We start from the raw sequence: 72,089 nt of genomic DNA, 5'->3' as shown, positions 1-72,089 counted from the left end.
TATTCACCCAGCGACTGGAATATTTAATCAGAGAGGTTTCATACGATCTTTAATTTAACTCAGTCACTGGCACAGTTTTTTGTTGCCACTTGTTTTTGGCATATTGCACTACCATAGTTAGCCGTTTAACAAACACTGCTTGTCTGGCTTGTTGCAAACTAATGGTGCTATAACTGTGCTGCACAATATTATACAACCTCAGTTCCAAAAAAGTTGGAACACTGTGTAAAATGTAAATTAAAACAGAATACAATGATTTGCAAATCTCATAGACCCATATTTATCATTTAGAACTTGATGGCAGCAACGCATCTCAAAAAAGTTGGGACAGGGCAACAAAAGGTTGAAAAAGTAAGTGGTACTAATAAACAGCTGGAGGAGCAATTTGACTCACATGACTGGGTATAAAAAGAGTATTTTAGAGAGGCAGAGTCTCTCAGAAGCAAAGATGGGCAGAGGTTCACCAATCTGTTAAAACTGCGTCTAAAAATTTTGGAACAATTTCAGAAAAATATTCCTCAATGTGAAATTGTGAAGACTTTGGACATTCCACCATCTACAGTACATATTATCATCAAAAGATTCAGAGAATCTGGGAAAATCTTTGTACGCAAGAGACAAAGCCGACAGTAAATATTGGATGCTTGTGATCTTCGGGCCCTCAGGCAGTACTGCATTAAAAACAGGCATGATTCTGTACTGGAAATCCCTGCATGGGCTCAGGAACACTTCCAGAAATCATTGTCTGTGAACACAGTTCACTGTGCAATCCACACATGCAAGTTAAAGCTATATCATGCAGAGAAGAAGCCATATGTCAGCACGATCCAGAAACGCCGCTGTCTTCTCTGGGCCAAAGCTCATTTAAAATGGACTGAGGCAAAATGGAAAGCTGTTCTAGGGTCAGATGAATCTAAATTTGAAATTCTTTTTGGAACCCATGGACGCAATGTCCTGTGGACTCGAGGGGAGGGACCATCGCAGCGCAGAGTTCGAAAGCCTGCATCTCTGATGGAATGGGGTTGCGTTAGTGCCTATGGCGTGGGCAGCTTACACGTCTGGAAAGGCACTATCAAAGCTGAACAGTATATGGAGGTTTTAGAGCAACATATGCTCCCACCCACACAATTTCCCTTTAAAGGAAGGCCTTGCATATTTCAGTAAGACAATGCTAACCACGTACTGCATCCATCATAACATCATGGCTTCGCAGAAGAAGAATCCAGGTGCCAAACTGGCCTGCCTGCAGTCCAGACCTTTCACAAATAGAAAACATTTGGCACATCAAGAAGTGAAAAATCCGGAAAAGAAGACCCAGGACTTCCGGTCCTTCTTGTTGAGCATCTAGAATCCTACATCAGACAAGAAAGGGTCAATACTCCTCTCCCAAAACTCCAGCAATTGGTCTCCTCACTTCGCAGACATTTACAGACTGTTGTTAAAAGAAGAGGGAGTGCTATGGTAGACATGGCCCTGTCCCAACTTTTTTGAGATGCGTTGCTGCCATCAAGTTTTATATTAGTTAATAAATGGTAAAATGTCTCACTTTCAACATCTGATATGTGTTCTATGTTCTATTGTGAATAAAATATGGGCCTATGAGATGTGCAAATCATTGCATTCTGTTTTTATTTTCATTTATTTACATTTTACATAACGTCCCAACTTTTTAGAATTGTACTTCATATTAAGTTTAAACAGAAGAGGCAATCAGTTTACAGTCTTTAGTGAAAACAGATTAATAAATGCTAAATGCAAAAGTATAACTTAGTTCACATACCTTTCAGCTGGAAAACAGCATGTTTTGAAAGGTAAAATGTTACATTTGTTGATTGGTAGTGGTAGTAAAATGTATACCTCATCACAGAGCTAAGATTTACTTCTTATTCACAGACTTCTTATTTCAGTTTTCCTGTCCACCTTAAATGGCTCAGCAGTTACTTTCTGGCACCCATGAGCAGAGGTGTAAGTAACGAATTACATTGACTTTTGTTACTGTACTTGAGTACAGTTTTCCCTGTAATGGTACTTTTTTGAAGTAGATTTAAATCATAGTATTTTTATTCTTACTTGAGTTAATTTTTAATTAAATACTTTTACTTCGCTACTTTAATTTTCATAACGTTACTGAGTAAAAATAAATTACAGCGTATCAGATCAGAAACCAGTAAGAAAGACGCACGGTTAAATTTAAAAGATTCAAAAAACAGCAGCTCAGGCAGGAAAAACACTACAGAGATGTCCAGTTTAGTGAAGAAGGACAAAGGAGAACTAAACCAGCTCACACGAGGAACAGTCCAAATCCAAAAGGTCATCTGTATTCATTTTCACATGAACTAAGGAAAACCGCGTTATCAGCGGCCAAACACAAAACCTGCGGAGATCTGCTCTCACAACTCGACTCCAGTCTGAGGCAGCGTTAGCTGAGCTAGCTGGCTGATCTGAGCTAAACAGGTACTGTTTTTACGGGTTTCTTGTTTCTTTTGTAATGCTTCTGTTTATTTAACTTGAAATCTGTTGCGTATATTTAATACAAGTGTCTGTCAGCTACGTTAGTTAACAGGTGTTGCCCACAGCCAACAGTTCACCCGTTTAAAATACAGCCTAGTTTAGCTGCTGTTTTGGAAATAAATGGTCGTGAATGGCTGAGATAGAAATCTAGTCTAATACAGATTCTTCATACAGATTGTGTTGCGCTGTCATTGGCTGGCCTGATCTGACCCCTCTCTCTCTCTCTCTCTCTCTCTCTCTCTCTCTCTCTCTCTCTTCAGTACTCTTTACACCCCTGCCCATGAGGCACTTGTGAAGTGTTAGTTAGCTAATTCCAAATGTGATAAATCCACTAAATGATGTTAAATGTAAAATGAGCTTAAGCTTGATGTTTACCTGCATTCTCACTGGGATGCATCCTGTGTGCTGTTTAACTGTAGCTGCGTCTGAATATCTGAATAGACCTTCCTTTCCTTTTTGCTTTCCCTGATCTTTCTCTAATATTTGATCTAGTGTCATGTAGTTCCACATGCTAGTCATCTCTGCAAACATATTTAGCAAGACCGTGGGCTTCAGATCTGCCAAAATTATGGAAAGTAGATAGTAAATATAGAATAATTTAGCTATTCTGTTTCCCAGGCTCTATAGCCTATTGATTTTTCTATCCGTAATTATTAATATTATGCCAGTGATTAACTTGTTGTTGTTGTTGTTGTTGTTGTTGTTGTCGTCGTCGACTCCTGGTGACCATATGGATAGTGTTGTTCCAGAATTTTCCAGGGATTTTCAATGGCTGGTTCATGATTCCTCTGATTATATCAATCCATCTTTTAACTGTTCATCCTCTTCCTCTTTTACCATCAACTTGTCTAAGCATAAGGATAATGAATTAGTTCCTTCCAGAATATATCCAAAGTAAGATAGCTTTAGTTTGGTTATCTGTGCTTTGAGAGGTGAGGCTTAATTTGGTCTAGGATCTATTGATTTGTTTTCTTTGCTGTCCGAGGTCTTTGCCAGCACCAAAGTTTAAAGGCATCTATATTTTTCCTGTTGTGCTTGTTTGTTGTCCTTTTGAGGATAGGATAGATCAGCCCCCCCCAAGACAAAACAAGAACCTTATAGTTACCAGAAATACAGACTGGCTTTTGGCCTGCAAGCCACAGGAAATGAAATTTTTTTTCATCTATGCACTACAGACTAGGTGTATCCAAAAAAGTGACCACTGGATGTAGATATTGACAATACGCTGGGGAATTTTTAGCTTAGTTTATTGCACTCCAACAGTATTCCCCATATTCACTATGTCCAATTTGGAGATGAACATTTTCAGTGGAGGTGGATGGAGGCCTTCCAGAAATATTGTCTCACTCCAAAATAAAATTCCTTTTTGGCTCACTTTTTTTAAGAGTCACATAACATACAGTTTTCTAATGACTATTTTGTTTTGTCATATTAGTTGCAAACCCTTCCCAGATTGATATTTAATTTATATCTGTCTTTGTAGGCACTGACTGAAGAAGTGATTAGTAGTCTGTTGCAGTTGGTTGAAGACGAGCTAAAGATGCCGGATGACTTTTCATCAGATCCACCCAACATACAGATGGCTGCTTGTGTTGTTGCCTTATGTGGCTGGGAAGCAAGGTGGGAAGATGCACTTACACATTACGCAACTAAAAGCTGATTTCCTATTGTAGTTACGTTTCACTTTTGAGGAGGGGTGTTGGCATAATGAACAGAAACAATGGGTCAAAGTATTACGTTTACTAATAATTTATTTCTGTTTCATTGCCATACATTTATTTGAAAGTTATATAGTGAGGACACATTCCCATTTTTACATTGTAAGGGTAAGGGACCGACCATTGATCTTGGCGAATGTCTTCCCTCCTCAAGTTAGTTTTAATGTGTACAGTTAAAGTTCGGCCTCTGCTAGTTGCCTGCTTTCGCTAGCTTGCGAGCTGTGCAACTTTATTCTAATGAGAAATGAATAGCTTTGAGTTTACTTTCAAATTTGCCTCCCTTGTTAGTTGCCATCTTGGCTACAGAAGGAACATTAAGAAGGGCTGAAGGGTTTATTGTTTATATTGAAATTACCGTATGAAAGATATTCATTTCCAAATTGCAAGACTTGCGAGTTTTATTAGCCAGCAGTATCTAGTCAACATATCAACAAAGTTGCCTTAACAAGTTACTAGTGCAGAAATTTAACCTAATAACACAGAGCTTGTGAGCTGTCATTAGATGAGTTAAACGTTCAGAACAACCAAACTACATGACAACACAATCACAACTAGCTGGCAGTCTGGCACAATATATTCAACATTCAAGCCCTTCAAGCCAGAAAAAGTGGATATGCTGATCTTCTTGGCCAAAATACCAGGCCTGGACCTTAATTTGTAGGAAATAATCACAATTTAATTTGCAGTCACAATATTGGTCAGAAAGATCACAGTTAGATATTTTGCTCAAATTGTTCTGGCATAATGTTATGCATCGAAAGTTTTGGTTAGTTTCTGTAAGTGGCTAGTGAGGTTAATCTAACAAAAAATAAAGAGGATAGTCAATTTAAGGTGATCACACTACTGCCGCCTCTTATAACTTTATGAACAGTTGACAGTTGAATTGGCCACGTGCCCTAAAAAATTATGCTCTGAATTTATTGAAAATATAGAATCGTTGTTAAAAAATAAAAAAAATTACTAAAATAAAGTAAATACAAAAAACTATTAAAATGTGTAATTGAGAGAAAATTGAGCTAAATGTCACACTACAAAAACTACAAACCCCAATTTCAAAAAAGTGAGGACAGTATGTAAATTAAATAAAAAACAAAAATACTACAAAGACAAGATCTTTCAAGTTTTACTTTATCAGCTTCATGCTTTTTATTTTTATTTATTTATTTTTTGGAAATGTGTGCACATATTCGTAAAAGTTGAGACGGGCAGTTTAAGACTAGGAAAGACACATAAAAAAAAAAAAATAAAAAAAAATCTCAAAAAGCTGCTGTAGTCGTGTTTGGGTATAAATGAGCAGGAAAGGACTAGTCTTTTATGAGGAAAGATGGGTTGAGGCCCACCAGTTTGCCAAAAAATGCATCAACAAATAATCCAACAGTCACAAAGTTAGGTGTTCAGGTGGGTTGCCCTCTAAGTGAAAAACATTAAAAGATGAGGGATTTTGGAGAAATCTCTATGGGTAGAGGGCAAGGCCAAAAACCACAACTGAATGCCCATGACCTTCAACCTCCTAGACAGCACTGCATTAAAAACCAGCATGCTTCTGTAATAGTTAACAATGATTCAGTTGTTGTTGCATCCACAAATGCAAGTCAAAACACATTTTGATTTACACTGCATTTTTCTAAATTTATGTGTAAGTAAATAATGAAGAGGTCTGATGTAAAATGGTTTGCATTCTTGAGAAACTTACCAAATCAGAATTGTTCACAGCAGTAGTGACAGAAACCCAACTTCTGATGCATTTAAAGGATGAAAAAGGTACCTCCTCAGAAACCATTACACAAAATGGTTATATACACAGTGCCTAATGCCTGTTTTATGACAATTTTTTTAAGTGGCAAAGAGGTACATGTTGAGCTTTATAAGGCAAAATTGTACAAAAATAAAGTATTTTTTTTTTTCCCAAGATTTAACTCTTTGTTTTACTATTATCGTGCTTATATATAAAAAAAATTTAAAGACACGTGTAGCTACACTGGTAATCTTAGATAGCAAATAAATTGACGCCTAGATATTGTCACTACCACTGTACACAGATGTCGGTTGTTAAGTTTCTCTGCAATTCATCATTTCACTTTGAGCCACTCTGTTTACATCTCAATTAAATTATGAAAAAGAAAAAGAAACCCTGTACTAGAGGTCTGCACTCCCGTGGGATTCCCACTGGACCCATTGGAGTTTACAATTACATTTACAATGTCTTGCGCTGCAGAACTAATTTTCAGCGTTGTACGCGGGAAGTATAACGATCACTTCATCATACATAATGAAAAATGATAACATGCAAAGCAACCAATAATATAAACATCACACAAACTTGTGTATCTTACAGAGATGGCGGAGCCTTCTGTCCGATGGCCAAAGCTGCTAAGCCCAACAAAAAAACAAAAATAACCATTCTGTAGTTTAATTAAGTTGGCTTTTCCAAGCCAACTTACTGTTCTTCGTAATCTTATTATTATTCTACGCTCACAAAATAAAAGTTTTTGTCCCGCAGTTTTCGAACTAGAACCACAAAACTTTGCAGGATCATAGGACCTATGCCCAATTAAGTTACTTGAGCTTTTCTAAGTGATCTGACAATTTTTTTTTTTTTAAATGATCATTTAAAGATATTTTCCCCCACAAAGTGCCACAAGTGATGTCACAATGCACATCTCTCACACACTCATACCCAGTGCACACAGACTCACATGCTTACAGCCTAATGTACAGCAATAACATCACAAATAATAGATGAGTAAATTTAAGTTGGCCATGGATTTAAGATAGCTGTGAAATTAAGGAGACATTGAATTTAAGGGAGTAGTGGACTTAAGGTTGCACACGATTCAAGGTGGCTGTGGATTTAAGGTAGCAGTTAAAGTTAGCTAACAATGGATTTAAGGTGGTTTTAAGATTCAAGGTATCAGTAAATTTAAGGTGGCAGTGAATTTCAGGTATGAGTGGTTTTAACAGCATAGCAACCACCTAACAACTCTTCAGTAACAACCTTGTACACCTTAGTAATCACCTAGCAATACTTTACCAACCACTTTGCATACCAAAGCAACTGCCTAGCAACATGTAAGCAATACTTTAGTAACCATAAACAGTCTACCACCATTTTAATGTTTTAACATAATCAGCTGGCTTTTTCAAACCAAGAATGTTCTTGTTCTTCATTTTGTTATTATTCTGCGCTCAAATTTTGTAAACTTTTCACGGTCCACAGTTTTTGATGTACGACCACCAAATGTTGCACAAACGTTCCTTATATGCGGAAATGGTGCGCTTGTGCTTACTTGACTGATCCGCAATACGGTTTTTGTTAAAAAATGAAATTTTTACCATTGAAAATGAATGGCAGAATGTTCAGAATGTACACTGTATTTGCCACAAGTGATATCACAATGCACGTCGCCTACACAAATATTCATACGTAATACAGACTCACATGCTTACAGCCTAATGCACAGCAATAACAGCAGTAATAACAGTAGTAACAAACGTAAAATGGTAATAACAAATAAAACAGTAGTACCAACAGTAACAATACATAGTCAACACCCGCCCCACAGCACACACACTGAACAGACCACACACAACAACACACACACACACACACCTACACAACGCGCATCACACACTCAACACAACACAAACATACCACAAAAACCCCACAAAGAACAGAAACCACACACACACGCACCACAAACACTCTCAAAATGAGGAAAGTGGGAGCAGGGTGGGGAGACACAGACTTTTCCTTTTATTTTTACAAACCAACAAAAAGAATAAGACTGCTGATAAGTCGAATTCTTGGCTGGGACTTGTCTCCACTGTCTTTCTCTCTCTCTTTCTCTCTCTCTGGGCTCTCCTACCTACTGAGAAGAGACATGGCTATAAGTATGCTGGTAGAGATAACACACTGGAGAAGTGTATTAGCTAGTTAGCCCGCTGGTTCACTGTGACCTGGCTCTCCGTTCTGCATGTGACACTCGACTACAGCCCCTCCTCTACAATGGCATATGGTGAAGTTACTTCACAGTAAGGCCGATGACAATGACCACCTTGTTTTTTCAGCGAAGAATAATGTATTTGGATGGAACTGCATGGGCGGGAGTGGGCCAAAACGTTTCGGTTGTGGGTGGGAGCGGGACAAATGATTCCGATGTTCTGTAGGAGCAGGTTAAAATCTTGCAGAGTGGGACTGAAAAAACAGTCCCCCGCAGACCTCCACCCTGTACATTTTAGTTCCTCTGCTCCCAACACACTTAATGGTCAACTAACAATCTAATCAACAAGCCCTTTCCGAGGTGTACTGGCTGTTTTAAAACAGGAAAGACCCTACAACATGCAGAACAGGAGGACCAGGATTGAAAACCTGTGTACCAGAAAATCAAGGAATATTACTGCCACAAATGAACAACAATATGATAATCATGTGCATGAATGTTAAATGGCACCTCTATATTTAAAGGCTTTAGTGATATTAATGATGTCCAAGGGTCACAAATTTCAGTCTCCACTCTGAAGTAATTAGTAAGTAATTTATTGGTTGTAATTACTGTCGATTAAATTTGCACAGATGAAATTCAGATTCCATGACTGTAAGTGGGAGCATGTCCTATGTCCTGCAAAATGTTCAAAATTTGAGGTTTCTTTAAGAGAATTGCCACTTGTCATAGACCTTATCATTCTTTTAGAAAGGCACTTAAATTGCTGCTAGGAAATATTGAGCGCCTTTGTAGAGAAGTTCCTTAAAAAGGGACTTAGTATTGCTTCTTTTTGCGTGTCTTTATAGGCAAGGTCTGTGTGCTGTGACTCTCCCCATTCTCAGCTGCACTTTCTGCATGAGGAAAGTAGGCCTGTGGAACTTCGACCAGTTGGAGGGTGTTCCAGGTGATGGGGACAACTGTTCATACTCCCAGTTGTCCACTGCGTTTCCAGAGGCGCGTGTTGGTGACAGATTGACACCTACCTCCCCCTCTCAGTCCCCAACTCCATGTCGCATGAAGCTTCGCAGCCAGGATAACACACGCACAGAGCAGGTTGTGTAAAAATCTTTTGAATGGATGCATGATCCCACTTCTTCTTCTCCCAGTACCAGTTCTGGTATTTCAGCTGTGGGTGGCAGCTGATACATAGTACCAGTCTACACTGATTCACAATTCACAATTTTATGACTGTGACTAAGAAATTGTATCAAATGTGAACCAATGACCCAGTGTTCTTAAATCACATGTTAATGTCTTATGTAGGTTTTTCTTCTGATTTTGTGTTCTAATTTAGTCTGAGAGTACATCATCCCTCCCTCGCACCAGAAGCAGGGACTCCCCTAGCCCTAATGAGGAGATAGGAAGGGGCAAAAGGCCCTTAACCCGCAGCAGAGGCCATGGAGACAACCTCACATCAGAAATGCCCTCCAGCCCCCCCAAAAAAACAAAACGCCCACGTCTCTCCTCTTCTAGTGGTTCCGTAAGTATAAACTTAGGGGAAGACAAAGAAGACAAAGTTGGTATGGTATTGTGTGTGTGTGAGTGTGTGGTATGGTATTGTGTGTGTGTGTGTATGTGTGTATGTGTGTGTGTGTGTATATATATATATATATATATATATATATATATATATATATATATATATATATATATATGTATATGTGTATATATATATGTGTGTGTGTGTGTATGTATGTATGTATGTATGTATGTGTATATATATGTATGTATGTATGTGTGTGTATATATATGTATGTATGTATGTATGTGTATGTATGTGCATATATATATAAATATATATATACACACACATACACGGGGGTGCGGGAAAAAATCGATTCTTAGATGACGTGAACGATTCTGAATTGATTCACAAATGTCAAAAAACGATTTTCTAAGTATTTAATTTATAACGTGATGTTGACGTAACGCAAAAGGCGGAATTGGAAGTGCAGCACCCGGACAGTCTGTGGCGGCACATAACAAAAACACAACTGGATGAGCGAGAAATCCGACCAGCTCCCTCTACATTAAAAGCCAGGTTAGGTCAGGAGTCGCAATCCAAATATTAATATTTTGTCCTTTCAACAAAAATCAAACCACCTTGGGAGCCGCAACATTTAATGTCCAGTATGTCTCAGTATGTGCTGATGTCCTAGTATAAGTTAGGTTAAACAATATAAACGAAAACGCAGACTTACTTCGCTCTGCTTTAAGCTTCGCCTACAGCCGCTTTCCTCCAATCTCCGCCAGAAAACTTTTCCTCAGAAAGAGATCAGTTAAATGTCTCCCAACGTTCGACTGTTTTACGAGGCTGAAGTCGCTTCTTATTCTCCAGCTTCTTGTTCGAATTTACCCGTTCCACCTTAAATTCTAACTGAGGCGCCGAATGTAAATGCGGCACCATTTAAGGTGGAACGGGAGAATTCGAAAGAGAAGCTGATTTCAGCTTCGCCACTTTTTAGTGTTTGACAGTCTCTCGTGCAGATTTAATGTACCAGGAAACCAACTGCGCTGCTTATAAATGCGAATAACGCATCGCTGCTAGGTGACCTGCAGTCCGCACGCCGGTTCTCAGTCATTGCGAAACAGGACTTTCACGCTATGTTGCACACGTCCCGTCTCAAAGATATTTTACTGACATAGCGATCCCCCCCACCTCTAAACCGAGGTTATAAAATCACTAAAGAAAACGGGTAGAATAGCTGTAACATGCTGCGTGGACATCCATTACCACTGGATCTTATTTCACTGTAACTGCGCATTTTATCGCAGATGAGTAGCAGCAGCTTCTCGTGCTCCAAACGAGCACTGAATGAGAGCATTCCAGTTCACTTGCCACAACACTTCCATTTGTTTTATTAAAAAAGATATTGGAAGTAAATTCATTATGCATCATTACAAATACTTTGCTTTAAAAGTACCAAGTCACTTTAAATAACAATAACACAGACTCACTTAGTCACTTTAAAATGTATATTGTCTCTATATTCTGTGTATATTTTGTGTATATTTAATATATTTCAGTTGGTTTTTCTTGTATTTTTATTTTTACTTATTTACTTTCTGTAGAGTGATTACCTGTGCCTCACCACAAGCATTTTAATGCATAAATGTCCTGACATGTTGTGCAAGTGACAAATAAACTTGAAACTTGAATTCGAAACTTGAGCTCACACAGTGAGAAAATATGAATGCTATATAGAAAAAAAGATGCATCGATAATCGTTTTATAATCGCATCGCAGCCCTCTGAATCGTAATCGAATCCCACCCCTTGTGTGTGTGTGTGTGTGTGTGTGTGTGTGTGTGTGTGTGTGTATATGTATATATATGTGTATATATATATATAGCCTTTTGTATATGCTTCTGTACTGCCTTGTAGAGCATTTTTGGGGAGAACTAGACCACAAGGTAACAATTTGATATCTTGTCTGGTTTGTTTACCCCCAACCTGGTCCAATTCAAGTACTTTAATGCTGGTTTTACTGGAGAGATACCGATACCTGTCTGATATTTGTATTTTCATAGATAGAGATACAGTTTTAGTAAGTTATGCTAGACTGCCAGTTAATACTACAGTAAAATCACTTACCATTGCTAGTCTATGTAACACCCTGGCTAACGTTTTTTCTCAGTAATCAGTACTGGGCACATGTTTTAGGCATATCAGGTACTGATGTATTGGTAGCATAAAAAACCCAGTATTATTTGTAATTAACATGCCTGGTTTGGCTAACCAGCACTTCATTATGTTGAATTTAACAAATCTGTTTTATATATATGTATGCATACAATTCCCCACACACACACACATACACACATACATATATATATGTGTACACGATTCTTAGATGCATCGCGATGCAGATGTGGACGATTCTGAATCGATTTACAAATGTCAAAAATCGATTTTCTAAATTTTTATTGATAACACAATGTTGACGGAACGAAAAAGGTGGAACTTTGCAAAGTGCGGAAGTGCAGTGCCCGGACAGTGCAGGGGTCGGCAACCCAAATGTTAATAAGAGTCATTTTGTCCTTTCAGCAAAAATCTAACCATTGTGAAAGCCACAATATTTTGAGTCCAAATTACAATCTTGGCTGTATGTGTCTCAGTACGTGCTAATGTCCTAGTACAGGCTAAAAATATAATACAAACAAAAACGCAGACTTACTTTGCTCTGCTTTAAGCTGTAGCTCAGCTGTATCCGCTTTTCTTGCATCACCAACTGGAAACTTTTCCACAAAAGCAGAACGGTTTCTTGCGAAATGTCTCTCAATGTTCTACTTTTTACGAGGCTGAAGTCACTTCTCGTTCTACAGCTTCTTGTTTAAATTTTCCCATTCCACCTTAAATAGTGCCTGAAGTGCCAGAATGTAACTGCTGCACCATTTAAGGTGGAACTGGTAAATTCAAACAAGAAGCTGGTGAATGAGAAGCTGACTTTGGCTTCACTTTTTTTAGTGTTTAACAGTTTCTCATTGCAGATTAAACATATCAGGAAATCAGCTGGAGTGATTATAGATGTCTGTTCATCTCCAAATTATCTTTGTCTCAAATCTTTCTCTTTGCCTTTTTGTTAGCTACTAGCTAGGTGAACTAGCGATTATAGGCTACATTAACTCCAACGTTTAAGATTATTTATTGTTAAAACAAAGCAAAGGAGGATCATTTTATTTTTACCTACAAATCTAATTCTGCTGTGGAGCTGCATCCGGCGAGTAAAAGAGCCGCAGGTTGCCGACCCTTGAGCTAGCGTATGGAAGCTCTTTGCCTTCTAAGCAGTTGAGGGGGAAAAAAACCACATTACGTGTTTCCACCCGTTTTCCGTCCGGTTGTACTTGCTGCCAACCAGAGGACCATCAAGCAAGCGATGTGAAAACTTTCACTCAACTCGGAAAGAACAACGCGAACTACAAACTCTATCACAACTTTTATTGCCAAGGATTTGCGTCCGTTCTGTCATCAAGAACCTTTCACGCTATGTTGCACGCTTTGGAGCCGAGATACAGCATCCCGTCTCAAAGATATTTTACTCACACAGCAACCCCCCACACTCTACAATGAGAGCAAAACCGAAGTTATAAAATCACTAAAGAAAACGGGTAGAACACAGGATCTTATTTCACTGTAACAGGGCATTTTATCGCAGATGAGTGGCAGCCTGTGTCTCATGTGCTCCAAACAAGCGCAGTGAATGAGAGCCTTCCAGTTCACTTGCCACATTGCTTCCGTTTGGTTTATTAATAAAAGATATTGGAAGTAAATTCATTAAAAAGAAATCCTGTAGAGAAAAAAAGATGCATCAAGATGCATCGATAATTGTTTTATAATCGCATCGCTCTGGTCCAGGAAAAAAAAAAAAAATCCACGCTGTTACTAAAACAAAGTTTAAAATCCAGGGTCTGTTATTAGGTAACACATGCTGCCTTTTAGAAACTAACTTTTTTTAAAGACACCCATGTTTATTTGAATATGAGGACACTAAGCCACATTCTGCATGTGTTACAACAGCATGGCTGCTTAATCATAAAGTGCTAGACTAGACTGTCTAGCCTGTCTGCCGTCCATAACTATTTCCCATTGAAAACCTGTGTCTTATTAAGTTCAAAATATGACAACAAAAGCCCTGTACGGTTGTGTGGCTGACGACTTGATTACCATTAAAAATGGTAAAAAAATGTTGCTTTCAAAACTGGATCATTTTATGTTTTCAGTCTTAAAATGTTCATTAAGATTTGTTAAAAGGAAAGGAAATGTAAGACAGTGGTAAACATGCTAATATCCTAACTTTTTTACAGTGTATATTTACAAAAAATGAATGAAGTTCATAAGGTAAACAATCAAATGTCATGTTTTTGTACCATTTTCAATTTAAAACAGATCAGACAGATTTTACTAATCACTGCTTTCTGTTTTAATTAGCATTTCACATACTGTCCCAATGTAAAGTCAAATGACTGAAGTGACTAACCTAGCAGTAATAGCACAACCACTCTACTGTTCCATTTAGCACTTTTACCATTTAGCAGTTGTTGTTAGATTGACAATTTAACATGGAGTCAGTGATGAATATTACTGTGAGATCTGAAGTTTATCTATCTATTTATACTATATCTCATCTACTAATGCATGAATGGCTCGTTTAAGTTCTTTGGCTCACTTGTTTCAGATAAGTCATTTTTCCATTTGGTGCACTGAGACCATGTCTGAAAATTAGTGTGCTGTAGGTTTGGTCTGCCATATTGTGAACCAAAAATAGAATGTCAAAAAAAGTTTTTTTTTTCATGATTACATGTGGAAAGTGAGAAATGAAGGGCATCAACACAGTAAAACACAGTACATTTTATGTTGCTGTAGTATGAATTTATAGTCTCTATTTAGGATGTGTCACATATAGAAAACAGGTGCTAGGGGTTTGGCACAGATTTCTTTTCGGAAACTTTCCAAGCTTTTCTCATGTTTTTAGTGTAATGTCAAACTGATGAGCAGTGATGTTTTTATGGACATAGACTGCTCTTCTTTACTAAGATTGCCAATAATTATTCAGGGCTTTGCTAGTTTCTCATTGGAGTGGGTGTAAGGATGCTAGTAAATGAGCTAGGTTATCAGCTAAAGCTTTCAAAATTGTTTTTGAATTCTTCAAATTGTGTTCTGGGGAAGTAATATTGTAACAAAAGTATATTAACATTCTCATTCAATTATTCAACATACTGTAGATAAATAAAAACATTTTCCATGTTTACAAAAAGTAATGTTTTAGTAGTGGTGAAACAATGTTTTAACTGTTATTACCTGCTGCCATAGTCACTGGAAGTTCTCTTTTGTTGCAGGAAGGACTCTTGCATAGAAATTTGTTTGATCCAGTTGCCCAACACAGAAGCTGGTGTCCTTGGGTGAATGGAGTAAGTAAAGAATGGGACCTTGAAAGGTTACTGTCTGTAGGCTGTGCGATGGAGCTTCCGCCATCAGGCTGGAGAGCCATACTTGGCCTTCTCCTGGCAAAGAAAAGGAGCCCTAGTCCACTAGGAGCTAGGCCATCTCAGGTGAGCAAAGCACTTTACACAGTCATTTTCAATTAGAAAATTGGATTTTCATGTGTATTGAATTTTATTGCATATAACAGAGTTGTTTTTTGTCATAGCTTAATTAGGCTTGAGGCAACTAATTATAGTAACACCTCTCACCATCTGTTTCCATCTATCAAAACTGATTAGCCATGCTGTAGCTTTCCACACAAGAAATGGCTTCCTTCACAAAACATGAATGGGGGCTTAAAAATGTTTTACGCTGTGAATACATTAGCTATGAGAAACAAAAAAAGACAACTTATAACTACCGTAACAGTGTCTTTTAGGCTCCTTCACAAGGTGTAGCAGTTTTATTATGTGAACAAGAAATTATTTATTGTCTGTAAACTGATTTACTACACCTATTGCAAAAACTACCAAACCATACCAAGTACAATGTTAGCTAACATGTTTATGACCAGAAATCATGTTTAGTTTCACCAGTTTAAGCTTACAGTGCAGGCACTGTGGTGTTGTCACATAACCAGTCATTCTGAAACTGGATACTCGAGAAAGTACTGTGGATATGTAGTAGCAGTCTGCAGTCCACATTTACGGCTGCTTTTTGTCACACTGAAGTCAAGCTTAGACAATGTGTTGCTGGTGCTCTTGTTTTGTTTGGGTTTTTTTTGTTGTTGTTTTTGTTTTTGTTTTTTTTGTTTTTTGAAAGCAACCCACAATAGTGTTGTCACTTGCCAGTGGCTAGGAGGTGGGATTGGACAGTGGTACACTATATGGCCAGAAGTATGTGGACAATACTCCTAATTATTGAGTTCATGTGTTTTATTCACAATTATTGCTAAGGTGTGTATAAAATCAAGTACATAGCCTTGCAAGCTCCATAGATAACCAGGGCCGTAGAATGGGTCATATTGAAGAGCTCAGTGACTTTAAAATATCGTAGAATGCCACCCCTGCTGTAAGTCAACTTATGACATTTCTGCCGTTCTAAATGGTCAGACGTGAGGGCAATTAGTGTGGAAAGGAAGTGTCTCTGTATTGACATTTCAAGAGCTGTGCCTTTGGAAGTTCATGAAATTAGTTTATAGCCAAGCAGCTGGACACAAGCCGAAGATCACTATGTGCAATGCCAAGCGTCGGCTAAAGTGTTGTAACGCCTTTGGACTTCGGAGCAGTGGAGACGTTTTTCTGGAGTTATGATTCACGCTTCGCTGTCTGGCAGTGTAATGGATGAATCTTAGTTTTGGCGGATGCCAGGAGAACCGCCATGCACATTGCCAACAGTACAGTTTGGTTGAGAAGGGATAATGATCTGGGGCTATTTTTCAGTATTTAGGCTAGGCCCTTTAGTTCTAGTGAAGGGTATTGCTCATACTCCAGCATGCATTTGAAACAATTATATGCTTCTAACTTTGTGGCAAAAGTGAGGAAGGCCCATTTCTGTTCAAGCATGACTGTGCCCTTGTGCACAATGCGAGGTCCATAAATACATGATTTGATAGTTTGCGGAACTCTCCTGGCCTGCAGAGAGCCCTGACCTCAACCCCACTGAACACCTTTGGTATAAGAACAACAATTGCAAGCCAGACGTTCTCATCCAATGTCAGTGCCTGACTTGACTGAAAGGGCACAAATTCCCCAAAACAAACTCCAGATACTTGTAGAAACCCTTCCCAGAAGAATGGAGGCTGTTACAACTATAAAGGGGGGGTCTCCAAAGTAGTGCCCATGGTTTTGGAATGGAATGTTCAACAAGCTCATATAGATGTGATGGCCAGGTGTCCGCATACATGGCTATAGCTTATTTATATACTTTAACCAACACCTCTTTGAGACCTGAACTCACCATGGTTATCAAGAAAGATTATCACCAGCAAAAATCTCATTTAAATAGTGTTTATTCCATCTTTTTGCAGGTGTTATCATTTGTGTAGTTAATGTTTGTACATTACTCACATAATGCTCTTTAGCTACACATGAAATCTACTGCACTGCACATGCAAAATACTATTTTTTGTTTGGTAAATCAGGGCCAGAGTTGTCCATTTATAAATTTGATATTCCAACAATTAATTTGTTATGGAAGCCTGTCAGTTGCAAAATCCAAATGAAAATGTAATATGTAAATTTTCTGTGTATTCTTATGTTTGAATTGAAATTTCCCACTCATGTGCAATCTTGGACTCAAAAATTCTAACTCAGTTTTACCATTTTAATTTGTACATTTAAAATTGGTACACTAGTATTGCCATTTCATTTATACAGAGATTTTTTATTATATGGTAAGTGTCAATGATAATTAAAATCGAATTTACCTGTGCGGTTTTGCAATCCTTAATAATGCATTTGAATTATCAAAGTGAACACAAACCTAGAAAGATGACAAAATTCAAATGCAAAAAAGGGAAACGGCACTTCTCTATGCAATTACTTATTCTCAACTACTGCTCTTATTGTGTGGCAACATGCCTTTGGAAAATTTGTTCAGTTCAACCAGATTGCATTTTCATTTTCACAGACTTCCTAACCTATCCATCATCCCATCAGGATGGGGCCAACAGCATGCTCAGCGGAAATGGCTTTATAATTTTACACCATTATTGCATAAACACATAAAGCATAAATATAAAATTTGGGAAACACATTTTAATTTATTTAAAGCTAATTGTAAATTGTCTAAACCTCTGTGTAAATGATGTAAATGTCAATATTAGAACACCAAATGGCAAATTAACATAAAAAAACTGAATTTTAGTTTTCATTTTGTGCCTAAAATTGCACACGAGTGGGAAATTAAATTTAAAAACACAAGAATACATTGCCATTTTACATATTATATTTTCCTTTTGATTTTGCGAATGATGTGCTTCCATAATATGTACTGTGACTGTGAGTCGTATAAATTAGGGAGATTGTCATTTTCAGTGTTCATAGTACTCAAATGAGCATGGAGATGAGCAAAAGGAATAACTTAACTGACATGGAATGTGGCATGGCATGTCACACACAACCTTTGGTTGGATGCTTCCAGGCACAAACATTGTCAAATTTTTCCAGGAAATTAAACCATATGTTGTTTGCATGTACTGCATGTTTTACTATTTTTTGACTATGATTGTAGAGGTTATGAACTTAAAATGCTTATTTCATCTTCTGATCTCCGCATCTTTTCTCCTCCAGGGTCCTGAGGACAAGTCAAAAATGGTGTTGTCCATATTCCGTCAGTAGCTGTTCATTTGGTTTTCTCAGAGGAAGCAAGAAAGGATGCCAGAACCATGACTCTTACTGGGCTCAAATGTTTCCCTGTTCTTAGTAATTATGGTACTGGTGTTGTTCCATTACGTGAGTTGTATTTGTATGCTGTTAGAGCATGGTATAGTAGAATAAAATTAAATACACTTGCTAAGTCTCATGGAGTGAGCTTTCTACTGAAAAAGCCTATGATACTGACCCTGCGCTTTGCTTCACAATGATTGTGTGACAGCAGAAAAAAGAAACTGACCAGTGTTTCACCAATCTTGTTGTACTCTTGGAAAAAAAGTTTTTAGAAAACAGACTTTTATTACATATGTACAATATCAGCAAATCACTTATTTCCTCTATAGTCATTTCCCTGTGTAATATGTCTACTATTCTATTAAAATCTCCTTAAAAGTTTATGTAAGATTTTGAATAATGCTCATAGAAGTTGATGGCATATTTCAAGGTTCTAAATGCAGCAACAACCATCAACATAATCCTCAACATTTTTTACATGGGGTTATGTAACCCTTTTTAAACTAAAACCAAAGAGAAACACACCTTTTATCTTTCTATGTCAGGTCAGCAACATATGGTGTGCAAGACACTGAAGATAAACTGTAAAGCCCAAACACAGTAAAAAGATTTTTCTTTTTAAGAAAAAAAATTATTTGTACACTTGACCATCAAAACTATATGCGCTTTATTGGGTATCTCATTCCAAAACTATGGGCCTTAGTATGGAGTTGAAAGCATAAAGTTGTCTAAAATGTCTTAATATGCTGCCTTAACATTGCCCTGGAACTAAGGGTACAGACTCAGACCATTATCCCTCACCAAACTTAACTGTTGGCACTATGCATTCTGGTAGTGAGTGATCTTCTGCCATTTGCAAAACCCAGATTCGTCCATCAGACTGCCAGATAGTAAAGAATCGTTCCAGAGAACACATTTCCACTGCTACAGAGTCCAGGGGTGGCGTGCTTTGCACATAGTGATTTTAGGCTCTGCTTGGTCATGAAAACACATTTCATGAAGCTGGAGGTGGCTACTCTGACTGTGCAAGCTGAACTCTTCTCTGTGATGCACTCAGTGCTTGCCTATGGAGACTGCATGGCTATGTACTGGATTTTAAATACATGTTAGCTATACATGCAGCCAAAACACCTGAACTCAATAATTAGGAAGTGTTGTTGGGACCAATGGGTATCCCCTTCAACCCTAGGCCTCCAACATAATATTATTAAAAAAAGAAATCTCTTAATACTGGTTAAACACTTACACTAATAACTGTTTTAAGTCTAAGTTCTCAAAAGATATCAAAAAGAAAAAAAGACTTAAGACGCTGAGTTTGTGGAAAGAGGGGGAAAAAGGCTTCTTCTTTTTCTTTTCGTACAAAAGTATTGGGACACACTCCTAATTATTAAGTTCAGGTGTTTCAGTCATACCCATTCCTAGCCATGCAGCCTTGATAGACAAACAATGGCAGTAGAAAAGGTCATACTGATGAGCTAAGTGACTTTAAACTTGACATTGTCATAGGCTGCCACCTCTGCCGCAGCTCAGTTTGTGAATTTTCTGTCCTGCTAGATCTGCCCCTGTCAACTGTAAGTGTGTTTATTGTGAAATGGAAGCACCAAGGAGCAACAGCTTAGTCACGAAGCACTAGACCACACAAACTCACAGAGTGGGGCTGGCGAGTGCTGAAGTGCACAGTGCCTACCCTCTGTTGAATCACTCACTAACGAGTTCCAGATTGCCTCTGGAAGCAACATCAGCAAAAGAACTGTGGGTCAGGAGCTTCACAAAATGGTTTTCTATGGCCAAGCAGCTTCACACATGCCTAAGATCAAAATGCGCAATGCCAAACCCAAGGGGGGCGGGGGCTGACTGTGGAGCAGTGGAAATGCATTCTGTGAGGTGATGAATCACACTTCTCTATCTGGCAGTCTGATGGACAAGACTGGGTTTGGCAAATGCCAGGAGAACATTACCTGCATGACTGCATTGTGCCATGTGTAAGGTTTTGTGGAGGAGGGATAATGCTATGGGGTTGTTTTATAGGGGTTGGCCAAGGCCCATTAGTTCCAAGTGAAGGGAAATCTGACCTCACAAATGCTCTTCTGGATAAATGAGGAAAAATTCCCACAGACACACTTCAAAATCTTGTAGAAAACCTTCCAAGAAGAGGGGAAGTTGTTGCAGCTGCAAAGGGGGAACGAACTCCATATTATTGCCTATGGATTTAGAATGGGATATCATAAAAGCTCCTGTGGGTGTGATGTGTAAGTGTCCCAATACTTTTGTCCATATAGTGCAACAGCTTCCATTGCTGCTAACCAGCATCCAAAACACAACAAATTAGCGACATTCCGTTTGTTACCGAGGCATGATTTGAGTACGCAGACCAGGCAGGTCAAACTAGGGACCTTTCGTCGGAGTACTCCGGAGATTTGCGTTTACCCTCATCTAATACTCTGATGCTCGCCTGAGCAAAATCAGGTGTGTTTAATGAGGCAATGTGCTGACGTCTGCAGTGTTTTGGCCCGCAAGCACTGGGGTATTCCACAAAGTGAGCTTATAAAACCTGTGCTTATTTGAATTAGCCTCGCTTAATTAACCTCACTGTTAACTCCAATCTTAGTGGTTTCCATTAGCAAATACCAGGTGAGATCTTAAAGCAATTCAGTAATCAAGGCACATGCACAAGATATTTAAGCAGCCCAGAGAGTCGAATGCAGATACAGTGATTTATCGGCTAAAAAAGCAAGAAATAAGAACATTTTCAGATGTTTGTTCTAAGCAAGCGAATAATACTTAATACAAATAATACTTACCTATACCTAAACATAACACTTGAAGTTCACAGTATAAAATTTATAGATTACAGATTTAAAAAAAAACTTCATACACTGTGTTCTAATATCCTCTACTGTCTTAATATTCTCAACTCACAGAACTCATTGAGAAATCATTTATTAGACTTAGAATTAGACTAAATATTTTAAAGTGGCAATGTGTAATATTAAACCTTTATTCTTTGTTACGTTGAAATGATGGAGTTAGAAATAGGCATGGCAGCAGGTGAAAGTGAAACATAAAGAGAACTCCAGAATGGTACAGTGACAGTCTAGATATTCTTTTTGTACAGAATATGAATCCATATGTCGATCTGTAGAAGACATTATTGTCCCCAGTGAAAAAAAATCTAATGGTGAGAAAAGCCCTGTTCCACAAACCTGGATTTCTCAGTTAGCCAGAACTCTAAAGATGAGGACTATCCAATAGGAATACCCCTCAGCTGTTTTCCTATTGAACAGGGTTGACTGTTAAGTTATCTGGCTAAACTGAGAATCCTGCTTTATTGCCTATTGGAGTTTTAGGCAATAATAAAGAACATTTATTTATTTAACAATAAATTGTCTTAGAAGCCAGAATTAATGTATAACTCCTAATTTACCAGCCTTTAACCCTTAGGATTCACATGCTGGTGATTACTTGTCACACAAAGGGCAAAGAAAAGAAAGATTTAAAACCAACATTGATAATTTAATTAACTTATTTTACATTTATACACACTCCAGCTGGTTTCCTGATTCATTAATCTAAGTGTTAACCACTAAAAAAGTTGCGAAGCTGAAGACAGCTTCTCATTTGCCAGAATTTTCCTGTTCTACTTTAAGTGCCTGAGGCGCCAGAATGTAACTGCTGCTCCATTTAATGTGGAACAGGAAAATTAAAAAAAGAATCTGGCGAATGAGAAGATGACTTTAGCTTCATAAAAAGGCAAACGTTCAGAGATATTTTACAAGAATCTATTGTACTTTTGCGGAAAAATATTCTGCTGTAGGTTGTGAGAAAATAGCTGAGCTAAAGCTTAAAGCACAGCAAGGTAAGTCTGCATTTTCATTTATATTTCTTAATCTACACTGGGACATTAGCACATAATGAGACATATTTACAGTCATGATGGTACTTTAATAACATTAACATGAAATGTTGTGGCTCCCACGGTGGATTGTGTGTTAGTGCTTTCTCCAAACTAAACACATGTAAATGTTTTAAACAATATTTTTTTTACGCTGATAAATCTCTATCTGTACTCAAGTGTCTGGGCTGCTTAAATGTTGTGTGCACGCACGCGAGCCTTGATTACTAAATCACTTGAATTAGCAGGAACAGATCTCACCTGGATTTTGTTAGTGGTGTGGTATCTAGAGTTCCATGCGTTATCTGACTTTGCAGGTTTGGAATGTTTAAGTTAGGGAGCCCCTGGTCCAAAGGTCCAAGGGGAGGCCCCATAGGGAATGGGCCCCTTTCCCTTCCTCTCCCTTCCTCTCTTAGTTTCAGATGGATGAGATCATTTTAAAAAGGACCATATGTTCTGTTCCCTTTTTCGACAACAACCACCCTATATAAGCCGTTGGTTATACTGTTCTGGAGGGGACACTTCAGAATTGGCACGGATCCCCTCTCAAGTACTCTATGGTGCTTGATATGATACTGTTTTACTTTCTAATACACATCTTATACAAGCAAGACGGTGTCAGCAGAGACTTCTTCATCATCTTCACATCATCGCTATTTAGTAAACAACAGTGGTAACCACAGAGATTGGAGTCAACTGTGAGGCTAAATTAAGCAAGGCTAATTCAAATAAACACAGGTTTTATAAGCTTGCTTCATGGAATACCACCCTGAAATCTGAAATCAAGGGGTGCTGAAGCACCCTCAGCACTCCCACTTCCTGCGTTCCTGTCTGACGTCACGGTTATTTTGACTGAAAGGTTGCCTACACACTAGACCAGTGTTTCTCAACCCTGGTCCTGGAGGCCCACTGTCTTGCACATTTTAGTGCTTTCCCTCTGTTAAGACAGCCACTTTAACTTAATAATGGGCTGGTAATGAGCTGATTAGTTGGATCAGATGTGTTGGGAACAGGGAAAACTTAAAACAAGTAGGGCAGTGGGCCTCCAGTAACTGAGTTGAGAAGTAGGGCACTAAACAATGCCAAGATGGATGCAGATCTTGTCCCTCTAGAATTGGCTGAAACAGCAGCAGAGTTTGTACAGTCCAAAATCCAGCGGGAAACAAAACATTTGAACCAGAAACAAAGAAATAAGACCATTGAAAGAAATTCTGGCGATGGCCATATACACAGCCAAGCACTAAACAGCCACAAAGTCATATAGAACAAGAAAAGAGAGGACAGTGTTGCTACCAATTAGCCTCTTCTCCATCTTGGATTTTCATCCTGCCTGCCTGCCCATCCATGTTTCTAGGGGTTAATGTGCCTCCACATCAGAATCTGTTGCAGCAAAAGTTGAAATAGTTTGAACTTTTTCGATGTTCGACGGAACGTCTTTTCTCCGCATGCATGCAGGGCTACCTTTCTGATGCTGCATCAGTCTCTAGTGTGTAAGTACCTTAAGGCACACAAACACACACACACACACACACACACACCTCCCAGTAACTTTCTAGATAACATCATTTTGTTGCTCTGCACTTGCTTTTTTTCGTTCTCCATGATCTATTCCTCTCATTATGGTTATGGGTTTGGCTGCAATAATAATTCTGAACACATAACAGTCTGTGACAGTCAGACAGTATAACTGAATGTTATTTTCCCAACTTAAATGCTTGGTAAACAAGCAAGCTAGCTGGCAAATTACGTAATGTTAGGCTAACTTTATTAATGTTAAATATTTTCCCAAGGTTGGCAAGTCTGCGCTAACTTAAATTAACTAAACCTTTACCTTTACAGTTTATCTTTGCAAAGAAGTTCTCACCGTCCTCCCTTGTGAAACCAACCAGACGAAGTGAGAAGAGGGAATAAGAGGGATAAGACCTATACACCTATTTTTTTATGACCAGTTATTACAGGAGAGCTTTATCAGTTTCAATTGTTTATTTAAGGTGGAGGACGTTCTGCTTTCTTTTGTTGTGGTTTATAATATTGGGTTTGTCTGGGATTCAACAATGAGTTGTCCGCATCTGTGGCTCCCATCCCAACAAAATCAACATCCAGTTTACTACATGGCTGCGGTTGATGGCAAAAGTTGGGGATATTTAGCTCTAGATGCTGTTTGTGAGCTTTTGCCATTTGCGGTGGCAGAATTTTCTGTTGCAGCTCAGTTGAAAATAATGGAACATCCGGTTTGTCGTCATCCATCTACCATAACCATATGAACTCACTTGAGTACTAAATGTGCACAATTGAACTCACGGGCCTCACTAGCTTTTTGCACAGCCTAGAGTGACAAATCGTACCAGCATACTTTGATATCAAAATATGTACAGGTTGGCAATGTAGCTGAGCCAGTACAGAGATAGGGATTGAGAAATTAAATGTTAAATACAAAACATATGCTAAAAAGTAATAATAATCATAGTAGTGAATAAAAAAAATCTATAAGCCATTAAAAAAACAAAATTATATCAAAATACAACAATAAACAAGACAAAATAAGGATACATAAAATATATAATTAATGAAATAAATAAAGAAATAAAAGATATAAAACACTAGTTTGGCAACAAAAATAAATAAGAACACAATAATAAAATGAAACAATAACTAAAAATTATACTACATATAGTAAAAATACTAAAAGACTGCTGCAGTTTATCCACTGCAGTGCCAATATAGTCAGCCGAGCAGAACAAGATGGTGTCATCGGCATATAAATGTACTTTACAACCAACAATTGAGGTGGCAATGTCATTAATATAAATATTAAAGAGTACTGGTCTGAGGATCGAGCCTTGAGGGACCCCAGTAGTTACCGGTAGTAGCTCTAAATTATTTTGTCCCAGGACCACACATTGCTGTCTATTGGACAGATCATTTCTAAACTAGTTAGTAGCTGTGTGGTCAAAACCAATATTTTACAGACTTTTTAAAAGTAGGGGATGATCAGCTGTATTAAAGGCTCTAGAGAGGTCAATAAAAATGACTGCACATTGTTTCTTTCTATCGATGGCACTAAAAAAGATCATCTAAGGTTTCTAAGATTTTGGCTATAGGCATGACAATTTTAAGATGGGTCTACAGTTATTGAGGTCTGAGACATCACCTCCTTTGTGAAGTGGAATTACATGAGCTGTTTTCCAGATACTGGGAATTCTGCTTGATAAAATAGATAAATTAAAAATGTATGTAATGTGTTCTAAAATAATCAGGGTCGCAAGCCTCAGAAAGAAGGGGTCCAAGCTGTACTCTCCTCTTAATGAATATCTTGGATTTCGGAAGTGTAGTGGATGTCACTGAAGGCCAGATCGTTTAAGAATGCTTGATCATTAAAAAGTAAAATTTCTTCTAACCACCATCCGAGAGCCTGACTTTATTATGATTGTATTTATAATGCATCCGATAGGACAGTGGTCACTAAGACCAGGGTAAAATACATTTATAGAAGTAATTTTGTCAGGTCTGTTGGATACAACTGTCTATAAGTGTTGACATATTGGTTGACATATACTGTCTATAAGTGTTGACATATTGTCAATAAGTGTTGACATGTTGGTTCCGTGATGATCTTGTGCTTGCTATAATACATGCAAATTACAAGATGTCACTGTTTTCAATAATCTGAAGCTCTGAAGCATTTCCTGGCACAATCAGAAAAAAAGGCACAAAGGTTTGTTGTTGTTTTTTTTTTTTTTTTTTTGTTTTTTTTTAAGATCTACTAACAGAATGAACTCTGTGTGCCCTGTGTTCTCAGTCCATGAGAAAATAACCAGTTACCGTATGTTTGTGTGACCTTCAACAACCAGCTTTGTCAGTTAAAAGATAAAGGGAACAAATTGAAAATAAGGGGGATTGTAGATGAGCCAGTGGTTTGGGAAATAGCCAAGAATGTGATACTGTTCTTTCAAAAACAAAGCTAGACATGGTCCAAAGTGGGCCCGTATAGGAAAGGTGAGTAGGAAAGTTCTATCGACTTCTTCATATTGGGGGTTTAGTCTGTGGGTTGGCAGTTGGTTCCAAAGGACCCGCTAATCACAAAACAAGTGATTTAGTGTCTAATCTAAAGTAAACTAATCTAAAAGTAAACAGAAAAAATATATACATAAAAAGGAGTAAAATACAGAAAAGAAACAAAAAAGTATATAAAAAAATAAAAATGAGGATAACAGAATAAAATAAAGTAAAAAGAAGAAGTAAAAGAAATAAAAATGCATAAGAGCTCTGTGATTTAGGGACAATTAGGACCCAGGGAAGGTTCTTAGGTTTTAGGGTCCGAAGTGCTCTGTTAGGAGGTTACTCTATTGCACCTTGCCAAACTTCAGCATTTGTGGTACTGCCTCCAGTGAACTAGGATGTCCACCTTCTGCGTGCCTAGGGTGACTGCCGTCAGGCTTAGCGATCTGACTGAGTACAGTACTGAGTACATCCTGATGACCTGTGTAGGTGTCCCAATACTTTTGTCCATATAGTGTAGATACGTATAGGATTTGTAAATTTGACCTGTGTTACATTGAAAACAATACAACATAATTTTGATTTTTGCAACATATTTCAAAAATGTTGCCATTCCTTTTCGTTACACTTAAGAGATGTTTAGGGACTTAAGTTATTTTTGCCAGTTGCACTGACACAGCCCCATACCATGACAGACCTGGCTTTTGGACTTATTTCTGTTAATAGTCTGGATAGTGCTTTTCGTCTTTGGTCCGGAGCACATGGCATCAATTTCGTCCAAAAGACCTGAAATACTGATTTATCTGACCACAAAACATGCACTTCACAAACATGTCCACTTCATCCCTGATGCTTCTGAGCCCCGAGAAGTCATTGATGCGTCTGGACACAGTAACGTAAGGCTTCCTTTTGGCACGGTACAGTTTTATCTGCCACTGTGGATGTAAGTATGTATTGTAGTGCTTGACAAAGGTTTGCCACCATAGAAGGTGAAATATCCAAATCACTTTCTATCTTTGTGGTGATCCTCGGCAGATCTTTGCTCATAAAGGACTAGGCCTTTCCTGGATGCTGCTTTTGTGCCAAATCATGATTACAGTCACCTGGTAAAATCATTTGCTTCAAATCACAACACTATTTAATTTTATTACCTCATTACTAGCCCTAAATTGCCCTTGTCTCAACTTTTTTGGAATGTGTTGCAGGCCTGAATAGCAGGAAATTATGTCATCATCATCATCATCATCGTTAACCGCTTAGTCCAGATAGGGTCGCGGTAGCAGTTGGGAGAGCAGAGAATCCCAGGTGACCCTGTCCCCCGCAACTTCCTCCAGCTCATTCCCGGGGACCCCAAGCTGCTCCCAGGCCAACTTGGAGATATAATCCCTCCAGCGGGTCCTAGGACGACCCCGGGGTCTTATTCTGGTAGGCCGTGCCTGGTACACCCCCACCAGGAGGCGTCCCGGGGGCATCCGGATCAGATGCCCGAACCACCTCAGCTGGCTCCTCTCAATGCGGAGGAGTAGCGGCTCTACTCCGAGCTCCTCCCGGATGGCCGAGCTCCTCACCCTATCAAATAGAGTGTAGCCCGCCACCCTGCGAAGAAAGCTCATTTCTGCTGCTTGTATTCGCGATCTCATTCTTTCGGTCATTACCCACAGCTCATGACCATAGGTGAGGGTCGGGATGTAGACCGATCGGTAAACAGAGAGCTTCGCCTTACGGCTCAGCTCCCTCTTCACCACTACAGTCCGGTACAGTGACCGCATTACTGCTGCCGCTTGTCCCAGTCTGCGGTCGATCTCACGATCCTTCTTCCCATCACTCGTGAACAAGACCCCGAGATACTTAAACTCCTCCACCTGGGGCAAGTCCTTTCCCCCTACCTGGAGTGGGCATACCATCCTTTTCCGGGCTAAGACCATGGACTCAGACTTGGAGGTGCTGATCCGCATACCAACCGCTTCACACTCAGCTGCAAACCGCTCCAGTGTGCGCTGGAGGCATCCATGTGATCCAGCCAAAAGAACAACATCATCTGCAAATAGCAGAGACGCCACCCTCCGGCCTCCACACATAATGCCCTCCTGACCCCGGCTATGCCTTGACACCCTGTCCATGAATATCACAAACAGGAGTGGAGACAGGGCACAACCCTGACGCTAACGCTAACACTGAAAGAGTCCGACTTAATGCCGAGTATACGAACACAGCTCTCACTCCGGGCATACAGAGATTGAATGGCCCGGAGTAGTAACCCCGGCACCCCATACTCCCGGAGGACCTCCCACAAGATATCTCGGGGAACACGGTCGTAAGCCTTCTCCAAATCCACAAAACACATGTAGACTGGGTTGGCAAACTCCCATGCCCCCTCAATAATCCGTGAGAGGGTGAAAAGCTGGTCCATTGTTCCACGGCCAGGACGGAATCCGCATTGTTCCTCCTCAATCTGAGGTTCAACTATCGGTCGAAGTCTCCTTTCCAGCACCTTGGCATAGACTTTCCCAGGGAGGCTGAGCAGTGTGATACCCCGATAGTTGGCACACACCCTCCAGTCCCCTTTCTTGAAAATAGGGACCACCACCCCGGTCTGCCAGTCCAAGGGTACTGTTCCCGAGGTCCATGCACTATTGCAGAGGCGTGTCAGCCACGACAGCCCCACAATATCCAGAGCCTTAAGCATCTCCGGACGAATCTCATCCACCCCCGGTGCCTTGCCACTGAAGAGCTTGCCAACTACCTCAGTGACCTCCACCAGGGAAATGGAGCTTGACACGCCAGAGGCCTCTGGCCCTGACTCCCGTGAGGGAGGCATGTCACCCGGATTAAGGAGTTCCTCAAAGTGCTCTTTCCACCGACCGACAATATCCTCATTTGAAGTCAGAGTTTCTCCATCCCTGCTGAATACAGCCTGGGCGCAGTCACCCCGACCACTCCTGAGTCGCCGGACAGTTGTCCAGAACCTCCTCGAGGCAGACCGAAAGTCTTTTTCCATGGCCTCACCAAACTCCTCTCACGCCCTGGATTTTGCTTCTGCCACCGTTGCAGCTGCCACCTTTTTTGCATGTCGGTACCTATCTGCTGAATCGGGAGTCCTTCGGGCCATCCAGTCCCTAAAGGCCTCTTTCTTCAGCTTGACGGCCTCCCTCACCACCGGTGTCCACCAGGGGGTTCTTGGGTTACCGCCATGACAGGCACCAACAAGCTTTTGGCCACAGCTGCGCCTGGCAGCTTCCACAATGGAGGTTTTGAACAGGGTCCATTCAGACTCTATGTCCCCTACCTCCTCCGGGACATGAGAAAAGCTCTCCCGGAGGTGGGAGTTAAAATCATTCCGAACAGGGGCCTCCGACAGTCGTTCCCAGCACACCCTCCCTATTCGCTTGGGCCTACCGGGTCTAACCCTCAGTCTTCCCTGCCATCTGATCCAACTCACCACCAGATGGTGATCAGTTGACAGCTCAGCACCTCTCTTCACCCGAGTGTCCAGAACATATGGTCCCAAGTCAGATGAAACAACAACAAAGTCGATCATTGACCTTTGACCCAAGGAGCTCTGGTACCATGTACACTTATGAACATCCTTGTGTTCGAACTTGGTGTTCGTTATGGACAATCCATGCCTGGCACAGAAGTCCAATAACAGTTCACCATTCGGGTTTAGATCGGGCAGGCCGTTCTTCCCAATCACGCCTCTCCAGGTCTCCCAGTCATTGCCAACATGAGCATTGAAGTCTCCCAGTAAGACTATGGAGTCTGTAGTTGGGACCCTTTCCAGAACCCCGCCCACTTGCTCCAAGAAGGCCGAATACTCCGACCTGTTGTTTGGTGCATAAGCACACACAACAGTCAGAGTTTTCCTCTCTGCGATTTTAATACGCATTGAGGCGACCCTCTCGTCCACCGGGACAAACTCCAACTGTACTGCCGCCAGCCGGGGACTCGTGAGTATTCCCACACCCGCCCGGCGCCTCTCACCTTGTGCAACCCCGGAGTAGGAGAGGGACCAACCCCTATCCAGGAGTTTGGTTCCAGAGCCGATACTGTGGGTGGAGGTGAGCCCAACTATATCTAGTTGGTACCTCTCAACCTCCCGCACAAGCTCCGGCTCCTTCCCCCCCAGTGAGGTTACGTTCCACGTACCAAGAGCCAGTTTCTGCCGCAGGGGCCTAGGCCACCAAGGGCCCCCCTGCAATCTCCCACTGCCTGTACGGCACTGCACCACTCCCCCATGCTGGACCTTGCGGGTGGTGGGCCCATATGGTCCCCCCACATTGCCTCTTCGGGCTGAGCCCGGCCGGGTTACGTGGGCTGCCCGGCCACCAGGCGCTCGCCGAGGGACGCTACCCCCAGGCCTGGCTCCAGGGGTAGGTCCCGGTGACCCTCTCCCGGGCAGGGTACACGATGTTCTGCGTCCGTTTTTCATGGAGGTTTTTGGAAATTATGTATTTTTACAAATGAAATAAAGTTGACCAGATAAAACATCTTGTGGTCATATTGCCCGCAGTAAAATTCAAATCAAAGTAAATATTAATAAAGTAAAGCAAAGTAAATCACAGCCTAGCTTTTTTTCTGATTTGGGGTTGTATATTGTGGCATCAGTCATGCCTGATTTCTATTTAGTTTAAAAAAAGAGAAATGGTGTTCGATTCATTCCAATCAACCAACCTTTATTTAAACTTTGAGTACTTTCAGAGTCACCCTGATTAACAGTGTAGCTGAGCCAGCACAGAAATCAGGGATTGAAGAAATAATGACTATAAGGTAGATAATATAAATTTTATATATATATATATATATATATATATATATATATATTAAAAGAACAAAAATTAACAATATAAACACACTGTACGTATATTTGACCTGAATTGCACATGGAGTATTGCACATGTATTGATTTATATTACACAAGGGAATGGTGAGGAATTAACAACATAAACATCATAAATTGAAAAGCAAAAAATGTTTACACTACAGAGATATTTTACAAGTGTTCCACGTGGAGTACTGATAATATTGCACACAGGAAATGGTGATGAATTCCACAGTTTATGTGCTGTCGGTGTGTGAGGTCTAATGGGGGGTGGAGGAGGGTTCTACTGGGAGCAGTGCTATATAGTCTAACAGCAGCACGAAGGAAGGACCTGAGATAGCGCTCCTTCACACACTTAGGATGAAGCAGCCTGTCACTGAAGGAGCTGCCCAGTGCTGTCAGAGTCTCATGCACGGGGTGGGAGCTGTTCTCTAGTCTGGCTAACCTTCTCCTGTCTCCCACCACCTGCACTGGGTCTAGGGGGCTTCTCAGGACAGAGCTGGCCCTCTTAATGAATCTGTCAAATCTCTTCCTGTCCGCAGTTGAAATGCTGCTACCCCAGCAGACCACTCCATAAAAAATGGCTGATGCCACAATGGTGTCAAAGAAGATCCTCAGGAGTGCCGCCTGCACTCCAAACTAATGATAATTAATAATAATTATAACAATAGTAAAAAAATAAATCAGAAAAACTGGTAAAATTACAAAAATCTTAAAAAACAGATTAAATTGTGATAAAATAATAAATAACATTATAAAATACATAAAAAAGAATAATAAATGTAATACAATAACTAAAAATACCAAAATCATGTTACAAATGAACTAAAATCAAATAAAACAATTGCAGGCTGAAAGGAGGTAGTTAGAGACTAAAAGTTTAAAATGTTCATGTGACACGAGCGAGCAAATTAATTCCTGCAATAAATTTCAGCTTGTTGGTGCAGTGTAGCTAAAAGCAGATTTTCTCAGTTCAGTAAGCACTCTTGGTGCCTGAATGGTGATCCAATCACTGGAAGGAGTCAGATAAATTGCATTATTTGCACTGAGCATTTTTTTGATGTACAATGTAATACATGATGATAATGTAAGATATTAAAAGTAAAAAGAAGCCAATGTGTCTCCCGATGCACAGCCAGAGATGACGAGCCAACCTTTTCATACATTAGGGATGGGGGGAAAAATCGATTTTTAGATGCATCGCAATGCGGATGTGGACGATTCTGAATCGATTCACAAATGTCAAAAAACGATTTTAAATTTTAATTGATAACGTAGTGTTGACGGGACGCAAAAGGCGTAACTTTGCAAAGTGCGGAAGTGCAGCGCCTGGACAGGGTGCTGCAATTTAGTGTGGCGTGCACACTACATTAAAAGCTAGTGCAGGGGTCGCTGTAACTGCTGCACCATTTAAGGTGGAACGGGACAATTCGAATGAGAAGCTGGAGAATGAGAAACTGACTTCAGTTTCACGTGTTTTAGTGTTTGACAGTTTCTTGTTGCAGATTAAATGTATCAGGAAACCAGCTGGAGTAATTTATAAATGCAAATAAGCCTATCTGTCTCCAAATTGTTTGTCTCAAATCTTTCTCTTTGCCTTTTTGTTAGCTACTAGCTAGGTGAACTAGCAGTTATAGGCTACATTAATTCCAGCATTTAAGATCATTTATTGTTGAAACTGTGTTTGAATGATCAGCAGAGCTGTATTTTACTGCAAATGAGGATTATTTTATTTTTACATAGAAATCTAACTCTGATGCGGAGCCACACCAGGCCAGTAAAAGAGCTGCAGGTTGCCGACCCCTGAGCTAGCGCAAGGAAGCACTTTGGCTTCTGTGGAGCATATTACATGTTTCCGCCCATTTTCCGCCTGGTTGTAGTTGCTGCCAACCAGAGAACCATCGATCAAGCAATGTCAAAGCTTTCACCCAACTCGGAAAGGACAAAGCGAACTACAAACTCTATCGCAACTTTTATTGCCAAGGATTTGCATCCGTACTCAGTCGTTGAGAACCACACTTTGGAGCCGAGATACAGCGTTCCGTCTCGAAGATATTTTACTGACACAGCGTTTTACACAAGAAGCGAAGTTTTTGCCTTAATTTACATGTACGCTTGTTAATGAGGTATTTGAAAGTGATTTTTTTTTTGCCTAGCCATATGCCAAGGTATTTATATTTACTAACACTTTCAATGTCAGATCCTATCAGGTTTGTAAATTTAAAAGTATTAAAATCAATGGGCCTCATTGACCAATGTCTTCATAAGTTTTTTTTTTATAAATTTGTTCTTGAGAAAGGTCCTAAGAAAAAGTCTACTTTAGATTCATGATACGTTCTAAATCCCAAATAAGAAAACACTGGTGAATATCAGAATCTTTGTAAAAGCTTCTTTTAAGAAGAAAATGGTTCTTCTCTAGAAAACAGCATGGATTTAGTTTTCTCAACCTGGTAGAGTAGTTCATGAATGTAAAAGGACAATTGTAAGGTATTAAAAGAATACAAAAGAATGCAGCACCAATATAGCCAGCGGAGCAGTACAGAATGGTGTTGTCAGCATATAAATGTATAAATGTACTTTGCAATTGATAATAGAAGTGGCTATGCCTTTAATATAGATATTAAATAATACTGGTCCAAGGATTTAACCTTGAGAGACCCCCTTAGTTGCTAGTATTGGTTCTGATTTACTTTGTCCCAGGGCCACATATTGCTGTCTATCTGAGAGACAATTTCTAATCCAGTTGGTGGCACTGAGGTCAAAACCAACAAAACTGAATTTCTATGGGAAAATGTCTTGATCTTTGATTATTCACTAAGAATTCTAAGATTCTGGCTCAGCATGACATTGGCCTCTTTTCCAATGCAGGGCTGAACGGTTCAGAGCATGAAGGGTAACCATTACAATGTCATGTGATCATAGGTAACTTAGTTTACTCAGCACTGACTGAGATTAGATGAGCTCATAAAGTCTAGAAAATAAGTACGCACCCAGGGAAGGTAGGCTGTGGAGAATGACAACACAGAGATGGTAGGTGAAACAAGGTGGAAAGACACGCCCAATATGCATCTAACCAAGAGCCAATACCATTGATGTGAGTTTTGCTTCAGGTTGCATTGACCAAGCATTCATCAAGTAAAGCTGAGAAGTCTTAACAGACTAAACTAAATTGCAAGATGTTGAATAAACTCAAAGATTCCATTTGAATGTCATCTAAATGTAAACATTTATGCAATGTATCAGATAATTTCACAGATACAGAATACTCTGTCAGCACATCTTATGTCATTCATTATAAGTGTGTGCATATATAGTTAGAAGAGGGGAAAACAATCCAGCCACACTAAATCTTGAACAATTTTTAAACACAACAGTGTTTGTCTGTACTTACCTGTAAAGTGAACTTAAATAAAAATAGTGAACATAAAACACTTGAATAAAGTTACCTTAACATATGCTAACAAATGATCTTACTCATAATCTGAATTGTTCAGATTAAGTTACTCCACCTTTCTGAAGTGTTTGTGTTAACTTCGGCAACATACTCTTCAGTCTGTAGGACTTATGCAAATTAAATGATCTTAACTAGCTTTACCTAAGTAACTAAGGATAATACAAAAAATAGTATGTGCTACTATATTTGCAGTAGTAAGTGTAACAGATGAGTAAACCTTAAAAAAATTAAGTTAGTTCAATTGTTATATTTTACAGTGTAGAGGATAAAGAAGATGGGTGCACACTGAGAGACTGGAGTTGGAGTAACAGATGGAATCAATCATGTTTTGTGGTAGGTGGTGTGAGCAATTAGCTTTTCGTTTGTGTAGTTTTCTTGGGTATTTCCTGGTTCTGATTTAGCGGTACAACAGATAGAAAAAGAAAGCGTAACCAGTCTCATGAGTCTGGACCAGCGTGGAACAGCCCAGTACGGACCTGAGAACCATTTGGCCTGACAGTGGAAAAGCGGCCAATTTTAAGATGGTTTTACAGTTATTAAGATCTGAGGCATCACTTCCCTTGTGAAACGGTATTACATGTGCTGTTTTCCATATAACATGAATTCTGCTTGATAAAATAGATTAGATAGATACATATATGTAATGTGTTCTAAAATGATCAGGGTCACAAGTTCCAGAAAATGAGGTCCTTTCCTGTACTTTTTAGTGGCTATGGTGTTGAAGGCTTTAGCTACTATGTGAGGAGAGAAAGGATGAATTTTAAATAGACCATGTCTTACAGCAGGGGGAGTATCTATTTCATTGAGAGGCGCTACCATATTAGTATAGTCAAATAAATGTCCAGCAGCTGCAAAGTGAGTATTAAATGCTTGGCAGATCTCTCTTTAAAATATGATGATCATTAATTTAGATACGGGTTAGAATAGGCACCGATATGTTTTTGAGTTTGAAGCTGAATTTGTAACTAATGGAGGGTAGAAATCTGCATTAGCTGTCCTGATGTAGTAAGTACATTTATTCCATAGCTGCCTGAAGATAAGTAACTGGAATGTTTTGCTAAAATGGTCTAATGCCAAGTCAAAATTTGGGATTTCAGAAATGTAATGGATTTAACTGAGCACCAGGTCATTTAAAAAAGGCTTGGTCATTACATTTTTAAAAATCTCTTCTTACCACCATCTGAAAGACTGACTTTTTTATTATTATGTTTCTAATATATCCAATAGGGCAGTGGTGGTCACTAAAACCAGGGTCAAATATACCTACGGAAAGAATTTTGTCAGGTCTGTTGGATAAAATTTAGTCTATTAAGTGTTGACTTGGTGGGTCCACACAGGTTTGGTTGTGTTAGTTCTGTAATTAGTTACATTAGAGATAGACGTCCACACACTTCCTTCAAGTGACCGGATGCATTAGTTAACCAGTTCAGATTAAAATCACATACACCCAGCTACCACAAAACTGTTATTGCATCCTGTGTACACATTTAAGGCTCAAAAATCAAAACAATTTTGTTTGGATAATGCATTAAGAGTTTTTACTTGGCTAGTAGATTTAATGTAAATAGCTTCCCTCCCACCTCTAGGTTTCCTATCAACTCTGTATAGGTTACACACACACACACACACACACACACACACATATATATTATATATATGTATGTGTATATATATATATAGTATATATATATATATATATATATATGTGTATATATATATATATATATATATATATATATATAAACCTTAGTATCCTTCATGAGACCACACCAATAGATGGCGGTAACGCCCTATAAGCCGGTCAGCCAACCGCCGGATCGTGAAAGAAGAAGACATTACTTGACGGTGCTACAGCTGGAAAGCATGGCTGGATGGGGTCAAGTAAACTGGCTGTCGCGGGTGCTTACTCGCGTTTGCTGTAGCAGAAATTTAAGTAAACTCAAAGGTAAGCAGCATTTTTATACAGAATAGAGGATGGACGAGTCGTATTTGAGTTTTGACTAGCTTTACCTAGTACTGCGAAAGTGCTGTAAATGAGCGGTCTCGGGCTGTGCTTTGCTTCGAAAGTCACCATTGGTGGGTGTTAATTTTAGCAAATAAACATCCAAGCAAGCCAGCCATATAGTTGTAGAGAACGTATGTACGTATGTATGACCCTGGAATTTCATTAGAATGCATGTATTGAAGTAAGTTACCTAGCATTTCACTGTTTGTGACTGAAAATCGAGGTAAAAAAATAATACGGCTAACGGATAAATTCCAAAGGTGTGGAAATAAAACAAGTTTTTTTTTTATTGCTGGATACATAGTTGTAGGGCCGTTTGATTCAAGGACAGTTGCTTCGGATTCCAAGCGAGGAGAATCGACAGAACTGATTCCACACAACAGTTTTTCGATTTTCTGTCCTAGTCTATTCATGTTTTGAATGCCATTGGACCTTCACACATTGACATTATATGCTACCCCTCAGTAGTTCCTCAATGACACAAGATGTGAGTTTAATTATATGACTTGTTAGATGTTGACTAACATGGGGATAGCTCAACTATAACGTTTCCGGTGTTACACCGAATTCTGTGACCGTCGAGTTGGCTCTGTGACCGTAGAGGGCACAATTTCGCAGTTTCTGTTCACAATGCACGAGCGCTTTACGCAGACTACGTGAGCCGACGTGCTTTCGTTTCTCGTCCTGCTACTTTCTGCAAGCCTAACGATGAGAAATGTGTGTGTTTCATTTTGTCTATTAATTACATACATATACATGGTCACAAATATTTCAGTACAGATTTCTACATATGTTAACGTCAAATGAGAAAAATTAGACAATACCTACCCCAGACAACAGCAAGCTTTTTTCAAGTCAAGTCAGACTTTATTGTCGTTTCAGCTGTATACTAGTACACAGTGAAACGAAACAAAATTCTTCAAGGACCATGGTGCAACACAGGAACACAACAGCAAGACAATTCAATATACACAGTGCATAAATTACAGTACAATAAACAAATACGAAAGACTTACAATAAATACAAAATAGAACACAGGCAGTACACGGTACTGAGAGTATGTGGAGTACCAGAACAGCAATGGTATACAGTATTTGGTTGATACAGTAATTCTAGCAGCTAACGTTGTTAAAGTGTAGTAAAATGTGAAAAAATGCAAATTTTTAGGACAAAGAGTTGTCCTAAATGCCTGACAAAGGCAAAACGCCAGGCGCAATAAACCACAAATTAATACTCACACACACACACTCACACACACAATAAAAGCATCGAGTAACATTCAGAATAATAAGTTTCATTTTGTCCATGAAGCATGATACTTCCATAAATAGAGGCATTCTAAAGCTGCTGGAAGAATGATCTCACCCCTCGCGCCTGTTCGTGCTTAACAAATAAGGTGTACCATTTAAGGTTACCCTTAATCAGGCTTAATTGTGGTCATAATGGCTTTTGGGTAAAATGTAAAAAAAAAAAAATGATACGTCTCCTAAAAGGTTTTGGTTATTTTATCATTGTTTTATTTTTTTATAGAGTCACAGCGGAGTGATACATTCTTATGGTAGATAATGGAATTGTGACAAATTTGCCTATGGCAGGTCTTTAAACTCTAGTTTTGAAGGTTGGCATTGAATGAGGATAATGTAATGGCTGGGCCTGTCACACAAGTCCTTGCACAAGAGTGATCAGTTATCACAGCTACAATCAGAATGTGTGACCCCACTGCATTTCTGCAAAACAGTGAAAGATATGTCTTTTACACAACTTACCATCCCTTCCCTATTACAGTCAAAAAAGCCTTCATGGCTTGAGTGGACAGATTGGCCTTGGCTTAGGGGTCACCAAATCTGACAGTTGTCAGAATATGTGACTGCACTGCATCTCCATAAAAATAAATTAAAGTCCAACCAGATCTTTCCTGGTGACTTTGCATCATTTCACCTTTTCAGCCAAAAAAGCCTTCATGACTGGAGTGGACAGACTGGCCTTGGCCTAGGGGTCACCAATTCTGATTGCATCTGCACAAAAAATGTGAAAAACCAACCAAATCTTTTCAGGTGGCTTACCATCCCTTTATCTTTTCAGCCAAACAAAGTCTATATGACTAGAGTGGATAGATGGGCCTGTGCATAGAGGTCACCAATTCTGACAGCTGCTGTCAGAATATGTGACTGCAGTGCCTCTCCATAAAAATTAAAGTCCAACCATATCTTTTCAGATGACATCCCTTCACCTTTTCAGCCAAAAAACAATTATGACTAGAGTGGATAGATGGGTCTTGGCAAAGGGGTCACCACCAACTGTGGCTGCTGCCATCAGAATCTGTGACTAATGTATCTCCTCAGAAAAATATTAAAAGACCAACCAGGTCTTACCAACTCTTCTCCTAAAAAAACATTGATTACTAGAATGTATAAACACTGATAAGGGGGGCATCAGAATACTTGAATGAATCTCTACTAAAAATAGTGAAACACTTATTTAAAATACTTACTTTTAAAGTCATATGGCATAATTTGCACAGTGTCCATTATGAACAAGCCTAACAGACAGGGACCAAAATTGAATCAAGAAACATGAACAATACTTCCTTTGTTTAACAACCAACAAGAATAAACTTAAAGGAATTTACAAAATAATCCAAAATATAAATTGTGTTAATCTTGTGTTATCTTTTTAAAACACTGTTTAGGGAGTGATCCCTTTGCCACGCAGTAAAGGGTGCTTTGAAGTAATATTGTCCTCATGCCTCAAACATCAAAGCTTATTTGCACGCAAGGCAGCTGTAGGGCTTCTTTATGTCAAGTTATGTGGTACCACCGGGTGCAGTTGTCACACTAAATCTATCAAGATCACGTGTATTTACAACATTATAGATGTTCAAAGTGAATGTTGTTGTAAACTATAGTATGTGTCCTATGTATTCTTAAAGATTTGTCCTAAATTTCCTACACTGATCAGGACCAGAACAAAGGATTTGCTTAATTGGACTTCTTACCCAGACAGTAGTGCAGTCTTGTCCTTTCCTCTTTTTCCTGCGTTTGCTTTTTTCATTGTCCATGTGTTTTTTTTCTCCACAGAAGTGGCATAGCTCTTTAAGATCATCAGATTAAAATATGGCATTAACTGCAGATTCTGGCATGCCATCATTATAAAGGTTTATGTCATTCTGAAGCAACATACATTAGGTGGACAAATGGATACCTACACATTACACCTGCAGGAGCTTTTATGATATCCCATTCTAAATTTACAGGCTTTAATGTGCAGTTGGCCCCGCTTTTGCAGCTATAATAGCTTCCACTCTTCTGGAAAGCTTTATACAAGATTTTGGAGTGATGTCCACCCTTCTCTGTAACTTTGTGATCTGATACTTCATGGCTGAGTTACTGTGGTTCCACTTTTAAATACCACCACTCACAGTTGATCGTGGAATATCTAAGAGGGAAGAAATTTCGTGAAGTGACTTGTTGCAGCAGTTGCATCCTATTACAGTATCATGTCAGTATCATTCTTGTGAGCTTTTATACACCTGTGGTAGTGGGACTAAAACGCTGAAACAAAGGTTCCGCCGGCGCGGCGGGTAGCTGCAGCGGCCACTTTGGGAACAGCAAAGCGGTGCTTTTTTGCTGTTTTTTGTCTACTATCTGTCGTGTAACCTGACCAAAACTATATATCATGACTGCGTTAACCAGCACCAGCGTCTACCATCGCCAGAGCCTGCTACAGCTGAGAAATCAGCCTCAATCTCTACTTCCACACAAACTGCGGGAAGAGCTGCGCGAGCTAGGCCTGCTAAGATCCACGGCGTTGCGTGAGCCTGCTGGGCGAAAGCGAGGCGAGGTGCGCGCTAGGCTAATGGCTAACCCCAGACGACCAGCCGTTCCATCACTTCTTCTATCAAACGTTTGTTCCTTGGAGAATAAACTGGACTACCTCCGGATTCAGCGGGCTACCCAGCGTGAGTTCAGAGACTGCTGTGTTTTCGTTTTTATGGAGACATGGATGATGAGCTCAACTCCGGACTTAGCCATTCAGCTCGACGGCCTGTTGTGCTTCCATGTGGACACAGACGCTGAGCTGTGCGGTAAGACTCGAGGTGGAGGACTGTGTGTTTACATCAACACTGAATGGTGTAGAAACGTGGCGCTAGTCTCTAGTCACTGCTCACCTCTGGTGGAGTTTGCGATTGTCAGAGCCAGGCCATTTTACTTGCCAAGAGAGCTAAATATGCTGTTCATAGTAGCGGTGTACATAGCTCCCAGTGCTAATGCTAACGCCACACTGAATGAGCTGTACAGCGCTATCAGCGATCTGCAAAACACACACCCAGACGGACTGTTTATTGTTGCTGGAGATTTCAACCATGCAAATCTGAAGTCAGTGCTCCCCAAATTTTACTAGTATGTGGACTTTGCAACCCAGGGGGCTAATGTGCTGGATCCTGTTTACACAGACATCCCCAGCGCGTACAGGGCTGAGCCCCGCCTCCACTACGGCTACTCAGACCACATCTCTGTGATGCTCGTTCCAACATACAGGCCGCTCATCAGACGTGCCAAACCAGACCAGAAGCAAGTGAGAACCTGGCCACCAGGAGCTATCTCTGCTCTTCAGGACTGTTTTGAGCACACTGACTGGGAGATGTTCAGAGAAGCAGCAACCTCCAGTGACTCCATCAACCTGGAGGAGTATACAGAATCAGTGACTGGCTACATCAGCAAGTGCATTGATGTTACTGTCTCCAAACTCGTCACAACTCACCCCAACCAGAAACCATGAATGATTGCAGAGGTGTGCATGCTACTGGTACCCGTGACAAGGCTTTCAAGTCAAGGGACAGAGCAAGCCTCAGGATAGCAAGAGCCAAGCATTCCCGGGCCATCAAAGAGGCTAAGCGTGCCTACTCAAAGAAAATCCATGAACATTTTCAAAACATTGCTGACACACGGCGTATGTGGCAGGGCATCCAGGCCATCACCAATTACAAGTCACCTCCACCTGCTTGTGACAGTGATGCCTCCCTTCCAGATGCGCTAAACAACCTCTATGCTCAGTTTGAAGCACAGAACGGCATGACGGCGAGGAAAACCACTCCTCCTCCAGGTGAACAAGTACTGTGTCTGTCCACAGCTGATGTGCGCAGAACTCTACACAGAGTCAACCCACGGAAAGCTCCAGGATCCGACGGCATACCAAGCAGAGTGCTCAGAGAATGCGCTGAACAGCTGGCTGATGTTCTCACGGACATATTCAACATCTCTCTGAGCACTGCAGTTGTTCCAACGTGATTCAAGTCCACCACCATCATCCCTGTGCCAAAGAAGTCTCCAGTGTCCTGCCTCAATGACTACCGTCCCATTGCACTCACTCCAATCATGAAGTGCTTTGAGAGGCTTGACATGAGGCACATTAAAGACCAGCTTCCTCCTTCACTGGACCCACTGCAATTTGCATATCGCCCCAACCGCTCATCTCCACCACACCCCACCTGGCTCTCACCCACCTGGACAATAAAGACACCTATGTCAGAATGCTGTTCATAGACTTCAGTTCAGTATTCAATACCATCATCCCTCAGCAGCTGATTGGAAAACTGAGCCTGCTGGGCCTGAACGCCTCCCTCTATAACTGGGTCCTGGATTTCCTGACTAAGACAACTCAGTTAGTCAGGATAGGTAATAACATCTCCAGCACCACCATACTGAGCACTGGCGCCCCTCAGGGCTGTGTGCTCAGTCCGCTGCTGTTTACCCTGCTGACTCATAACTGTACTGCAAAGTACAGCTCAAATCACATCAAGTTTGCTGATGACACGACTGTGGTGGGTCTGATCAGCAAGACTGAGGAGTCAGCGTACAGAGAGGCGGTGCAGTGGCTAACAGACTGGTGCGGAACCAACAACCTGTCTCTGAATGTAGACAAAACTAAGGAGATGGTTGTTGACTTCTGAAGAGTGTGGGGTGACCACGCCCCACTGAACATCACTGGCTCTGTTGTGGAAATCGTCCAGAGCACCAAGTTCCTCGGCGTCCAAATCACAGAGAACCTCACCTGGTCCCTCAACACCAACTCCATAGCCAAGAGAGCCCAGCAGCGCCTCTGCTTCCTATGGAGACTGAAGAAAGTTCATCTCCCTCCTCCCATCCTCGCCATGTTCTACAGGGGGACTGTGGAGAGCATTCTGAGCATCATTGCCTGGTTTGGGAATTGCACCGCCTCTGATCGCAAGACCCTACAGCGCATAGTGAGGACAGCTGAGAAGATCATCAGGGTCTCTCTCCCCTCCATCATGGACATCTACACCACACACTGCATCCTCAAAGCCACCAGCATCGTGAACAACCCCATCCATCCCTCACACAGACTTTTTTCACTGCTGCCGTCTGGCAGAAGGTACCGGAGCATCCATGCCATCGCTGCCAGGCTCTGCAACAGCTTTGTCCCTCAAGCAATCAGGTTTTTAAACTCACAAGGACTGAACTAAATCCCCCCCCTACACACTCATACACACCTCTTTTGATGCTGTACTTGCACTATCTATCTGGAACATTGTTGCCAATACTGTGTTTACACTGTTTTCACTACCTAAGTAACTGCTGTGTATATGTATGTTATCTGATGTAACTTACAGATCACGTCATGTTAAATATGTCTGCACCTTATTCCACTACCTCATGTCCAGAAATCTGTGCTGTGTCGGTGCTACACTGTCCGATCTGTTTACTGTGTCTAATGTCTGTTTAATTTATCGTATTTATTGTTTTGTTTCTAGTTTAATTTTTGTTTGCGCACTGTCTGCACATTCACACTTTGTAATTTTGTACTTTTGTACTTTTTGTTTCTTGTTGAACTTTGTTCCTGGAGGAACGTAATTTCGCTCCTCTGTGTACTTGTACATAGATGGAATGACAATAAAAGCCACTTGACTTGACTTGACTTGACTTGACTAAATTAAACACCTGAATTTAAACATTAAGAGGACGTGTTCCAATACTTTTGTCCATATATGGACAAGATGAAAGATGAAAGCAGGCTAGAATTGTTTGTCAGCCATTGATTAAAATGTTTTGCACAAAAAAAGCTGAAAAATGTTTGTGTTTAACTTTGGAACACAATATATGTACACAACCAATAATCATGCAGTGTTGGTTATTACCTGATTTGTGAAAACTTTCACAAATGCAGTTTGGCATATTTGAGTGATTTATAATTTTTTGCTCACATTTTCTTGTGTAATAATACAGTAAAAGGCAAATATATAACATGAATGCATATAACTTTAATAACTGATCATGTATAGCGACATAACAACAGACAAATGTATTTTTTCTGATTTGTGAAATTTCACAGTTACGTTTTATCAGTCCTTTATTAAAAAGTTTTGGCAATAAGGAGCTGCGTATTTGGAGGGTTTGACTCAAAGGCTATTTACAGTAACAACAATGAAACTTCAATTATTGTAGGCATTATCTGATTTGTGAAAACACAAACAGTTTTTTTTTTTTTAATTTATACAGTTCTACCCACATTTTCATGTGTAGTAATATAGAAGTAGATTTTTGGGGGGAAATACTGAAAAATTGCATACATGAAATGCATATAACTTTAACTGAACATGTAGAGAGATGGAAGTAGATTCAAATCAACTCGCCTGACATCCGAAATGTTTCATCTCTTGTCATTCTTTTGTAAGTCAGTGCTAAATTTAAATATAGACATAAAATAAAGACATTTTCATTAGCAATGTTATTAACTTGTTTTGGGTATTATATGATTTTTACAAACTTTCATTGTTTTATATTATGACATTTGCATTTTCACCTGAAAAGGGTATTCCAGTTAATTAGGCAAACACTGGCACAGCAACGCAAACGTCAAATGTAAAATGATCAAGCAGGCTTTAATCAATGTTCCAGGTTGTGAAAACTTTTGTCATTTACTAGTTTTATTTCTTTTGATTTTAGAATAAAAAGACATTATTTGGTTAATGGAAAGCTAAAGTAAACAAATAATCAAATAATATCAAATAATAGTTTCAGTACATGTAGAAGATACAGCACACAAATGAACAGAACATCAACAATATAAGATAAACGTAATATCAACACTACTTTTTGTGTAACAAGACATTTTTAAGTTTGGTAGAGTTTGGTAGCTTTGGCTTACCCTGTCATAATTTGGCTTTACATATGAAAACATTCAACTGTAGAACATGTGCAAAGAGTTTACAGTAACATAAAGGAAAAACCTGTGAACTGGATATCTTTTTCCATAAACCGAATAAAGTTTGTTAAAAAAAAAAACACTGTGTTTAGTATAGTTGTAAAATATTTCACAAATCAAAGTTCATTTTTGTCTAGTTTTATCTCTACACACAATGAGTTATCAGTTATATGCGTTAATGTTCTTTATTTGCCCCAGAAGCTGAACTACTGTATTATTACACATGAAAATACGAGCAGAACTGTATAAATAAAAAACAAACTTTGTGAAAATTTTCACAAATCATATAATGCCTAAAACAAGTGAAATTTCATTGCTATTGTTACTGTAAATAGCATCTCAGAGTCAGTCCCTTGAAATATTTAGCCTTTTATTTCCACAACTTATTAATAAAGGACTACTAGAGAAAAATATCCTTGTGAAATATTTCACAAATCAGAAAAGTTAATTATATATAATTAAAATATGTATGCTGTTATCTTTATACATGATCAGTTATCAAAGATATATGCATTAATGTTCTATATTTGCCCCAAACGTTAAATTATTACACATGAAAATATGAGCAGAACTGTATAAATCACTCATGCCAAAGTTTTCACAAATCAGGTAATAAGCAACATTGCGTGATTATTGGTGGTGTACATATATTAAATTATGTTCCAAAGTTAAATGAAACTTTAAAACACAAATCAGTCTGGTCAGTTAACCACTTGGGAGCAAAATTCAGCCTTTAAACTTAAAGAAATAATGATTTGATGTTTATCGTGATCATTTTTTCATGATAACATTTTGGCCATATCGCCCAGCCCTAAAGTAACACACGTAGGACTTTGGCTAATCATCTAAACACCGTTAGTGTTTCCTAAAGTACAGCACCGTGGCCTGGTCGCTATGACAGAGAACAAACCGTATTTCTCTCCTTTTTGGCATACAATGAAAACATGTACAAGGACAGTGATGTAACTTACTCTAACAGCTGACCTGTACATAAACACTGTGATGATAGCAGATAGCTAGACAGGAAAACTTTGGCCAAACTTGGGTATAACACTAACTGTGCCATTAAGCTTCACTAGTTTTTGAAAAAACATAGACTTTCAATCCAGACTTTGCCATTGCAGATTAAACGTATCAGGAAACCAGCTGGAGTGCTTATAAATGCAAATAAGTACATTTGTCTCCAAATTATCAGTGTTAGTTTTAAATATTTCTCTTTGCTGTTTCATTAGCTATTAGCCAGGTGAAATTAAGTGCGTTTACATAATCGGATTTCTGCAGTTATCTGATTATTCAAATGGTCGTGTAAACAACGTACTCTGATGTCTCAGATCGGAATAATGTCTAGAAATCCGATTAAGAAATACGATAAAGAGAGCTGGACTTCAGATCAGTAATCGGATTTCTCAGTGCATGTATGCTCTTACCTGGATTTCTTTCGTATTTCTCAGTCTGTGCATATCACAATGTAAAGGATCCTAATGGTTTAACAGGTGACTAATGGCTGATTTTAAATGCATTTAATTGTTTCCTATTGGGAACTAAAGGTGTTCTACAGTAAACTAGTGGTCTATATTGGAAACCATTAAGCCAATTCCCATTAGAAAGCAAAAACATTCAATCTAATGGTTTTAATCCTAATGGTTTCTAATGGTCCTTTTTCAGCAGGGATATATAGCATTTCCCTGTCACTGTATTTTGAGTTGACAATGAAATGATTTTAGCAGTAAATGTGTGCAAGTTACATGGCACCGATACCAGTGTATCTAGATTTGTAATGGGTCGCATTTACTGATTTTTTTTTTTTCTTTACAAATTACTGCCTTTGTTGCAAGACTTCTATGAAGATTTCTCAGTTATAAGAGTGCAAAGTCTAAAGAACTTAAACCAGATTGGTAAGAAATGAGAGACGATTAGTGCGTGAGAGTCATATGTATATTTCCTTGTCAAGGAATAGCAGCTTTAAGGCTACACTATTTTCTCTTATTATTCATTAAGAGTCACTGTAGTTTAGAAGAATACGTGGGTTGTGTGCACTGTGTAAAACAGTGATTTACTTTATTGTTGATTGAAATGAATGTGATCTTTTGCAAGTTTTTCTAGTTGATATAAGTAAGGTAAAAGCAGATTACTTCCACTTTCGAGTAAAAGACATTGCACGCGCATTCGGCACAACATCGCTTTTAGTCTGCCATATGACATCTAGCGCAAAGGATCTATCCAACTTTAAGCCTGTGTTCGAACATCTAAAATTCTGAAAGTAGATTTCGCAAGTGGCCCGACATATGGTATTTATCATTTTTGGTACATAGCAAAGTAAGGAAATGACAAAAATTGAAGGGCAAAATGTTTATCAATTTATAGGCTAGCGAGCCTGATGCTGCCTCAGCATGCTACTGTTATTGTTGAATGTGTTACTGCAGTGTCTGAAAATGCAGGCATACATTTAGAAAAAAAATGGTTAAGTGCAGCAGAAAGACGTGACTTAAATGTGTATTTAATTTCATATTAATTGCCTTTGTTGACTTGGTCAAAATGATTCATACAAAGAGTATGAAAACTCTTGAATTTGTAGCTTTTTTTTTTTTACTTGTTCTTTCTTGGAGCGCCTTAGTGATTTTTACTCAATCACTATTTCAGAATAAAATCTGTTGTAATATACTTTATTAGAACGATGCTTTAACATTAAATTTTCATGTTTTTTGCAGTTGGTCCTGTGTCGTCTCATGCCACAGTGTCACATCAAATACCAGCTTCTGATCAAAACTGGTAAGTATAATTAGTGTTGGGTATTAGCAGTAAGGGTGGGGGGAAAAATTGATTCTTAGATGCATCGCAATGCGGAAGTAGATGATTCTGAATCGATTCGCAAATGTCAAAAAATCGATTTTCTAAATTTTAATTGATAACGTAATGTTGATGGAACGCAAAAGGCACTTTGCAAAGTGCGGAAGTGCAGTGCCCGTCTGTGGCGTGCACGCTACATTAAAAGCTAGTGCAGGGGTCGCAACCCAAATGTTAATAAGAGTCATTTTGTCCTTTCAACAAAAATCAAACCACCTTGGGAGCCAGTCCATTTTACCATCTTGGCTGTACATATGTCTCAGCACGTGCTAATGTCCTAGTGTAGGCTAAAAATATAATACAAACAAAAATGCAGACTTACTTTGCTCTGCTTTAAGCTTTAGCTCAGCTGTAGCTGCTTTTCTTGCATCACCAGCTGAAACTTTTCCACAAAAGTAGAACAGTTTTAAAATGGCTCCCAATGTTCTACTTTTTACGAGGCTGAAGTCATCTTCTTATTCGCCAGCTTCTCGTTCTCATTCGTACGGAATTTAACTGCTGCACAATTTAAGGTGGAACGGGAAAATTCAAACAAGAAGCTGGTGAATGAGAAGCTGACTAGTGCTTCCATGAATTTCATCTATGAGGGCTGAACATATTGAAACCAATATGTTAAGTAGCAGATATTTTCAGTCCTCAATTAGACATGTGCTGGTGTTCAGTAATTCGGTATACTGCGATATTAAATATGCACGGTAACATATCTTGGACACTTTGAAACATTGCCGTTGCAATTTATTCAAACAAGATGCAGTTTCACCACAGATTTCTAGAGGTGCATAATTTAATGGGTCAGTGGTACTGTAAACCCAGTGGTTTGATTTGAAATGGTTCATTGTAGAGAGACTTACCAACTCTGATTTCTTATAGTGGTGGTGACAGAAACCAGGGATCATGACAATTTCAGTGCATATATAACCATTTTATTTACTATCCAAAGCCACTTGTGAACCTATATGTGTTTTGACTTGACTTTTTATATGCATCGTTAATAATGGTAAAATATTCTGAAGTAATATGCGCTTTTTGGGGACTATTTTGCCTTACAACACCCTGCATTTACCCCTCCACCATGAAAGGATTTTTTTTCTTTTTTTTAGAGCAAGTGACAATGCTGCCATCTGAATTCTGGTATGCACCAGATAAGCGTACCACGACCTGCTGAGTAGGTTGGTCTTAGTTCGCTTCAAAATGAACTCTTGTGCAGTTCATTTGATTTATGAGCACAATATGACTCAAGTACAAAAGTAAACGGACCGAAGACAGAATGAACTGTCGTCTTCTCTCTGTGTAACTTCTTTGGAATATGGAAAAGGCAAGTTTCTGAAGCTCTGAATTGGTAATTATACAATGGATAAAAGATTCACTTTTAAAGCAAAGCTGAGACATGTTCAAAGCTATTATAAAATACTCAATATACACATCTCACTGCACACACAAATTATGTATTATTGTGCCAAGGTATCTCTGTTTTGTAAAAGTAGTAAGCCACTCTAGTGTGTGTTACAGGGATTTCACCCTGCTTCATGTCATGCAAAATCACTGTAATGCAGCGAGTGGCTCATGGCTTATTGCTCTGATATCACAAGATGGATAAAACAACACACAAATAAACCCAACAAGCCCAGCCAGAACAGAGATCAACATGATTCAGAAAGTTTGGTGGACATTATTACAATTATAAAATCTGTCCAATCAGTTGTGTCTTTTACCCATATGACTTTTATTTACAACTTTTTGTTCAATGTCAAATATGTCAGTGTGAATGCTAAGTGCACTAGAACTGAAATGCAACAGTGTATCATCTTCTGCTTTGGTCCAGACCAAGGAAACTGAGCTAAAAGAATAAACACACACTTATAGGCATTAAACTTCAGACATCTTGACTTTATTTGCATCTTGACTATTTAATTATGCAGGAATTTTGAAAAATCGGTGGAATTCCCCTTTACTTTTTTGTACATATACATATATCTTTATATTTTTATTGTTTATTCTATTTTATATATTGTTTGTATATTTCCTGCTGCTCTGTCTTCTGTGCTGCTGTAACACCGCAAATTTCCCCCGTTGTGGGATTAATAGAGGATTATCTTATCTTATCTTACGAACCTGCTTGACTGCTAATGGTCTAACAGATGAATGCATTGATGTTATATATAATAAATTAATAAATTAATATAGCATTGAACACAGTGTGTTAAAAAATTCTGTTGTTAGCTTGATGCTATCATATAGTGGAGAGTCAGATGTTCCTGCAGAAATTAGTAGTCTCGTCAGAGTATATTTGATAAACCGAGGCTTCTAATAATATACTAATAAGCACTGTTATGTAATGATTGCCATAGCATGTACTTAATGACTAAATGATACAGCGCAGTAAATGCCATTTTTATGTTGGTACAGTTTATGTACATGGTGGGATGTCCCATGCTATATTTTATGTAGGAGCAGCTTCACGGAAGGTCTAAGTGTTCTAAGGCAGGGTTGTATCGTAGTGATACACCCTTTATAGTATTATAGATGGTATTTAAATTTTATTTTAAATGAATAATTAAAAATGAATCATCTTAAACGTATTTTGTGACATTAAAAACATATTTTTAAAAATGTAGTTTGTAATACTGGCACATGCCTATCCTCAATGTCTCTCTGTTCTTGTGTCAAATAAGTACTAATATTAATGTTGTTTACTCTTGAAACTTGAAAAGTGTGTGCTAGGCGAATGGCAGCAGCTAACACCCACATACCCCACTGAGTTTGACAGACACTAATACTGAATTTATTTGCCCCCTTCTCATCTAGTAATGTGGACCTTGGCGTGACACATGATGGCAAAACCATAGTGTGTTTCCACCATGCTGCAGGCATTGCCTTCGAGTTGACCAAGGTGAGCATGGCAGCCAAATTGTATAGCCTTTTATTAACATTTACATGTGGTAGATGATGGGTTTAGTGGTGTTTAATGACTACTAATGGATGTTTTCTTCAGAATTTGCCTGCTGTTGGAATGCAGTTACTGAATATTTTCAAATGTGATCATTTTCAGCTATTCTGTCGAATGCTGTCATGATATTGAATACACATGATAATGTTATCATGGACGCTTAATGTATGATCATTGAGTTTTAGTCAAAAAGGCTGCAGTTTCCAGATTTTTAGATACAAAGAGCAGCTCTGGTTTCTCAAGTTCCCACTACATTGTCATGCCCTGATGACAATTTATGTTGGGGCAGAGGGAGGAGTGTTCCTTAATTGAAAATATTGCAAACTCAAGTCCCACCTGGCTTAGAGGAGGGAAATGCTGTTTTTTTCTACAAATACACATTTATAAATCACTAATTGCATGCATATGGAGTAAATATGGTTTTTGAAGTGAAAAGAAGTATACACATCAGTAAACTGTAGTGTATTTTTTTGTTGTTTTTCTGAAGGGTTTAATGCAGTTGCTTTATATTAAATGAATCTGTGCAATATAATGAAACATAAAGTAAAATATAATAGTAACTGTGGCATGTGCAACAGTTTGGGCACTTTACTAAGTCAGTGCTTAATAACACCATTGGCAGGTCTCAGAGCTTGCAAACGCTTTTCGTAGTCAGCAGTTTTCTGTTCTTACTTGATGAATTTTCACCCACTTTTACTTGCACAGCGCTGCTTGTTCTGCAATATTCTTGCATGCTCACCTTGTTTAATAACTACCTACAGATTGTTGATAATGTTTGTCAGGACACCGTGAGGGCCATTGCAAAAGCTCCAGCTTGCATTTCTTGAAGTATCTTCTTGAAGTATTTATTGAAGTATATTCAGGTTGGATTGTAAGGTCATTTTTGGATTATTATCCTGATGTAGAATCCAGCCTGTTTTTTGGTTTCAGTTTTAGACTGACTGTGACATTTGCTTCTAGAATTTGCTGATATTCAGTGGAATCCATTCTTCAGTCTGTCCAAGCAGTTTGTCTTGTGCTATACAACCCCAAAGCATAATAGATTCACTCTAATGCTGAAGTTGACAAGGTGTTCTTTTCATCAAATGCTGCTCCTTCTTCAAACATTCTTACGTTAATTATGTCCAAGGGAGGAACAAAGGATGAACAAACGACACAGAGAGGAGTATGGATCAGTATGGCTGTGGATTAGAGCTTTAGGACATGGCAGGAGCACGTGCATGCAGTTCGATGGCTCTTTGGTGAAGGAAATAATTAAAAAAAGTTGTATACAAGCACAGCATTCCTGATCTGAACAAACATTCCGGAGTTGAAATGGTGTCGATACTTCGAAAACTGTGGGACGGGTTAGTGGAGGAAAAAAAAAAAGAGTGTATCGAGAAGAACAAGAAGAATATACCGTTGGACAACAGTAGCATTGCACATTATTAATAATCATTAATCGTATATAATTATCATTAATAGTTTCCTGTCAGCTAACAGTTGTGTCGCTCATTGCTTTACAATGTGCAGTCACTAACTAGAATAGTACATTTCGTAAAGAAAATGCAGAGTGATTGTACAGCTTGAGTTTGCTAACATGTTGCTAGGTGGTTGCTATGGTGTATAAGGTTTACTGGATGGTTGCTAAGTATTACTATGTGATTTCCGAGCCATTGCTATGCAGTTGCTATGGTAGAAGGGTTGGTTATTAAGGTGTTAGGATCTAGGCGAATGGCAGCAGCTAACAGTTCTAGAGCAAGAGCAACAATGGATGGAGAGGCATAGTCTGCATGGTCAGTACCTCTGTATAACGTACAGTATGGGGTAATGAGTCTATTAGTTACTACAGCTGCGATGGATTCCCTATAGATTAAGTGTAACAGGTCAAGGAAGACCTCTCCAAATTCCAAATGCTCAAGGACGAAAAAATAAGTGCTCCCAGTTGACACTGTCAGGGCCACAGTGGGAGCAACATCCTCTCTAACCCACCTCATTATATCAAACAGATGTGTTATCTGTGGAGCGTTGATTGCGTAAAAATCCCACTTAGTCTGGGTGTACTAGGGAGAACACAACCTTGTTTAATCTGTTGGCAAAGATTATTGCAAAGATACAGCTATCATAATTGGTCAGAGAAATAGGTCTATACCTACGACAGTCTGTTGGTTCTTTATCATTCTTCAAAATGAGAGTGATCAGAGCTTAAGTTTAGAGTGCTCACCTTTTGAGTCTATGTACATATCAAGCCTGGAGCAATGGAGCAAGTTCAAGAGCAGAGTACTTGTAAAATTCTGCAGTGAAGCCATCCGGGCCGGGTCTGATGCCTAAGGGTGAGGTTTGTATAATTTCCTGATTTTTTTTTATTTTTATTTATTTATTTATTTTTTTTATATTGTTATTGGAGCATGTTTCTGTTCAGTCAAATTCAACGTTGTTCTGACCAACACTCATCTGTTTGTCATTATTCCTCTTTTCTCCCGTAGACTCCCATTAATTTTTGCTCCCAGTCAACCTCTATTATTTCTTGGCCTGACAGCCACCAAACTACATGTACTTACTCAGGGCAGGTCCCCAAGCTTTAATCCACAGCTATACTAACCCGCACACGTCTGTCATTTTTTTCGTCCCTCGTTCCTCCCTTTAACTTCCATTCATTTTCGCCCCACCCTATTATTTCCTTTGCCCGACAGCCACCAAAACTCCTGCTCCTGTTGTCATATGCTGACGGTTCCTAATGAAAATTCATGACCTGCCTGACTAGTCCTGTTGAGCCAGTTAAAAAAAAATTAATTAAATTCTGAAACTTTTTGCTTTTAAAGTGTAAAGTAATATTTGCAGATAAATGTTTTTAAGTACCTAATTTAAGTTTGCTGCAGAGGATCTGTTTACTGCTTTTCACTTCAAAAATAAACAAAATGTGTGATTTTGCCAGGTGCACCAAACTTCTGCATGCAACTGTACAAACTCTTACGTCCTGCACCCATTCTGTGGTAATTTTGAAAATGCACTCGACCCAAGTGCATTTTTATTTTCACAGCCCTTCACTTAGCAGTGTTGGGGCTACAGCACACTCTGCGGAAAAGGCTGGATCTGACACATAGTAGCGGAGGAGTTTGTAGCTATTGTTACATTAACAGATGAGGTGCAACAGAGCCGTGAATCTACTTTTGATGCCTTCACTATGTGTTTATACATGACCATAGTAGTAGGGTTAATTAAACGTGTGTCAGATTTTTCTGCTTTATCAGGCTGGGAGTCGCTGATGAACAAAGCAGTGGCTGAAAGATTGTGCTTTAACTTGGGAACACTGAGACTCACAATTCTTAATGAGTTATTAATAGATGTCATAGGAAAGGTTCAGACTTTTTGATGTATTTAGACAAAAGATGGCTTTACACCATTTTCACATCAACTTCTTTATCAGTATTACATCTTTCTTAGCTTTCAACACAATTAAGGTTCTATTTCTATTTTAGTGCAATTGACCTGAAGTTGAAGTGAAGTTATGTTAAAGATTTCTTTTGTAGATTATGCATTTTAGTTAACTGAGTAATGTGCCATAAATATTTGTGTCTGTTTTGCTGTATAGACCCTTTCCAGACCAGATACCATTAGCGATCCTGTAGAAACCCATGATCTGGTGTTGAAGTCTAAACTCACTGGTGAAATTTTAAAAGATAAACAGAACTCAATAATAGAGGAGCTTTCAAAGATGTTCTACACCACAAAGCACCGCTGGTACCCCACCGGACAGTAAGTCCACTTCTATCAGCTATTCTTTATATCACTTTTCATCAGTGTTTACTATAGTTTTATTCTTGCATTTTTTCTTTGTTGTTCTTATTTTAGTTTTACCTGTTTTTGTTAAACAGACCCATCTGTTGAAATATGTATATATCTGGTGTATATCAGCATGCCAGAATTGTGAAACCTATTCCTATAGTAACCATAAAACAATATCTGTACAGTGAAAGCCTTACTCTTACTTCCGTTCTTTGTTTCCTGCAGATATCATAGAAGACGCAGGAACAGAAACCCACCCAAAGACAGATAGTTGTATATATTCTCTGAGACACAGTAATTGTTCTTAATATACAGTTTCTGGTGTTTGTTTTGTGGTAAAATCTGAAATAATGTAACTGGAACAGTGGTGGAATGGCTTTTTTTTTCCTTCAGTGAACTGTTATTTATTTTTTGGGGGGGGCAAAATTTTAAGTCCAACATGCACAATTAAAGAAGTGTGCTTTTTCCCTCTCAAATCCGTTTTTGTTCTTAATCAGAAGCTTGCAAGTAAATCTTTGAGTGACAGGGGTCAGAGAACAGCCACATAGCCTATGCACATGCCAAGCATATCAGTTTTACAGGGCCCCTTGCCAGCCGAAAGACACACAACTCATGTACACACCAAGCACACACCTTATTACTCCCATACTGTTGGCAAAACCAGATTTTTCGGTGTGTTACAATGCCCCGCAATTCCTTTGTCCACTCAGCTTTAGTACAGACAGTTTAGAGCATATGAGCCCGATGCCACTTATGAGGCCAGGACAGTGCCTAGATGTTCAGGAACCAGCCTGTTTTGCACACCAACATGCAGCCCATTCAGTCAGTCCCACGCTGATAACTCTAGGGGCATCAAAGCATTCAGTAGCATCAACCCCAATATGGATACAGCCCTCCCCACCTGAGGAGTGACAGTAGGCCTATCGGAAAGCGTAAAGCGTGGAAATGCTTGTGTACTCCCTACCCTTGGATTCTAAATACTTTCAAAAAGGCTAAGCCCTGCAGTTCAACAGCAGCCCTCCAGGGTTTGCTGGTGTCGCACAAACATACATACCAGCTCAAGAGGGGCCTTATCTATAGCAGGAGATATGCTCCCTTTTAGAAAAAGGTGCTTCTGCATTCTTCTTAGTGCTACTCTTGCATTTCCGTTTTTTCGAGGGTAACACTCACTTCAGCTCCACAGAAGCAATATCAAAAAGTTATTGTTGTGTACCATAGCAACTCATCTGCAACATCCATATTTAGGTTTCCATGCACCGTCACAACAAATAGTGAGAATAAGAAGTGGATGGAAGTGTTGATTGGAACTTTAAACAGAGCTAAAGTGCTGTATTGGTGGTGTAGCCCTGTTTACTGGTGTTGCAGCTGCTCACGTGAAGCAATCTGTGTCTTTGTTTAACATGCCAGCAATTTTCAAAATATCTGTTCTATAAAATGAAAGCAGAACTTGTGTATGTAGTGTGAATGTTTTTTTTTTTGTTTGGTAAATGTTTTATTAGACATGTTTTGGCAAAACAAAGACCTATAAATGACAAAACAGCCATTATAAATAACACAAGACTGGGGAAAAGAATTATTAATTTAATAAATAAAACATAATATATAAATAGATCGAGAGGGAGGACAGCGGAAGCTTCATGGACAGCCTATGCAGAGATACAGTTATACACACACACACAATTTGCCATCAAACGTAGGACCAGCATTCAAACCAAAAACACATGCAGCTAATATCTTGAATACTGGCAAAGCAAATTTATTTTTTAAAGTATGGGCCCCATACTTGGACCGTTTGAGGTCTCTGTTTTAAGAAAATAAATACAGTTTGCCTTTCAGGGCTGAACAAAATGCCTCAAACAGGATAAAACATGTTACAGATTGCTGCCACTGATTTAAATGAGGTACTTTATTTGTAATCTAAAGACATGAAATACATTTCTGAGCACAATACAAAAGAATTTTGAGTTAAAGTCATTGAGCCATGACACACAAATCTTAGCTCCTAAATTAAGAGAACATTTGAACATTTTCTCAATCTCCTTATTGACAAAGAAGGCTTTGAATTCTAAGAAGAATTTCTGTGTATGTGCAGAACCCCACAAACAATAAAATAAAGATCCAACTGCTATATAACATTTATTACATACTTTGGACAAGTTTGAGTTTAACCGTGTCTATATTCTGGGATAATAAAGAGTTCCAAAAACGTTCCAAAAAAGTTGGGACGGGGCTATGTTTACCACTGTGTTTCATCACCTCTTCTTTTAACAACATTCTGTGAGCATTTGGGACCTGAGGAGACCAACTACTGCAGTTTTAAAAGTGAAATGTTTTCCCATTCTTGTTTGATATAGGATTTCAGCTGCTCAACAGTTCGGGGTCTCCTTTGTCGTATTTTTCATTTCATGATGCGCAAAATGTTTTCAGTGGTGACAGGTCTGGACTGCAGGTAGGTCAGTTTAGCACCCGGACTCTTTAAACACGGGGCCATGCTGTTGTAATACGTGCAGAATGTGTTTTGCCATTGTCTTGCTGAAATAAGCAGGGCCTTCCCTGAAAAAGACATTGCCTGGATGGCAGTATAAGTTGCCAAAATGTATATATCATTCAGCATTAATGGTGCCTTCACAGATGTGCATGTCACCCATACCATGTGCACTAATGCACCCCTATACCATCATAAATACTGACTTTTGAACTGTGCACTGATAATAAGCTGAGTGGTCTTTAGCCCAGAGGACACAATGTCCATGATTTCCAAAAAGAATTTCAAATATAGCTGCAAGCGGCAATCTGCGGGGTCCAAGCACCTGGAAGACATCGAGGAGTAAAGTAGTGGCCCCTGGTCGTAGACTGCAGCAGAACTTCAGATTTTTAAGAAAGTTCTCCTTTTCCTATGATTAAGGCTACTAGCTGATACATCTGCTACTATCTACGCAACTCATTTTAACATCCATAACAGGGATTCAAACCCATGACCCTAGAGTTCAAAGGCAGAGGCGCTAACGCTGATCCTGTGGCAAATCTGCAGTTTTTGAAACAATTTATTGAAAGGACGCAACAAGGAACCACACACCATTTTAGGACAAAGTAGCAGCATAAACAAATTTCATGTCTCTGGACATAGAAGGCAGCAAATCTTTTTTTTTTTCAGAAAGACCCTTCATTAAGATTACGATAATTAAGCGTGTGTTCACAACAACTGCTACAGCACCATCTAACACCAGTACAGGGAATCAAACCCACAACCTTAATCTTCAAAGGCGGATGTTTTCATGGTGAGCTACAAGAGGCCAACAGCAGACCTATTTTTTTTGAGAGAATTTATCGGTCTAGACCAATAAGGAACCTAGCACCATCTTGGGAATTAGTTTCCACCTTGCAATTATTGTGACTATTGAGTAGTATAATTTCAAACGAAATCATAATACACTGTCAGTTTGTCATTTTGTATATTTGTGTCAAATTTGGTTATATTCAGACAATTATTGGTGTATTTTTAGCCTTTTATGGCAGAATAAGCCAATTCACACCAAATTATTCAAATCTTCAGCCACACTGTGCTTAAGTCATGATATTTTCAATATGATGGTTTTAAGAAAAATTTGATTTGATTTAAACTCAAGCATTAGTAAGAAATGTCTATTCTCCATCTTTTGTCAACCGTGATATTACTGAAAGTTTTTTTAAGACTTGTATTTGCAAAATTGTTAGGCTTAGTGAAAAACATAACATTCAGAAATGCTCTTCGCTTAAAGACATACAGTAAAGCTTTCCATGTATATGTCAACAATGACGTGCAGTTACTGATTTGGCTCCCTCTGGTGGCCAGAGAAAAATCTCACCAAAATTTACTGAAATCAAATTATAGGATTTCCTGTACAGTAAAGTTGTTTTAAAATCCACAGACTAGTTCGAAAAGCTCAATTTTCAAACATTGATCAATCAAAGAAAAACTTTACAGAATTTTAAAAGACTTGTATTGGATAAAATGTCATGCTCAGTGTAAGCAATGATATTTATTGATTTATTTTGATATATGATAAAATTTATAGGACTTATTCTTGTTTATACTCTATAGCGCCACCTCATGGCCAATTGAGGTCAAACTTTATAGGCTATTAGAGATTGCCTATATGGACACATAATATAATTTTTGTGATGATTGGCCAATGCTAAGCCCTCCAAATGCCTCCAAATTTGACACAAATATACAAAATGACAAACTGACAGTGCTTGGTGCTTGGACCCCTAAATATTGACTTGTCAGACCACATCCATTTCCCCTTAGTCCATTTTAAATCAGGCCCAGAGAAGGTGGTGGCATTTCTGTTTACAGATGGTTTCGTCTTTGCGTTTTAAAGTTTTAACTAACATTTGTGGATGCAGTGATGAACTGTGTTCACAGACAGTGGTTTTCAGAACTGTTCCTGAGCCCATGCAGTGATTTCCTCTAGAGAATCATGTCTGTTTTTAATGCAGTGCCGCCTGAGGGCCTAAAGATCACAGCCACTGTTTTTTGGCCATGTCCCTTGCATGCAGAGATTTCTCCAGATTCTCTGAATGTTATTATTTGCCATAGATGATGAAAAGCAAAAGTTCTTTGCTATTTTAAGTTGAGAAATGTTATTCTTGAATTGTTGCACCTTTTTTCATCATGCAGTCCTTCACAGAGTGGTGAACCCCTCCCCATCTTTACTTCTGAAAGAATTAGCTCTGGGATGCTTTTTATACCCAATCATGTTACTGACCTGTTGCCAATCAAACACCAGGTTTTTAGCATTACAGAACTTTACCAGCTTTTTGTTGCCCCCGTCCCAACTTTTTTGGAATGTGTTGTTGGCATCAAATTCAAATGGGCATATATTTAAAAAGCTAAACTAAAATTTCGACATTTGTTATGTTGTCTGTCTACTATTTTCAATTAAATATAGGGGTTAAATGATTTCACATCATTGACATCATGATATCATTACATTTTGTTTTGTATTTACATTTTGCACAGCATCCCAACTTTTTTGGAAAAGGGGTTGTATTTCTCCAGTCAGCCAAATCAACTGTTGAACCAAAATTTTCTTCCTACAACTTTTATTAGTATTATCCAAGTTGGTATTAATAGCTCACTGTACAGCCTTTTTGTCACAAACCTTACTTGTTTTGTATCTCTCAAAAGCAGCTCTACAGGAGAGGTAGCGAAGACACCTGGACCAGCTTCAACTTTGTACTTATGAAACTCTGAAACTATGAATTAAGTCAGACTTTGCTATGTCAAAACTATTTCTGATCTGCTGGAATGGGAGGATATCACCATCTTGCATTATGTCAACAACAATCCTTATATCCTTGAGCTTCCAATCGATAAGTTTGGAGTTAAGCTGGTTGGTGTGGTGTAGTGGGTAACACCTCTGCCTTCTACACCCTACACTATACCAATAAGAGTCCTTGGGCAAGACTCCTAACACTACCTTCACCTACCTGTGTAAAATGATCACACTGTAAGTCGTTCTGGATAAGAGCGTCTGCCAAATGCCATAAATGTAAATGTAAATGTAAGACCAGGGGGGAAATCTGGATTTTCATGCAGCGTGGTTAATAACAAGAGGCAGTTTCTGAATCCCTCTAATTTTCTAACCTGTTTCCAGGTAAAAAGCATATTCCTCAGAATGATATATATTCTTGTTACCTTCAGTGATGCAGCTTTCAGGTCATTTTTACAGCCTGAAAAAGAGGAACAAAGTTGAGCTCAAAAAGGAGAGATTTTTATCTCCTAAATAGGTGAAGCCTGATGGGGACTAGCGAAAGGGGTAAGAGATATTTGGGTTTACTACTTGCAAATTCTTAAGAGTCATTCATTAATTAGCTCAGTTAATTTAGGAATCGATTGCTTCAGAGAAGCAATTCTGCCTTATGGCTGTGGCAAGTTGTTCCTTGGTGAGTGCAAACAATAAAGGACTCATTGGGCAGCCCTGTCTACTACCTTTTCCTATGCTAAAATTTGCAGATTTATGCCTGTTTGTGATAACAGCAGAGAATGGGGCAGTATACAGAATATGTACCCATTTGATAATCCCCTAAATCAAATTTAGACAAGGTAAAAATTAAACAGGGATATTCTAGCAGGCTTTTTCAGCGTCAAGGGAGGCAAACAGTTGCAAGATCTGAAATAAAACTGTCCCCTAAAGTACAGCTATGTATGTTCTGCAGTGATACCTTAGGAGTTAAGATTAAATCAATTCTATACTGAATGTAGAAAATGCTGAGAAAAATGTGAACTCTTTATCATTTGGGTGCAGAACTCACCATGTGTTGATCAAGCCAAAATCATTGTAAGTGTCTGAGATTGCTCTGGTTCTGTTTGAAATTGCATTTAGTGATGGTGGTGGTGGTTTATCAAACTGAAGAAAAATAGCAATTAAAATCTCCAGCAGTAACGGTATTATCACAAATCCAATCTGCAAATTTAGGAAAAACAAGGGAAACAAAATCATTAGACTGTATAGGTGTGAAAAAAATGTTCATAAAAGAAACTACCTGATCATATAGAGTCCCTTTTAGCATGTCTTTGCTGCCTTATATTCTTAAGAAAACTTTGTTCTCTTAATTGGGTTTTGTATTCCTCTTAGGTTTCAACAACACACTTTAATTCTAGGCTTATCATCCATTGGCTATAACCTGTCTAAGAAATATATGTCTAACTTTATAGTCAATATCTGAAGTTCCCATATAGTAAGAATATCCACAAGACAACATAAGAACTTAATATAGAAAAAGAACCCCCTTGTTTGCAATAAAACATGAGCTATGTACAGAAAACATGCAAAAAAAAAAGAAAAGACCTGTAGGTCTGACTGTGGTCTGTTTTACCCAACAAAGGTAATAAGCTGCCCTCACCATACTTATAGAGATAAGTGTGCTGGACCAGAATAGTCTTTGGCAGAGATGGTCATGCTGTTGCATATCATAGCAAGTGTCCTGCAGCCCTAACAATAAAAATTAAACCATTTCTCTAGGAAATATACACAGTATGATAGAACAAATAAAGAGTGTAGCAACAGGCAACCTTGCTTACAACAATAAATCCCCCACCCACTAGCATTTTAAAAGCTTTTGGTTGCGTTAACAACAAAATACTACTGCACCATAATTATGTAATACTTTAGTCTTTATACATTACATTGGATGTTGGCAAATTCTCATCCACCTCAATCTAATGTCACATTTAAACATTTAGCAAAAATAGAAGAAATTGGGTAAGGGGCAAATACTTTACTTCAACAAAATGAACTAGTTAATATTGTTTTCTCTGCAAATTCTTCTACTTGTATGTTAGATCCAATTCCTACTGGTTTACTCAAAGAAATGTAGCCAGAAATAACCAAGCCTATTCTGTGAATAATAAACTCATCTCTTACCCTTGGCTATATCCCAAAAACTCTTAAACTATCTTAACTTTTAATCTCTGATTAAGAAAGCTAATCTTGATCCCTGCAAACTATCAAATTATAGATCTATCTTGAATCTCCCCTTTATATCTAAGATCTTGGAAAAAGTTGTAGCAAATTAATTAAGTTCCTATTTGTATAGGAATCATATACATGAAAAATTTCAGTCTGGTTTTAGGCCACATCATAGTACAGAGACAGCACTAGTAAAAATTGTAAACGATCTTTTATTATTCTCTGACCAAGGAAATGTGTCTTTGCTAGTCCTCCTTGATCTTAGTGTGGCATTTGACACGATGGACCACTCCATATTACTAGATAGACTAGAAAACCTTGTAGGGGTAACAGGAATAGCTCTTTCCTGGTTCAGATCTTACCTCACTGATCACTATCAGTTTGTTAATGTAAATGGTGAATCATCTGTCCTCGCAAAAGTAAAGTATGGTGTTCCACAAGGCTCTGTTTTAGGACCGATATTATTCACAATATATATGCTACCACTGGGCACCATTATCAGTAAACACGGCATAAATTTCCACTGCTATGCCGATGACACCCAGTTATATATATCAAATGAACCGGATCATAAAATTAAACTTAGCAAGATTGAGGACCGTATAAAAGACATAAAAGACTGGATCTCGAGTAACTTTCTCCTACTTAACTCGGATAAAACAGATGTTCTGCTTCTTGGTCCAAAAGCCGCAAGAAACAAACTGTCTAATTTTACACTTAATTTCTCAGTTGCGTCAGGTTCATCTGTAAAAAATCTTGGTGTCACGATAAATCCTGATTTGTTCTTCGACGCACATACACTATATTGCCAAAAGTATTCACTTACCCATCCAAATCATTGAATTCAGGTGTTCCAATCACTTCCATGGCCACAGGTGTATAAAACCAAGCACCTAGGCCTGCAGACTGCTTCTACAAACATTTGTGAAAGAATGGGTTGCTCTCAGGAGCTCAGTGAATTCCAGCATGGTACCGTGATAGGATGCCACCTGTGCAACAAGTCCAGTCATGAAATTTCCTCGCTACTAAATATTCCACAGTCAACTGTCAGGGGTATTATAATAAATTGGAAGTGATTGGGAACGACAGCAACTCAGCCACAAAGTGGTAGGCCATGTAAAATGACAGAGTGGGGTCAGCGGATGCTGAGGCGCATAGTGCGCAGAGGTCACCAACTTTCTGCAAAGTCAATCGCTACACACCTCCAAACTTCATGTGGCCTTCAGATTAGCTCAAGAACAGTGCATAGAGAGCTTCATGGAATGGGTTTCCAGCTGCATCCAAGCCTTACATCACCAAGCACAATGCAAAGCGTTGAATGCAGTGGTGTAAAGCATGCTGCCACAGGACTCTAGAGCAGTGGAGACGTGTTCTCTGGAGTGACAAATCACGCTTCTCCGTCTGGCAATCCGATGGATGAGTCTGGGTTTGGCGGTTGCCAGGAGAACGGTACTTGTCTGACTGCATTGTGCCAAGTGTAAAGTTTGGTGGAGGGGGGATTATGGCGTGGGGTTGTTTTTCAGGAGTTGGGCTTGGCCCCTTAATTCTAGTGAAAGGAACTCTTAATGCTCCAGCATACCAAGAAATTTTGGACAATTTCATGCTCCCAACTTTGTGGGAACAGTTTGGGGATGGCCTCTTCCTGTTCCAACATGACTGCGCACCAGTGCACAAAGCAAGGTCCACAAAGACATGGATGAGTGAGTTTGGTGTGGGAGAACTTAACTGGCCTGCAGTCCTGACCTCAACCAGATAGAACACCTTTGGGATGAATTAGAGCGGAGACTGCGAGCCAGGCCTTCTCGTCCAACATCAGTGTCTGACCTCACAAATGCAGTTCTGGATGAATGGTCAAAATTTCCCATAAACACACTCCTAAACCTTGTGGAAAGCCTTCCCAGAAGAGTTGAAGCTGTTATAGCTGCAAAGGGTGGGCCGACATCATATTAAACCCTATGGATTAAGAATGGGATGTCACTCAAGTTCATATGCATGTGAAGGCAGACGAGCGAATACTTTTGGCAATGTAGTGTATAACGAATATTACTAGAATAGCCTTCCTGCATCTGATTGCTGAATTAAAAAATGCATTATCTCTACAGGATGCAGAAAAGCTAGTTCATGCATTTATTACTTCAAGGCTAGATAGATGGTAATTAGTTTTCCCTGTCATATAAAAGGTGCAGATCTGGGGGTTCATGGTCATAGAGTATTATGGTAAACTGGGAGTGTTGGTGCTGTCATCCCGCTGCTCTCACACGTTCACTCCAGTTTGCTGATGGTGGAGCGGAGGGGAGCTGAAATTTCAGGGAGCCCTAATGTCTCTGTTACCTTCTGGTTTCTCCCTTTAGTAAATGGCTGTAATAACTAGACCTGCCAGAGTCTCTGCTGCCCTGTTAATACTGTAATCTTCAATCAGTCACTCTTAACAGAACTAACTCTCTGTGTGTTTTCCTTTCTTTGCCGAGTGCGTCTAATGCTGTTGTTTCTTCTGCCTTGATCGGGGCCCACTGCTCGCCAGCCTTCTGGACCGGCTTGACCATCATTGAGCTTCTTGCTGTACAACACTGTGCAAACCTCACCCTCATGAACTGACCCTCCTGATGATGCTGCTGCTGCATAAACTAAAACTAATCTAATTAACCATTGCTCCGTCTGTTTTCCCCGTTTTGTACTATAATATAATACATATAATATATACTATAACACTCTATACTAAAGCTGTTTACTGTCTGGTGTCGACCAGAGGAGGATGGGTTCCCCTTTTGAGTCTTGGTTCCTCTCAAGGTTTCTTCCTCTTGCTCTTAGGGAGTTTTTCCTTGCCACTGTCGCCACTGGCTTGCTCATGGGGGCTTGGACCCAGATTTTTCTGTAAAGCTGCTTTGTGACAACACCTGTTGTAAAAAGTGTTATATAAATAAACTTTGCTTGCTTTTTCACAGCACTGTACATCAAGGGGGAATATTTGTTAATTTGATAGCTAGAATTGCTGATGCATGTATGCTTTGCTCAAATATTCTCAGTAGAGAAATGTAATGTTTTTTTGTTTCTGTAATTGCTTGTACAGAACACTTACTACAGTGCAGTGTATTATCTCTTGACAGCTGCAAAGTAAAGAACTAGGAAGCAAGATAACTAATTTTAGTAGTTTTAGATTTAGCTGCTTTAGACTTGTACTTCATTAGTTGTAAAAAAATGAATAAAACAGACACTTAAATTGTTAATCATACTTATTTAATAACAATTATAGCAGAAAACAGTCAAAGGCAATGAAGCTTCAGCTCTGAACATTAAAACTGAGCAAGTAAACTACACAATTTACTATGACAATGCAGAGAGTGCCATTTAGTTAGCCTGCTTATTAATGCATCCAAGGAACACAAATCGCTCTGTTTAAAATGTTATGGCTTCAGGCTTCATTTATTATTTAAGTATTACGTTAAGAAGCTTCCCAGCAAAAACATAACATTGTCACCATGTTGTCTACTTTCTTACATGTTGCTACAACGTTGTCAAAAGGCGCTGTTTACATCTCAACAAGGTTGTCACAATGTTGTCGCAACCTCATTAGTATGTAACATTGCCATGTGGTATTATGACTACCTAGTGGCACCTCAGCAAAATTTCAGTGGAGTTCCATTCACGACATAATGTAACTTTCTAGGAGGTTGTTTCTGAGGAATCACATTTCAACTTTGTGACAACGGTGTGGGCACCAAAACAATAGGTTGTCACAATGTCGTAACAACATAACTGTTTACAGTTTGCTGGGTGGAGGTTCGTTGTCAGTTTCCTCCCAGACTGATTGGGAGACGGACTGGAAGCTTGTGGTGAATCAGAGTTGAAAGTGAAACTATGAGGAGAGCTGATGGACTTGATTATATTTTTCAGCTGATATGCGTTAATAATGACCAGTAAGTAACTCAGTTGTGTTGCTTGTTAGTGGGGGTTTCACTGAGAGTTGATAGTTTATTTCTGTTATGCTGAGTACAGTGAAGTCTGCTAGTACTACACAGTTCTGTTAGGCTGTTGTTATGCTTCATTTGTGTGATTAACATTCCTGTGGACACACTCTAGCCCAGTAAAGTGTTTTGAAAAACAAACACATAAACAAAGGTACAAGACTGTAATTAACATATTGAATGTCAGAATTAACTGCTATCCCACAGTGTACTGCAAATGGCTTTATCCAAACACTTTCACTCTTTTTCACAACGTTTGCAGTTGGCTATTCTCTTTGGTGTTTTTTGTAGATATTACTGGTTTTTAAACTGAAAATTTGAATAACATTTTTAGAGCAAAATATGAATACCATCGCTGGACATGAAACATACCCCTAATCGTAGCAAAGCCCACCTTCCCTACATAAACACACCCACTACATACAGTACAGTACACACCCACTACATGCTTGTACAGTCCACTCACATTTGGTGAAATTTATATCTTTAAAGGAATACAGTTCCAGAGAATAATTTTTAGTAAATGTGTTCATAAAAGTCCAGATTATGCTCTCTCTCTCTCTCTCTCTGTGTGTGTGTGTGTGTGTGTGTGTGTGTGTGTGTGTGTGAGAAGGCAGTAAACCAGGGGTGCAAACCCCAGTCCTGGATGGTCCAGCACAGTTTTGTGGTTCCCCTACATAAACACACCCACTAAACCCACCTCTTAATGGGCTTAATGAAAAATAAATAATTTGTGAGGTTAATTAAAGGCTGAAAAGCTCTTAGATGAGGGGTCACAAAATCTAGTCCTGCGGGACTGGTGTCCAGCACAGTTTGGTGAATTCACTGCTCATATATGCTTTCTCAACCTGGCAATTAACAGCTTTTTTAAGTCAAGTGTTTGAAAATGGAAATCACCAAATTGCACTGGGCTCGGGCCCTCCAGTACCTGGAACTAATTATGCTTGCTTTAGATCGCAGGCCATTATTTCATGAAATGTTTAAAAACATAATTTAACTTAAAAAATACTTGGGAGCATATCTTTTCTGTTATTTGGCTTACTGATATATGTGTGTGCTGCTGTGGTGGGCAAGATACAGTCTAAAATCTGAAAACTTGAAGTCCTTTATTTCAGACATTTGAGTTCCTGAACATCACTTTCTTCACCCAGCAGATTGGAAGCCATTAGGGCCATTAGTAGACCAAAAATACAAGATGTACTTTTTCTAAAGCTGTAATTTAAGTGCATTCAAACAATAACTACACAATATCAGGAAATATATAGCTTCTCAGTTTGCATAGCTACAGGAAGGAAAACTGACCTTGTAAAATTGCTACAGTTTACTAGATAATGCCTTTTTGGTCTAATGTACTTAATTCAGAGTGAATTCTACAATTCTTGGATGGCATTGCATTGTCAAAGAAAGGCATTCTGTAGAGCAACTTGCAGTTATGCAATCCACACTCACTAAGTACGCTTGTACGCTTAGGATGCTCGTACAGTCCACTCACGGTTGGTGAAATTTATATCTTTAAAGGGATAAAGTTCCAGAGAATAATTTATAATATATGTGTTCATAAAAGTACAGATTATGCTCTCTATGTGTGTGTGTGAGAGAGAGAGAAGGCTGTAAACCAGGGGTGCAAACTTATATTTAACAAATTAATGAATGGAAACATCTACTATTAGAAAAAAAAACATTGACTTCTGAGAATTTAATGGTGTAATGCTTTTATGATGGTCTAATAAGCTGACAATCACCACCAACTCATTTCAACAACAGCAGGACAACCTGAATGTCTAAATTTGAACGCAAAACACCATCATGGCTAAAGAGCCTATAGCCAGCTTTTTTCTTGCATTTTATTTTGCTCCCTGAGATCCACTTATTACGTTGTTTTATGTACCAAAAACAATAATTCATTCATCTTTACATGACAACTTCCCAACCTCTCTTTATCTCCTTAAATGTACCAGGCTGTTTTGCTACTGTGCAGCTTTGTTTTCAGTATATGGACTGGGAGTGAATGCTATGTTTTGAAACTTTAATAATGTTTACATACTACAGCAAACTCAATGAAACATTTCATAAAGGTAAGAAAAAAATAGTTTTCCACAATATGGGCCCTTTAAAATAACAAAACATAACATTTAGCACAAGAATACCATGTTGTATTTAAAAAAAAAAGGTTCTATAAAGAACTGATGAACAATAAGAATAATAAGAGTTAATGAACAGAAACCAACAAAACTATAAATTCTGGTAAGCTATAGTTATTCCCACATAACACTTGAAGAAGTTTTCTGCTGTTTGAGTTTAAGAAATCTGACAATTGAGAACTGGCAATCATATTTTACAATTCACAGTTAACAACTGACAATCAGTAACACAGTTAAAATCTGACAACCCAGACTAACAACTTTTTACAATATTATTAGTCATCAGAATGTTAATGCTTCAGTAATGCTATAATAATTGATAATGTATCCATTTTCAGGCCCTATTGTTAAACTGAGAGAATAGTGACAGCATAAAAATTGGAAGACAAGTATGTTTGTTTGTTTGTTTATTTGTACCTCTTTGATGACTGAGAAAGTCTCCAGTTAATGTTTTTAGATGGAGCCAAATGGGTGGACAAAAGAACACTGCTTATTCCTGTCAGAGATGGAGATGGGTGTGAAAAATACTTTAAAACATAATTTCCAAACAATGTCTCACTGTTATTACTCTAGGAAGTCATAAGGGACATCAGAGATGAGAATGAACTCATTGTTGCAATGTAGTACTAATCACGATATCCTGATTAACTGGGCTGAATATTTAAGAGAGCAGATACCTCTATGAAAGAGCTCCGGTCAATGAAATTATGCTGACTCTAAAAGCCTGGTATGAGACAGGTCAACCTTGTGTGTCCCACGGGTACTACATAGATAGCTTAGGTGGCTTTACTTTGATCCTTCATTGGGTAAGTAGCTTTGCTACAGTCTTTGGGGAAGTGAGTGCACTACTTTTTCAGTGCAAGTGACCTAGAGGTCTAGAGGGCTACACAGTGCATGAGGTAGTGCTAGCTAATTTCCCAATGAGGTAACAGAATGTGTTGATAAGCAAAAGATGTAACTGTAATGAGTCAAGCCCTTAGATAATAAGATTAAATGGGTTTATCACACAGCAATAGAAAAAGGTTGTTGGAAATTGGATTTTTACTTTTTTACAACTAAGTAGGTATATACAGTGCTATGCAAAAGCCTTAGACATCTGAGAAAATTATATTTAAGGCCATTTATCTGGACTGTAAGCGTTTATTTGTTAAAAAAGCCTAACATTAGAATAAGGAAGCAAATGTACAAGTAAACAATACATTGTGTTTTGATGGGTGTGAGTGTGTTAGCTGAATTATTTCCAAAGTTCTCCGTGAGGACCATTCAATACTTGCTTAAGCTAATCCGTCCTTCATTAAATTAAATCAAATCAGGTATGCTTCTGATAGAGTTTAAAAAAAAAAATTACTGGAGTGTAGCGAGTCGTCAGGAACCAAACTTCTAAATCTATTCTACTAACCAAGATATTAACAACTTTTCTAAAACTTTTTTTTTACTGTATTCATGTTTATTTGTATTAGTTCTAATGTTATATAAAGTTGGTACTGGCAAAAACAAATGTAAAGCTGAGATAAATAGTATTAAGATGTTTGCACAGTACTGTATCTTCAATAAGATTCAAGTGATATATTAGTTGACAAAGAATAGGAAACAATATCTGTTCTGCAAATGTATTGGTCTCAGTGGAAAAACTATTGATATAGCACTGATATATACATAGGTGCTTGTTTTATATTATAACAAACAGATATATCTGATGTGATGTAGACTATTCACTGAGAATTTAATGGTTTCAGTACAGCAGTATAGTCATTGTAGCACAAATGTGTTGATTTTCCTGCTCAAACACACCTGATTCAACTCATCAAGGGCCCCTAGGCTACACTTTAAATGGGCCCCCCAACACACAAACATCCTATATATCCATTAACAGACAGACAAGAGTAGATGATGCAGAGTTTATAAAAAGAAAACAATCTGTTAATGAATGCTGTCTTACCTTCCATAGAGGAACTGACTCCATAGTTGAACTGTTGAGTGGATGAGGCAATAGGTTGAGGCGTCACAGAATTTAGGTTTCGTTTCCCAGTATCCTTTGCACTAATGTGGACAATGCATATGTGAAGTGACTGCTCTCATTCTCTGCCTCTGAGAAAGTCTGGGAGATCGTTGATCTGTGAGTAAACAGACAGAATTATCCAGATACTTAAGGCAACCCATTTACAGTTCATAAGGCTGTCTTTATTTCTTTGGTAAATCATTGGTAAAGAGGCCTCCTACATTTCTCCTCTGGAGTAATACAGAGTGAAGGAAAAACCCTGCAGGACTAATCAAATTAAATTTGACTAAAAGTAATTCTTTCAAAGATCATTGAATCCTGATGACTTTACTGTGAGTTTTCACCACACACTGCTAGTACAGCTTATGGTCAGAGTACACTGACCCAAAAGATGAACAAACAAAGACATTATATAGCTTTTAGAGTAGCATTTGAATGATTTAGTAGTTAAAATAACACAAATAGCTGTGAAGAAAAAATGCTCACTTTCCAGCTGAAGAATAAACAACCTTCTCCTGATGCTGGTAATTACACTGTTATATAACACAAACTCTACCACCGTCATACTTCTTTTGATAAACCATGAATTGCACATGCTTTTGTAAACTCACCAGTGTGTTCATAAGCCATGGTCAAAACTGAGCCTTGGTTGACTTGACACAGTGGTGCACTTGACTTTGTCAACAATGATACACCAGAGACACCTGCCAGGACTTTGTCTCATCCTTTTCTACTGGATCCTTTAAACTTTATTTACTGGTCCCACTTGGAGGAACGAGTTGAGAAAGCATGAGCTTACAAAACATTTCCTAAGCCATTTAATTCAGCTTAACATGAAGCAAGTCCTGCTTCTATAATTATCTATGCAGGAGTTATAAAACACAGGGAACAGTACCATGGGAGCATAAATAAATGAACAAATGAATTACTGAATGAATAAGTGAATGAAAAAGATGCTAATGGATGGATGGATGGATTCATGGATAGATGAACTAACAAAAGGAGGGAAGGATGAATGCATGGATGGATGGATTTACAGAGGGAAAGATGAATGGATGATGGATAAACAAACAAATTGACTAATTTATGAATGAGATAATTAATAAATGAAGGACCCATGTCATTTTAAAGACAATCCACTCCAAATCATCATTTAATAATTCTAATGCTAGTAATAAACTGTATCTATATCGTACTTTTCATACATAAAATACAGCACAAACTGCTTCAGAGAAATAAAATGACTAATTACAAGAAAACTGAATAATTTCCAATTTCAAAAATAAACTAGAAAGAGAAAGTTTGTGAAAGAAGTTTAAGTTGGCTTGAAAAAGCCAGTTAGTTACGTTTAAATGTTAAAATGGATGAAGACTGTTGATATGTATATTGCCAAAATGTTGTTTAATTGTGTGTTAATTCTGTGGAGTGTGTGTGGTGTGTTAATTGTGTGTGTGTGTGAGTCTGTTGAGTGTGTGGTGTGGAGAGTGTTGAGTGTGTGTGGTTTGTTTATTGTGTGTGGTGTGGGGTGTGCTTATTGTGTTGAGTGTGTGTGGTGTCATCTGTGTTGAATGTGTGGTGTGTGTATTGTGTGTGGTGTAGGGTGTGTTGAGTGTGAGTTGTGTGTTTATTGTGTGTGGTGTGGGGTGTGTTGAATGTGTGTTGTGTGTTTATTTACCTTAAATCTTGCCCCTTTTTTATTGCAAATTATTGAGTCCACCTTAAATTCTGTGCCATCTTAATTTTAGTGCTACCTTCAAGAAAGTTCCACCTTAAAGTCTGTACCTCCTCAAATTTAGTGCTATGTTAATTGAAGTTCCACCTTAAATCCAGTGCTAACATAAATGCAGTTCCACCTTAAAAGCAGTTCCATCTTAAAAGCAGTTCCACCTTAAAAAAATCATTATGTGTGCTGATACTGCTGAGCATTAGGCTGTGAGCATGTGAGACTTTGTGCTCTGTGTGTGAGTTTGTATGTGTGCGTGAGAGAGGTGGCCATTGTGACATCACGTGTGGCTTGTCGCCAACATTCCGCCCATTCATTCCCTATGGGAAAAAAATA

At 38.9% G+C, this 72,089-nt stretch overlaps 2 protein-coding genes across 2 annotated transcripts in view; both read left to right on the top strand.

Annotated features, from left to right (window-relative positions):
- zc3hc1 (zinc finger, C3HC-type containing 1) overlaps window positions 1-18,652 on the top strand; it is a 25,848-nt gene extending 7,196 nt beyond the window's left edge. Inside the window, exons 6-10 of the mRNA XM_036577076.1 lie at window positions 3,995-4,131; window positions 9,019-9,265; window positions 9,507-9,692; window positions 15,049-15,261; window positions 18,427-18,652. Of these exons, the coding sequence (XP_036432969.1) occupies window positions 3,995-4,131; window positions 9,019-9,265; window positions 9,507-9,692; window positions 15,049-15,261; window positions 18,427-18,474 (831 nt within the window). The 3' untranslated portion in view covers window positions 18,475-18,652. The remainder of the gene's footprint in view (window positions 1-3,994; window positions 4,132-9,018; window positions 9,266-9,506; window positions 9,693-15,048; window positions 15,262-18,426) is intronic.
- Window positions 18,653-36,498: 17,846 nt separating this feature from the next.
- On the top strand, window positions 36,499-55,921 carry mrpl42 (mitochondrial ribosomal protein L42). Its single transcript, XM_036577075.1, has 5 exons — window positions 36,499-36,631; window positions 47,624-47,684; window positions 50,565-50,649; window positions 54,278-54,441; window positions 54,697-55,921. Exons 1-5 carry the CDS (start codon window positions 36,550-36,552, stop codon window positions 54,740-54,742), a joined length of 438 nt encoding a protein of 145 aa, XP_036432968.1. The 5' UTR covers window positions 36,499-36,549; the 3' UTR covers window positions 54,743-55,921.
- Window positions 55,922-72,089: the final 16,168 nt, after the last annotated feature.

This window comes from Colossoma macropomum, unplaced genomic scaffold, assembly GCF_904425465.1.
Source record: "Colossoma macropomum unplaced genomic scaffold, Colossoma_macropomum, whole genome shotgun sequence".
Classification (NCBI taxonomy): Eukaryota; Metazoa; Chordata; class Actinopteri; order Characiformes; family Serrasalmidae; genus Colossoma; species Colossoma macropomum.
The sequence above is the reverse complement of the archived record's forward strand: the minus strand, read 5'-3'. Positions and strand labels throughout refer to the sequence as shown.

Coding starts and splice junctions, on each gene's coding strand:
- mrpl42 (XM_036577075.1), top strand. CDS start 36,550: ATGGCTGGATGGGGTCAAGTAAACTGGCTGTCGCGGGTGCTTACTCGC. Junction 47,685..50,564: donor CCAGCTTCTGATCAAAACTG/GTAAGTATAATT, acceptor CTTCTCATCTAG/TAATGTGGACCTTGGCGTGA. Junction 50,650..54,277: donor TTGCCTTCGAGTTGACCAAG/GTGAGCATGGCA, acceptor TTTGCTGTATAG/ACCCTTTCCAGACCAGATAC.